Source organism: Lactuca sativa, chromosome 6, assembly GCF_002870075.4.
Source record: "Lactuca sativa cultivar Salinas chromosome 6, Lsat_Salinas_v11, whole genome shotgun sequence".
NCBI lineage: Eukaryota > Viridiplantae > Streptophyta > Magnoliopsida > Asterales > Asteraceae > Lactuca > Lactuca sativa.
The window spans coordinates 27,785,832-27,857,920 of record NC_056628.2 but is presented as its reverse complement, the minus strand read 5'-3'; the positions used below and the strand labels follow the sequence as shown (position 1 = coordinate 27,857,920).

The 72,089-nt window shown below is 36.1% G+C and overlaps 1 pseudogene; it reads right to left on the bottom strand.

The window, feature by feature from the left end:
• Positions 1–19,940: 19,940 nt before the first annotated feature.
• On the bottom strand, positions 19,941–30,401 carry LOC111895181 (AP-1 complex subunit gamma-2-like; annotated as a pseudogene).
• Positions 30,402–72,089: the final 41,688 nt, after the last annotated feature.

Genomic DNA, 72,089 nt, shown 5'->3' with positions numbered 1-72,089 from the left:
GAATATGCGATCTTCACCTGTCACCAAGATTGGAGTTTATAGCTTAGTGCTTAGTAGTGGGTTAGGTTTAGATTTAATAAATTGTTGCTACTCGTCAGAGATAATTGTAGATATTCTTTTGATGATAAGAATGGTTCTATTTCTACTTATAAAAATGGTGGTTTTTTTATTTTTATTTTGAAGCTTTACCTTGTGATGGTGTGTATGAAACTGTGATGATTATACACAACTTAGGAAATAGTGTTTCTCATATTGATTCGTCTAATGGTATAGACAAAGCGTGCTCATGGCATTGTCGTCTTGGACATGTTAACAAGAAACGCATGGCCCAAATCCAAAAGGATGGATTGTTAGAATCACTTGACTTAAGGTCAGATGACACATGTAAATCTTGTATATTGGGAAAGATGAAGAAATCACCCTTCACTGGTTCTTGTGAAAGAGGTGAAGGATTGTTGGATCTCATACACATAAATGTGTGTGGGCCCTTCAAATCCACAACAATGGACGCAAATCGATTCTATGTGACTTTTACTGTTGATTATAGCATATATGGCTATATCTACTTAATCAAGCATAAGTCAGAAACTTTTGAAAAGTTCAAAGAGTTTAAACAAGAATTCGAGAATTAATTGTGCAGGAAGATAAAGATGCTTAGATTCGATAGAGGCGGGGAGTATCTTAGTATCGAGTTCCATGACTACCTCAAGGAATGTGGAATAGTTTCCCAATTGACTCCTCCTAGGACACCAAAACTTAATGGTGTGGATGAAAGGTATAATCGGACCTTTTTAGACATGGTTCGTTCCATGATGAGTCGAGATTCACTTCCAATCTCTTTCTGGGGTATGCATTAGAGACTATTGCCCACATTCTTAATCTTGTCCCAACAAAGAAGGTTGCCAAAACACTTCATGATATGTAGACAGGGAAGGTTCCCTCGTTAGCGCATATCAAGGTTTGGGGTTGTGAAGCTTTCGTTAGACGATAGACTCACAACAAGCTTGAACCTTGATGTGAGAGATGTATTTTCATCGACTACCCACATAACTCCTTTGGATATTTGTTCTACATACCTAGTGAGAACGTGGTCTTCGTAGCCTGAAGGGAAGTCTTGAGAGAGAGAGAGAGAGAGAGAGAGAGAGATAGCTCATATGCAAAGAGGATAGTGGGAGTACTATTGATCTTGAAGAAATTCATGAGTCAAACGATGAAGGAACTTTTGAAAATGCTAGGGCTCAACCTGAGAAAGAAATTCCAGTTAAACCAATTGACGAGTCATTACCTCTTAGGTGTTCCACTAGAGTTAGAATGTCACCTGATTTTTATGGTTTCCATTTTACTACAGATGGTGATATGTTTATAAGTGATAGTATACTGGTAAATTTGGATGAACCAAATAACTACAAGGAACCCATGGCAAGCCCTGAGTCAACCAAGTGGAAAGAGGCAATGGACAGCAAGATCAAGTCCATGTATGACAACCAAGTTTGGAATTTGGTTGACAATATACCAGGTCGCAAGATAGTTGGGTGCAAATGGATCTTCAAGAAGAAGACTGACATGGATGGAAAGGTACACACTTTCAAGGCTCGGCTAGTTGCGAAAGGCTTTACTCAAACCCCAGGGGTTGACTATGATGAGACTTTCTCACCATTGGCCAAGATAAAATCTATTAGGGTAATGCTAGCAATAGTTGAATTTCATGACTATGAAATTTGGTCAATGGATGGAAAAACTGCTTTCCATAATGGGAAGTTGGCCGATGATGTTTACATGAGTCAGCCATAGGGTTTTGTAGATGCAAAGTATCCGAATAGAGTGTGTAAGCTTGAGAAATCAATCTATGGATTGAAGCAAGCTTCTCGCAGATGGAATCTTTGCTTTGACGAGAAACTTGAAGAGTTTGGTTTCTCGAGAAGTGAAAATGAATCTTGTGTATATGTCAAAGCTAGTGGGAGTATAGTAACCTTCCTGTTTTTATATGTTGATGACATACTTCTTATAGGAAACAACATTCCAACTTTGCAAGAGGTTAAGTGTTTGCTTGGAAATTATATCGCCATGAAGGATATAGGAGAGGTTGCTTGTATTCTGGGGATAAGGATTTTGAGAGATAGGAGTAAAATGCTAATTGGACTTAGTCAAATTACATACTTGGAAAAGGTACTAAAGCGTTTTAGTATGGAAAATTACAAGCAAGGAGAACTTCCTATACAGAGTAATACCAAACTGAGTAAGACTCAGAGCCCGAGTATTGATGCAGAGATAGCGGAAATGAGTAGAGTTCCATATGCTTCTGCCGTTAGATCTATTATCACTACTAGAAAACAGCCCTTTAATGACGCATAAACAATGACACTCGCTGATAGAGGACGCGTATTTGTGCATGCCTTAAAAAATAATGTCAGTTTTGAAAAATTTGAAGGATAGAAGACACGCATTTATGCGTGCCCTATAATTCGTGTCAGAAAACAAAAAAAGGAAATACGGAGGGCGCATTTCATAAACTGTGCGTCGTCTAAATGTGTCGCTTTATAACATTTTAATGAAACGCGCGTTTTTAAGGCGGGATTTCACCCGCCTATTGAATCCCAAAAATTAAATCACCTGCCTCTTCCAATTAGCAAGAAAAAGCCCTAGGTCTTCATCTTCATGGCCACCGCTTCAGAGAACGGTACCGTTGATATCTCTACTGAAGTTGTGGTTGTCGATGATGACGTCAAGTTCACACTCGAAAGGCAGGAAATGTACACCGAGAATCTCTCCGGATCCGTCCATCCTTACGAACGTCATGTTTTCCTCTGCTACAAGACTCGCGAAGACTGGCCTGCTCGTGTTGAATCCTCCGACTCGGATATGCTACCTAAGCGACTTGCTGGAGCTATCAAGGAACGTAAGAACGATATCGTTGTTAAGGTAATTGTACCACCATAACACTCCTCTTTTAATTTTCACGACTTCAACACTTCTCTCAGCATGAACTAGATCGATTTGCCACAACATCATGAAATACTCATGTGCAAGAATTGATGAACTAGGGTTTTTCGCTCAAAAAATCTCGTCTAACGCTCTTACAGTTCTGTGTTTTTTGTGACTCATTTCAAGAAGGATCTTTTTCATTTCTCTTATATGTTCGATATGTTTGATGCTACTTAAGATCGTGAAGATGAGGAGGGGTTGAATTTTGAGAGGCAAATTGGTGTACGTGAAGGTCAATATGTGATTGCCTGTGAAGAAATGGAATAGAGCATTCATCCCCATGGGCTGAATCTTTTGCTTTATCTGTTCACTCCTTCCCCTAACCATGGCGTTCTTCAATCCGAACCAGGTATGAACATATATCTCAGTATGTATGTGTAAGGCCTTGTTTGATAAGCCTCTTACCGGGTCCAGTAAGAGGTTATGTCTGACTCGGTTTGAATTAGGGTGTTTGATAACACCACTTAAACCTCTTACTCGGTCCAGAGACCACTTACCGAGTCATTCAAAAAATAACGCTGACTAAGAAATTAGACCAAGTTGCCCTGCTACGCCTCTCTTCTATCTTCTTCTCATCAATGTTGAAATCATCTTGACTGGACAACATCAGAAATCATCTGGGCGACACTCTGAAATCGATACTAAAATTGCATCTTCTCCATTTAAAATCGACGCTGATTTCACCACCATCTGGAATCGATGCTGAAAATTTTTGGTTATTTTCTCCTTCACTCACCCAAATCAATCCTCTCCTTCAAAGCCAAATCGACCCTCTCATTTACGAAAAAATTGAGGCCTCCCCTCCAGCCCCTTTTCGCATCGATGCCGACCCTCCAACGATTCTTCATGTTGACGCCGACCCTATGGTACCTCTTCTAGTCAAAGCATTATGGGTGTTGAGTGCTATTTGAAATGCAATTTGTTCGATTTTTGTGCCATTGGGTAAGTATATGATATTATATTCTTTGTTTATGGATGTAATTGTTTGATTTTTGTCAGAATGTGGAGTTTGATTTCATCCATGAAACTATTCGAATTGTTGATTCTGCCTCATTTTCATCAATAAATTGATCAATGATCCTGCATCTATAAATGGGTTGGAAAAAGATTTGATGATCACACATTCAATCTATGAAAGCTCAAAACTTTTTCAATCAAAAAGAACTTGTAAAGATTCGTCAATGATAGGAGTCTTGGAAAATCCCAATTTTTTTAGAAGTTGTTGAAGAAAATTCATTAACTGCACCTTCTATTTCTAAAAGCTGTCAATCTTTTATGATGATGAGGTTCTTGAAGATGAGTCTGATTTCGCTGATGTAGAGAGTTGAGACTAAAAGTAATAGTGATAACGAGGAAGAAAACCCCACTAAAAATAACAAGATCCCAAGAAAGGGTAGAATGGTAATTTCTGAAGACAAATATGTTGAAGGGGTAAAGTTAAGGTTAGGAGAAAAGACTTTGGATATGCAATATGAAAAAGAAACAAATAATGATTCTTATAATGGCCATGAAAATGTTGTTTTAAAGCATCAAGGTGATCAAGGAAAGAAAAATGCTCAAGGGCTGTTTTTGTTTAGTTAACATTCCTATTATATATCAACCATGTAATGGTTTTACTTCACCTGCAACTTTTTTAATATAATTATTTTGCAATTTTAATATTAGTAGTTTATGAATTGATATATTTTATCAGTAGTTTATAATGATTTTAATATAATAGTTGAATCTGGTTGCATAATGTTTGACTAGAATTTGTATTTTGTATGCCACTTTTTTAATATAATTATTTTGCAATTTTATAAAGATAATTTATGAATTGATATATTTTATTAAGCAGAAAAAAGAAAAGAAGGGTAAATTTGTCATATTCAACATTTAACATATTTCAGTTAGAGGGTATTTAAGACATTTGTTGAATATTTAAAACTATCATTATGCGAAAGTTTGGATACTTTTGATAGCAACTTATAACTTTTAATGCAGCTAAAACTTTATTTATAATGAGTTAGTTAATTATGTATCAGGTGAAGTATCTTGGAGAAGATGGGGAAGATGTTCCTATTGCTGGTGCAGTTCCTATCTGCTCTCCTTAGGACCTTTTGGTTAGTGCTCTGTTGTGCTCTATTATTCATCATAAATTGTATTTCAACATTCCAAATTAATATACGTATGTCATTGTTTCTTGCATTTAACCCTTATCATGATTTGATAGCAATTGTTTATTTGTATATATCTATCTGTTGGCTGGCAGATTGGGTCTAGATTCATATGTCGCATGACTGTTCAAAAATTCTATGATAGGGCTCTTACTATTGGTCTTCAATAGTATGCAAAACTGTATGTAGTAATGCTCATTTCTCACTTAAACACAATAGTAGACACTGTACTATATAGTGTTTTGGCATTTTAATTGTCTTTTTTTTAATGAAAAAGCTTTCATGTTAATTTTAGTTTCTGATTGCAGACATCAAACTCTTTTTCATCGACTTGTAGATTGGGTTGGTATTCTAAAGGTATGTGAATAAAATGTGTAGTTTAAAAAATTAATCTGATTAATGAATTTTTCATTTACAAATTTGAAAGCTTAAACATAATAAAAAGGCAAAGCTCATTAAAACCCAAATAAGATTATATCAGAAAATATACTTTCTACTTATTATTAGAAAATAAAGTTTTATATTAATTGATATCATGGAACTTTAAAAATGATTTGTGTCGTTACAAAATAACATAAGCAATCAAATTCTTTCCACATCTGACAAAATAAACAACTTTGTTTCTTCCAGTGGAGTGTACCATTCCTTTCCTGATTCCGTGTGTTTAGGTTCTCATTTTATTCTATCTTATTGCAGTAAATCATTGTTATTTCTTCATTTAATCTTTTTGGTTAGCTACCACCATATATTTTTTAAACTTTTGGTTATTTGGAATATTAACAGAGTATTTAACATATAGTGGTTATTTTCTCTTTTTTTTTTTCTAGTCACGTCGCATACGGGATTTTGACAATTATGCTACTCGTCTAGTTGGCAAGTTTGAGGTAAACCTATTTAACCATTTTAATATTCTTTCTTGCATAATTTGTTAATTTGATTTTTTTTGGTTTGTTGAAGAGTGTGGATACATACTATAGGCATTGCAGCAGTGCACCATATGTGACAAAAGTTGTAATTCCATTACTATGTATAAGTGCTTTAGATGATCCAGTCTGTATATGGGAGGCAATCCCATGGGATGAGCGCGGGTATGCTCTACTGTACTCCTTCATTTCATCCTCTTTGGTCTCATTTGATCTCATCATTATCTTTAATTTATGTTTATTCGAGCAAATAAAAACATTATGCTGGCTGTAACATGTCATGGAGGACGTCTTGCTTTCTTTGAGGGTCTTACTACATCTACTTTATGGTATGCTCTTAATTTTTATTTCAAGTTTCATTCTCAAAATTTGACCTGATTTAATGTAAAACATTAATTTATTTTGCTTGTTGCTTTGATTTCCATAAGGTGGGTGAGAGTTGCTAATGAATTCCTTGGTGTTCTTCACTGTAGCATCTTCATGCATACACAAAACAAGGTAAATAAAATTAAATTCATTATTCCTCTTTGGTAATTATTTTATATTATCATGATTTATTTAAGTGTAAAAATGTGTAACATATTATATATTCTATGACAGAATCCTCCGCATATTGGACCGTAATCTTCTGTGGATCAAGGCCCATATGTGAATGTTTCAAATGGAATGGTTGCTGCAATCACCAATGATCCATCATCACCCACTGATAATGTAAAACTAAATGAAGAAGATCCATTTAAGATATAGAAAGTCAATGATCAAAGTGTTGCTGCTCCTAATATACTTGTTGTACCAGATGCAACAAAATGTAGTATCTTCTTCGAGTGGTCAAACATCGGTCAAAGCAGTTGACTTGAATAGCATCAAAAAGTGCTTGTTCTAATGCTTTCGGATGAAATTGCAAAACTTTTCCCATCCCTGTTTAGGCAACCATCAACAATATTGGTGCTAGGTGAATCTAATGAATCAGGATCTGCCTTGAAGATAGGAGTTGTGTTGTCAGGAGGACAAGCACCAGGACGGCATAATGTTATATATGGGATTTTTGGTTAGGATTTTGAACTTCCATTTCCTATTGTTCATATTGTTCATACTTTATATGATAGATTGAAAGTTGTATACAATTCAAAATAACTGTGTATCCAATTCAAACCTTTTCTCCCACTGCTTGGTGCATATTACTTACAGGAATGCTGCAAAGGTTCCAGACATTCTCATTGTGCCTTCAGACCTCACATACTTTGTGAAGGTATCTAATGTATTAGATCTTTTAAATGGTTGTGTGAAGATTTTATTGATATATTATTGAGATATTTGTAGGTTTTGAGCTTGGAGGGGAAAAGTGAAGGAGGTGAAGAAGTGAAAAGCATGTGTGTGAATCTGGGAAGACTGGCGAGAGGCGTAGGAGGTGGTCACTTTGTAGAACTTAACTTCCATGGTACCCCTGGCTCATCTTCTGCTTCAGTTATTCGTATATAGAAGCAACATTCAGACATGTGAACCCTAATCTTCTTTAACATCATAATGGGCGTGGAAATTAACAGCATGCAGTAGCTGTTGTAAAACTATCAAAATTAACAGGTATGTCGTCCCTCCTGTACATAAGTTCATTAGAACACACATTACTAGACAAATGCATAAGGCATATAAAACAGAGAACTACCCTTGTCATACACTTGTACTTATATATCTAATTAATAATCATTCTTGAATATAATAATTGTTTTTGTTTTTAATCATATTAGATGATGTTATTTAGTAACAACTTGTTTACTTGTGCAGAAACATCAAGAGATGAGACAATGCGGAGGCAGTCAACTATGGTCAAATTCCACTCATCCAACTCTTTCCTTACAAATGCTCTAGTTACTTGGATGGTAAGTACATTACATTTTTATATCCTTATTTTCCCATTAACAATCATTATAAATTACAAGAAATTAGTTACATTGACTATTATCCATATATTTTTTTGTTTAAATTGGTTTACAGATATGTATTTTTATACAATTTGGGCGTTCTGTTGTTCGTGCAGATTACCTTACTCTGCGTTGTTTAAATTGTATATTTTTGTAGTACACCTTTAACTTTGTAATATATTAAGTTGAGTCCCCTTAATTAAATTGCAACATAGGTGTTCAAATTATGCCATATATAAACCTTCAATGGTGAGGGCGTTCACGTCTTTTGCATAGTGTGACTAAATAATTGTACCTTGCTTGCAGGATCGAATCTTTATTTTTGGATTGCTATCATTCTTATTACTGTAAGAAGTCACTTTTATCATTGTTAGCTTGTGGGGACCAAACTGCAACATGTTAATGCTACTTTGGCACTTGAAAGTGTTGCAAATACAGGAGGCTTCTTTGCTGAAAGAAGGTTAAAGCCTCGAGATGAACTCTTTTGGTTTAAAAAGCCAGAACTTTTTCTCAACTTAATCCATTTTAATCTTTTCCAGGTTTGTGTAGTTTCCTTCCATTTGATTCTTCATTTCCATGAAGTGTTTGTTTTTAGGGCTAGTAAAACAACTTCATAACTCATGATCAATTCGTATGTAGAAAGCGTTTGAGCTAGCTTCTTTCTTTTGGTTCTGGGTAATTTCTTCTACTTAATCCCCTAACATATTTTCATCTCAAAAGTTGGCATTATATATTTATACATCAACTATGCACTTTTGTTATTCTAGTGTATTATTGTACACAGATGGGTACGAATTACAAGGCAACATTAATTCCACAAAGTATAAGAGATACAATCCATGGATGGGGAAAGGATGCAAGGAGAAGAAGAAGGTGGTTAGGCATATATGGAGATGATTCAATGTTTCACACGGATACAAGCACGGTCATATCTGTTGAGGAATTAGAGCTCCGTGAGCCGGTACCAACATGTGTGTATATGTATCCTTTTCATACCATGAAGCCTTTGATCATTCTGTTACATGTAAGTTTTTAAAGTCCATTGTTTCTCATTTGTCCATTTAAATTGGATTTGTCGCTATCTAACTTCTCATAGTCACTTATTGGTTTTTTGTTATATATGCTTAAATCATAACAGCTATCATGACAACCTTCAACAGTAGCAGAAGATGTATACGTGTTCTTGTGCTACTATTGTGGATTCAGGAACATCCTTGCTTACTGGTCCAACTGTATGTATCTCACATGAAGTTTTTGTTAGAACTATTAATCTTAGGGATTTCAAGTTTTTCATATTTCTTGTATCTAATTATTTTGTCTACTATTGGAATGATTATTTGTATAACATTAACTTTTGTGCAATGCATTGTATTATTTGTATATGGTATTTTATTTTCCATTATGTGACATGAAATGCAAATTTAATATGAAAATAAGTAAATCCATAAATAATTTTTTTTTTTTAAAAAAAATTTAAAATTACGATACGCAAAAATGTGTGTCATCTTCATTTATGACATGGCCTTTCTTGACAGGGGCTTTTTTGATACGCATTGCGTGTCATTAACACGCGCGTCGTAAGGTTACGACACGCGAATGCGTGTCATCTTCCTTTATGACAGGGCCTTTCTTGATACGCATTGCGTGTCGTAAACGCGCGTCGTAATTGTGCGTCGTAAATGAGCGTCGTCTCTCTTTATGACAGGGCCTTCCTTGACACGCATTTGCGTGTCGTCTGAGCCGTTTACGACGCGCAATGAGCGTCGTAAAAGGCTGTTTTTCTAGTAGTGTATGTACGCTATGATATGTACTCACCCTGATGTGGCTTTTTCTTTGAGCATGGTCAGTAGTTATCAGGGAAATCTAGGTAGAGCTCACTGGATAACAGTTAAGAATATTCTTAAGTATCTGTGAAGAAATGTGGACTGGGTCCTTGTGTTTGGTGGCAGTGATAACCTAAGAGTAACTAGGTATAGTAACGCCATATTTCAGACAGACATACAACTTTCATCCTCAGTCTGGTTGGGTGTTTACCCTTAATGGAGGAGCTGTAACCTAGAAAAGTTCCAAACAGGAGACGGTGGCTGATTCTACTTGTGAATAAGAGTACATAGCGACAAGAGAAGCATCAAAGAAGGCTATTTGGTTGAAGAACTTCGTCGAAGACCTTGGAGTTGTTCCAGCCATCAAGGAACCAATGGAGATTTTATGTGATAATGAAGGGGTGGTTGCCTTAACAAAGGAACCAAGAGATCATGGCAGATCAAGAAATATCGACAGAAAATAACATTTCATTAGACATAGAGTAGAATAAGGTCACCTCGTCGTGAAGAGGTTGTCATCAGAAGAGAATCCAGCAGATCCCCTCACAAAGGGTCTGAGTTAGGTCAAGCATGTTCAACATGCTATGAGCATTGGTCTGAAGGATGACGTTAGTTTTGGTAGTTAGATAGTTAGTTTCAAAACTTGAAACAAAATAAATGTAATTGACTTTTGGTAATTAATTAATGGAGATTTATTTATGAGTTGGATTACTACCTTCTTTCTATTGTTTATTTTGTGTTTCATTGTTCATGTTTTACTTCCTGGATAATTAGATTATTCGAACTCCACAGTCGATCATACTTTTGGAAGTAAGTAGTGAATCAAGATTGTCATGAATTGAAATGTAGATTGTCTAAAGGGTTTTAGACATAGGAATGGTATTGCTGTAATATTTGTGAGAGATTTGAAATAGAGAATTTATGTATTGGATTAACCCAGCTCAGAGAATTACTTCATGGAATTTATCATGAGTAATTCTGAGATGATAATATCTTAGAATCTTTAAGTGGAGATATATGAGTTGTTGTTTACGAGTTGGTTGTGCATTGATGATATGTAAACGTGTAACAACCCATTATTTCAAGTCAAAAATAAAATGTTAAATAAACCCAATATCAAGGAATAAAGTGGTAGTACTCGTGACAAGGAATACAAAGATATAAAGAATACCGAAATCTGAGTTATAACGAAAAAGTTATGACCTATTGAAGTTTCGCGACAGAACCGACACAACACTGTGTGACGTAAAAAATGAGTTTTCAATTGAATGCTTTTTGGCCTTAGCAACCTAAATGAAAGTTGTAACATATGTTAAACCGAGAGTTTGCATAAAAAGAACGTCTAAATCTGACTTCGTATGATGAAGTTATGATTTTTCTAAGTTTCGACACAGTAGTGTACAACCTAAAATTCGAATTATAGCTCGAGCGATTTTTAGCCGACACAACCTAAACGAGAATCGAAGACCTTGTCAATAGTAGTTCAACGGTAAAAAGACAGACAAAAGCGGATGTCGGATGAACAAGTTATGAATTTTAACGGACTTTTCCTGTCCCGACCTGTTAAAAATATAACATTAAAAATTAAAGTCAAAATTAGCCGACGGAATCTAAACGAAAATCGTAGAGTACGGTCTCACCTACACGTGGATATAAAGAATGTCAAAAATGGAGCTCATATGCGAAAGTTATGAATCTTAGAAGTTTGGAAAATCAATTTTCGAAGGAGTACGCCCTGCGTACAAGAGTACGCCCAACGTGCACGGAAGCTAGGCCTCGGATTGTGCATGTCGCCCTTATCCTCGCATGCAACACGTATTACGCAATGTTGACATGTCCGAAGCCCGGAGATCAAACCAACGCCACGTTCCTTAACTACGTGCAGCGTACGAAGGTACGCCCAGTGTAGTGCGAGGCTTCCCAGTTATGGTTACTATTTTGCTCTTTCTTTCACCCTAAAACACCTCCCTAGTCACTCTAAACCACCCCGATGCCTCGGGCACATCCCCAACACACAAAGAAAGCCCAGAGCACCCGAAGTCCCAAGGAAAATAGTCTTTTCGGTTTGAAACCGACCCGCAGAAAGCCCAGTTTTCAACAAAAACTCACGGTTTTGTCAATGAAATTTATTTCTAGAAACGAAGTGTTGCCCGAATCATCACCCTTATCAAGTGAGTTCATACCCATATACTTTTTTATAACTTTTTCCATGTTTTAAAGGGGGGGGGGTGGATACAAGTAAAACACAAGGAAACTTGTGTTAATATACAAATTATTGTTTTATATTTTATTACGTTAAAGTATCTTTACGTATAAATATCAAACATGCGAAATAACGTTATTACCAAGTTTATAAACGGTCGCATGCAAAACACGTTCAAACGAGACAAATATCATTTTCAAGGGAATAATATCTTTTAAACTATATTAAGTATAGTTTGATTAACATTCGCATCATTTTACCAGTCAGGGCGAAGAAATGAATAAATAAAAATATGATTATTTTTATATGTTATAAACACAACAAAAAGGGTAACAATTACACACACGAGCACTTACAGGTCAAAAACACGTAAACTCGTTGGAAATTTGCGAGTCAATGTCTTCGTTGTACCTACTAAGGTATACCAGCAAGTCCTGTTTTATAACCTGAGTCTCCTTTCGGAGAGCGTGATACTTGTGTATAGATCTATACGAGATTGATGACTCTGCACCCTGGCTATTAGCTACAGCCCGACCGGCAGGCTATGGGTTACAATTATCAGACATAACGACGCTTGAAGAATGTCGCGACAAATAATCATTTGGTAGCACGGTTATGAAAACTCACATGATAAACGACTATACGTGGATTTTTACGCGAAAAGACGTCTCTTCAAATAGTTTTATATATAAATAAAACTACATGTTATTAAACTAAGTATGACATTTAGACTTACCTCTTTTGGTTATAACTATTTTATAGGGCAAACACGTCTTCAACTAGTTTTACTTAATTATAAAACTACACGTTATTAAAATAAGTATGGCATTTATACTTACATCTTTCGGTTATAACTATTTTAAGTATTGAAAATACTTGTACTTTTGGTCTTGGATCATATTAGACTACAACTCAACTCATGGAAAATATAGGATTTTCCAGGATAAACATCATTATTTTACCAGGCAAACACGTCTCAACTAGTTTTACTTAATAATAAAACTGCACATTATTAAACTAAGTATGACATTTACACTTACATCTTTCGGTCTTGGAACATTAAAAACCACAACTCATCTCTATAGAAAATATAGTATTTTCTGGAAACAAATATGACTACTTATATAAATTCAAAGAATTATTGTTTAAGTGTAAGAAACTTATTCAACTTTTTTCTTAAGGTACTAAGACTATATTCCATTCAAATAATATGAAAACATAAGATTTTCTAGAGGAACACCGTAACATTTTCCAAAGAATAAAGGATATACTTTTATAACAAAAACACTTATGAACTCACCAAATTTAATGTTGACACTTTTTCAAACCACTTGTATTCTCAGGAAAGTTAGTAGACAGGTACCCTCTCAGGTGTTGCGAAGACGGAGCATAGTAGTATAACGTTCTATCTTTTGTTTATGCATCAATGTAAATTAGGCAATGTTTTGAACACAATGTAAATTATATATTATCACTACAATGGTTGGTGTTGCTTTGATTATTATTATACAATTGTTGTGATACTGTACATGACGTCCTCCGCCCTGAAACATTTCCGCCGTTCAGGTTTTGGGGTGTGGCAGATTGGTATCAGAGCATTCTTTATAGTGAAATAAGTATATCAACTCATAAAAGATATACAACTATGAATACAATGGGACTAAAAACACTCTAACCAAGAGTCTACTTTTAAAATATAATAATATTTTTTATAAAAGTATACGTACATGCATATATATACTAGAACAAGTATCACAAGAAGAACAAAACAAAAGTATTTAGATGTTGGACACTACAGTCAAATCTAGATATTTATGTAAATATATATCTGGAATATATATAGCTTGATCAACTATTTTTATTTGATATATGACTAACATGTGTTTGGGAGTGATAGTGGTGTTGCAAAAAGTCTAAAACTTACCAACTCGTTACACAAAGGAATACTAGAACCAAACATAAAGTTTAAAATACTATAGGAGTATTTTATGACACTATACAATAACAACAAGTCTAAAAAGTTATCAACTTCAAATACCAAGAAACTCTAGAATCAAACATACAATTAAAATACTATAGGAGTATTTTAGGTACTATAAATAACTTATGTGAAAACTAAAAGACCCTGGGTAGCAGGTCTATAATTGCAGAGTGTATGCTTCCAGAAATATAAAATTGAGATTTTATAGACTTAGAATTTTTGATCTTCTCTCTACTTCCTGTTCCTTGTTTGGTTGTGGACTTAGAGTAAGATCACTTATTCGAAGGTCTATTTGATCTTGGTTATATATAATCTGTATACACTACGTGATCATAGAAAGAATCGATAAGGATCACCCCCATAAAATTAATTTTAAATCGAAATGTTATATTAATCTCATAGATTTTTTAGACACCCCCATTTTCGCACAACCGACACACCTAGACATCGCAAACAACCAATAGAGGAGTCAAGGCAGAACCAAAAGAGGGTTCACGAGGAGGATTCTGAGAAAGGATTGGACGAAGAGAAAGGCACTAGAAAGATCGTTAACAAACCTTACCCTATTAAGAACAAACTAGAGAGCACAGTATGCGTCACACTAATAACTAAGAAAATGATATAACTTAAAGAGTTAGTGATTACACTACTCACACAATGTATTAGACTTATCACTTCTTTCGTAGCAACAAATAGTAGTACATCAAGTCACAAAATTTTGTATCAGGATGATACCTAGTAAAATTCATAAGTCTATTTTATATAGACCTTTGTTATGAATTGATTACCAGACTCTATAAAAGTCAGAACATGATAGACACATAACCAAGATAACATAGTTCAATCGACACATAACTTATAGCCACTACTAAAAACTTATCACCTTTCCTTCTTTTAAACCTTATGGTAGAAAGATGTCTTCCCATAGACTTATAGGGTGCGATCACACTAGCACTAATGCACCGAATCACATCACGACTCCACAATTAAGCATACTTGGACGAGAGTAGTACTAGGATGAATGAACTTAACCTTTGTACAATACCTATTTCTACTCTTTACCAGAAATACATCACAGGCATGTATGTCGAAACATTGAGAATTTTATAGCAAAACGAGAAGTATATATATGTATATATAAATAGATAAAGTACAACTAGAAACGACCATATTTATTTACGAACTCGTTTCATATTATGTAACAGAATCATGTCTTCACATGGAAATAACTGGCCGACCGACGAAACACCAGTTCTACCGATAGACTTTGCTACTTTTCAAGTTGCGGTTACAGCCGTCGTGACAGCCGTCATGGCACATCTCAATACAAATAACACTAGTGAAAATGGAAATGGTATAGACAGTTCTGGTGGATTAGTGTCTAAGTCCATAACTATTTTGCTATGTACTTGACCCGATGGTGCATGGTCCTTTTGGGTTGCCTTCACCAAAGCAACTTGATAGGATGAATTATGGGGAGAGAGAGGATTAATTATGATTTGTTAATATATTATGATAATAATATATTAAAGGAGAAATCATATTGTTTAATTAATATTAGTCAATAATTAATTAAGAATTAATTTTGTGGCTAAAAGACATTAATTAAACTTAAGGAACTAGAACTATCAATTGTATGATAGTTAAATATTGGGCTAATGGACTCCATATTAGAGGGGTGGACGAATTCTATGGGGAAACCCATTAGAAATCGTCCTAGGCCTCTAAGGAGGGAGTCCATGGGTTGCTTAGGGCCTAAGCAGTCAAATTAGGGTTTCCTTGTTAGATAACCCTAATAGCCTCAGTATTTAAGGACCCCTAGGGCACCAAAAACGTGGCCAAATGATTCTTTAGGGTTTCTACATGTTTTTAGGTGCCTCCTCTCTTCTCATTCTTCACCCTCTTGCTCTTGGTGTTTGTGAGCCATTAGAGGAGTGACACTTGTGACTCTAAGCTTTCTAAAGCCATTACAAGGAGGATTTGAGATTGTTATTGCTACATAACAATCAAGGTATGATCTAAACCCTAATTCATATATTAATATCGATTATCATATGCTAGATCTAGGGTTTAAAGTCTTGGATGAATCTATGTACAATAGAGAAACCTAGATCCAAGCATTAGGGTTTGCATGAGCACATAGGATGTTCTTATGGCTAAAACCCATCAGTGGTATCAGAGCCTTGATTGGTTTCTATTGTATTGATGCCTTGTTTATTTGTTCAAGCTTTAAAATCGCTTTTTTGTCCCCCTGACTGATGAACTCGGCAAGTTCCATTGTGGACTCGACGAGTTCATAGTGGAACTCGGGGAGTTCGAGCGTCAGTTAGTGCAGATTTCGGGATTTCTTGCTGTTTTGCTTGAGGATACTTGCCTTAATTGCTTTGGGTCATTAATATCCGAATTTTATCATATATTTGAGTATATCCTTGACCAAACAAAAGACAATTACCATTTAATTGAATGATAATTTCCATATATGATAATAATTGATTATTTGAATTAAATTGGTAAATTGTCTTACAAGTAATATTGAGTAGGTCAAATTTAGATAATCATTAAATTAATTAGTTGAATTATATTATTTTCTATTTGATCCTTTATGTTTTGAAAAGTTCAAAACTTGTCCTCAAGTTTTGAAATTTAAGTTTTGTGATAAACGGTTTAATTCGAATAATTTAAATTTCAAACCCTAGAATTTTACAAGTTTAAAATTCAACCCTATACTATTATATTATTACAAGCTTAATATATATATATATATATATATATATATATATATATATATATATATATATATATATATATATATATATATATATATATATATATATATATATATGCTAGTCTTACCGTTAGTAGGCCTCATTCACGAAGCCAGTCTATAAGGTGGGTATAAGGTTGCTGCCTATAAAATGGCGCTTAATGGGTGTACTCTCACACCCACTGCTTGCTTGACTGGTGGAGGGTCGTTAGCCGAAGGGGTAGGATAGGGCAGTCCTCTCCTCATTAATAAGTATAATGAATCTATATAAAGTAACTAAACGCTTTTCATAAAATTCCCAATCGTAGTTACTTTAGGAAAAAGTGAATTGATGCAATTCCATGAAATTGCACTTTATGCCTTTGCAAAGACGTTAGTGGAGCGTGTGTGGTTAACCGGCACACTAAATGGTTCTAAGCAAAGGTGGGAAAGGGTGACTCATTGTTTGTCAAAGTTCGATGGAGTGTGTGTGGTTAACCGGCACATCGAATAGGTGACTGTAACAATGAGGGCATCATGTATGTTTGCATGGTTATGCACACCCTGTTTTGTGATCCTCGGCATCCCAATCACAAATCGAGGGGCATATCGAGATTTAAACATGCAATTGAAAAGTTCGATGAATCTCAAAGGATCAAGGAGTTTTTCAATACATTTAAAACTTATTTTTTTTTTGTTTTTCATGGTGGAAAATTAGTGAATCGTCATTCACTTACATTCAAATGTTCTGCAATTTGGGTTACGACATCCCTTTCCCAAGTTGTAGAGTATTGTGTTGGGTCCTAGCCTTAATATCTCATTTGGGTGATTTATTAAGGACTCAATCAATCAACTAACTTGAATTTTCTCCCGTTTTGAAGATGTCAAAGTATGACAACTATGGTCTTCCCAAATCCAGTGGAACAAGCTTTCCACATGAAGATGATATTCCACGATTCGGTCGAGGAACACGAGATCATGCTTCACTTCCTCCACCTCCTCCTATTGTTCTCCTTAACCCACAAGTTCAAAGGATTGAAAAGTTCAAACTCGTTCAAGCCCTTTTGTCAAGTAAACATGAAGAAGGAAAGTCAGTGTGTGCACATGTCCTGGAGATGAAGTCACACATTGATATATAGGTTAAGAATGTTTGGATCCGTTGTCTGTGAGGAGCTGGCTAATGACTGGGTTCTTCAGTCGCTTCCTGACTCATATAGTGAGTTCGTAAGAGAGTACTATATGATGAATCACGACGTGATCCTCATCGATCTCACCTATATGCTTATTGCTGCTGAATTAGCACTGGAAAAGAAAATTTCATTGGTGTATCTGCCTTCTAGACCTCTATGGATATAGGCAATGGCAACGAAAGGCATGCCATGGTCGAAAAGTTTGATCATAAGAGAAAGGCAAAGTCTGAAGTAGTTCCGTGTGCTGTTCCAAAAGAGTCAATTTGCTTTTATTTCCAAGAGAAGGGGAATTGGAGACGAAGCTACCCAGTATACATGAGAGATCTAAGAGATGGGAGATTCAAGACGTATAACTCCACTTCAGGTAAACTCCACTATCTAACTCCATTAAGTTCCTATTCATTGATTCTTAATACATGATAATGTGATAATATTACATTTGAATGTTTTGCAGAATCAGAGAAAAGAGAGGAAGCTTGATGGAAGAGCAAGATGAGTCTGATCACGAAGAAATGGATCACGGTCGCATGGATTCGAAGATCAGATTTTGAGCTTAGGAAGTAATGATAGAGTTGTTAGGAATATTTGATTACATAGTTTTTCAGTTGATTTTGCATTGTAAGGACATGTTTTCCGCTGCTTTTATGAATAAAATAAATTTTGATTTATCTTATTTATCTATATCCTTGCAATCACTACTAGAAAACAGCCTTTTACGACGCTCATTGCGCGTCGTAAAAGGGTCAGACGACGCGCAAATGCGCGTCAAGGAAGGCCTTGTCATAAAGAGAGACGATGCGCATTTACGACGCGCAGTTATGACGCGCGTTTACGACACGCAATGCGTATCAAGGAAGGCCCTGTCATAAAGGAAGACGACACGCATTCGCGTGTCGTAACCTTACGACGCGCGTGTTAATGACACGCAATGCGTATCAAGAAAGCCTCTGTCAAGAAAGGCCATGTCATAAATGAAGATGACACACATTTTTGCGTATCATAATTTTAAATGTTTAAAAAAATATTATTTATAGATTTACTTATTTTCAAATTAAATTTGTATTTAATGTTTCATAATAGAAAATAAAATATCATACACAAAAAATAGAATCCATTGCATAAATTTAATGTCATACAATTCTATTTTTTACAATATATAAATTTGCATCTAATCTACTATGTACATCGAATTCCAACTAACTAAAGTTGCATCTTGCCTTTCATAATTCTTTAAGACTAATGCTCCAAGCAGCTGATTATATGACTTAGCAAAATTCAACTCCAAGTCTTTACTGCATTTTGCTGATAATGCTGCAAGATTTAAATAAAATTCAACTCCAAGTCTTTACTCAATAATCAAAATCCCAAGAGCAACATCCATTGTAGAGGCAAGTTCATTTTCAAAACAAAACATAGTATTTATAATGATAAGGATGTGGAGGGTATACTGTAAAAACTCAGACATGGCTATAATGGAGATAACAGGGATAGATATATATACCTTAAACAAATTAGCTTTCAGATCAGATTGAGAGCTGCAAAAAAAACTAATATATGTTAAGGTAGTATTTGGAGGATGTAATATGATGACATACACATCCAAAAGGCTATTATCTATTAGCTTGACCAACACCAAGGGCATTATTGGTAGAAATAATGTTACTATTTGTAGGGTTGATAGGGATAATGTCTCCTCACTTTATTCATGTACTGAAGCTCCCTGTTGAATATATTATGTTTTTCTATGCATATGGGAACATGGGGAGGCATCCTATGGGGGTAAATTTGTCATTTAACATACCGGTGACTGAACTGAAGGTGAAGACAAAGCATTTTCATGAAATTTTTTGTTCATATGAATTCCTTCTACATAGGGCAATTAAGCCAACTAACTTGACTAAGTTGACATGGTTTCTAATTGAAACTAGTTTCTAGATGATGAATGGAATATAAATTCAAGTAGGGTTTTGAAGTTTGAACAATAGATATGTGGTTACCATAACGAGGCCAGGTGGAATTACTAACCATCAACACCAATAGGCCAATGCGGAGCCTTAGCTGCAACATCCAGACATTGCAGAATTGCTTGCTCTGCCTTAATTATAGATATTGAAAACGCTACACCACAGCACAACACAAAGATATTAGCCACTTTTTTTGCATCAGAAAACAAAATGAACTTAACAAACCTCCCATATCGGTTATGGTTCATATGAGGTGAGATATCGCTTAATCGCTTAACACGCAAAAAATCCATGTCACAAAATATAAAAAAAAAAATAATAATACAGAAAAAAATAGCAGGATATCTTCCCTAAAACAACCAATTCTGCAAATATCCAATAACATGGTAGAACCAATGGTGATCATCTTGCATAATGGAGTGGAGTTGAGGAATTGACATGCCATAAATCATTTATTTCTGTCTGTTAAAATACAACTAAGCAGCTGATGTGTCAAAAAATTTAAAAACTTATGCCACATCATACACATACGTCATAGCAGGTTGCATGAACCATTGCCCTATTTTGAAACACCATTGCATATTATGTATAACAACAAACATTATAAATCAGAAAATATGTGAAACATTGTTGTATAAATAAGTAACTAACCCTAAACAAGAATTAGGAGTCCTTTATACGTCTTTAGTAGCATACTAATAACTTCCATTCCACCAAGGTTTTTATAACAATTTAGAGGTCACTAGAAATGCATGGAAAATGAAATTCATCATTTACAAGAACCTACTACCATAATACATACCTCAGAAAGAACCATGAGCATCTAATCAATGTACCAAATCTTATCAGGGGAAATCCTACAACACCAATCAAGAAATGTTATTGTGTGTATGATACTTTGAAAATCATCAAAATATGCTATAAGAATATTACATTCACCAAATTAAAAGATAAAAATGAAACCTTCAACTTACTTTTCTAGAATGGAGCAAATTTTTTCAGTAAGATCTCCCTTGAAGTCCTGGTCACTTACATGTAGATAATCAATTAACTCATTGGTCAAAGGTTTGACATTCGTCCCATTCACCAGAAGGTATACAAGTTCAAGAGCTCTTTTACGAATTGAAGCATCTGAATCCTGAATCATAAAGAAGCATTCAGAAACCACAACAAACTTATATAACTTGATTGATATTTCTTTTTGTTAAGAGAAAAGTTTTACCTTTACACATTCCAAGATTGTTGAACGATGTCTCTGAACTACTTGATCATCTACTGAAATTGCTTTCATCAGCATGTTCAATGCAACATATCTGCCATATAACAAATCCCAATATTTTAGACCATAATAAAGGGAATACTCATAACACATATTAAGACATAAATCATATGATATTGTTCTCACAATTAGACAAGAATCTTCCCAATATATTGATTGCAAGAACACGTAAACCACTGCTATCTTCAATGCTCATAATGGTTTCTACACATTCATAAAGTATTGCATTCCCTGCATTCTTGTTTGACTCAGTTTTTGTAGCCACCTACACAAGGAATTTCATAAATTCTTATAATTTTGAATTATATATCACAATTCACAATGAGCTTTATTAAAATAAAAGCTAACCTGGGCAAGAATGTCATTCATGGAATCACTAGCATCAGCATCTCCATGGCCCAAAACATGCAAAAGGCGAAGCAGTCTTATATGAAGAAAAGGGTCTGCAATACTTGAAAGTTGAAACATCATATTCAGGAGCATATGGGCTGTTGACAACATCCTTCAAAACTTTCACCAACGCCTCTGTGCATTTCTATACCAAAGGAAGAAAAAAGAAAATATATCTCATCACTAAAATTACTAATTTGCACTTATAGAATCATATGTCAAACAGTTCTTAGCGCAAATACACAGTAGAAAGATAAAGAAAGAGAACACGAACTAGAAGAAGACAATCCCAACAAATAATAGAGGATCTTTAACAAGATCAAGTATATTTGCCATCCTGAAAAATTCAAGAGTCTCTTCATTAAGGTTACAGAGATCTGTACAGAGTTGGATTGCTGTTAAAAGAACCCCATGATGTTTTTCTTTAAGTAAGGAAACAATAGGGTTGACAAAATTTTCTGCAAGGTCAAGGACCTTCTTTACAATCCTTATTGAGCACAATGCTGCCTGTAAATTGTAAGAACTTATGTGAGTATGATTCTTCATATGAAATGTGAGAATTAGATGAAACATCCTTGATAGATCATGAAATGAAATAAATATTGTTAACATCCGCTTACTTTCTTACGAATATTTGGATCTCGAAATTGCAGCAATCTTTCAACTTCAGGTGCAAGATCACAAGCCATTTCTGCAGAACATATATTACCCAAAGCACAAAGAGCTAGTCCCACAATGTACTGATTGGTGTGGTTAAGATCTCTGCAAATGATAAAAAAAAAGATTCTCAAGTCAACCATGTTGCTTGAACACAAGATATAGGAAAGATAAGAGTGAAGAAAGACAAGAGCATATTGCTTTAGTAAATTGGTGACAAGCATCAAAACTTCTTGTCTTTCATCAAGAAGCAACATAAGTCCCAGATATCCTATTCTCTTTTCAGGGAATCCAGGAGCTGCTATAAGTTTCAAGCACTTCATTTGGCCAAAATGTGTGCGGTATCCTAACATGTGAATGAACATGAGCTTTGCCAAGTTACGGTGTCTGTAATCATTATCATTATCACTAACTGATGCACGAATAGAAGCACATTCTTTTCTAACAATAGCATGCTCTTCTGCATCAGTTTTGCAGGCTCGTATTGCCCTAATCATGTCCCTGCAGTAGACCAATAATGTTTCATTTACAGTTTTAGACCCAACTAATTAACAACAAATTACGCATGTGGTATGAAATGTAGTAAAATATTTTGCAGGTGAATGATAAACCAAAAAGATGGAAAATCTTAAGTAGAGAGACATATGGTTTGCGAGGGATGGTTCATGACAGAGTTCATGGATTATCTTCATACCCAGATTAGGATCTTATAAGTTGGTGACAGTGTCTTACTCATTTGAGTGACCCATCCAATCGGGAAATACATGGATGAATTCCATTAAATGTACGCAAATCAAATGCCCCAACTATTACGAACGCAAACTAACTCTCTGTGACATCCCAAAATTCATGGCCAGAAAAGACCGATTTGTTTATGCTTTATAAAAATCAGAGTACTTCTTTAATAAAAGTGTCGCGGAATTTGTCCCCAGAAAAACATGATAAATACGTTATTAAAACATTTTCGAAGAAACGTATTTTATTCATTTTAAAACGTTTGGGATGTCATCGTCAATACAGGAACATAAGCATAAACAGAACTTACATTCATTTACACTAATTATTTACACCTCCTTTATTCTCTCAGTGAATTATGTCTTCGTATTGATACCTGTGATACAAAGAAAACTGAGTGGGTCAGGCTTGGGAGCCTGGTGAGCATATAGGGTTTTCAACCCACAATAATACATTTATTATATTCAATTATCAACAATCAACCCAAATACCCATCCCCATTATCTTCTTTAAGGTTTTACCCTAGGAATCGATTATACTTTCTTCATTTATTCCTAAGGGTTTACCTGAGGAACTGGCTCACAGTCCATTTGCTACCACGGTTCATACATTAGGTACTACGTCGCATAGTCACCAGGGTTCATACAGTTGGCACTACGTCTCATAGTCACCAGGGCTTACACAATAGGCACTACGTCTCATAGTCACCTGGGTTCATACAATTGGCACTACGTCTCATAGTCACCAGGGCTCACACAATAGGTACTACGTCTCATAGTCACCAGGGCTTACACAATAGGCACTATGTCTCATAGTCACCTGGGTTCATACAATTGTCACTACGTCTCATAGTCACCAGGGCTCACACAATAGGCACTACGTCTCATAGTCACCTGGGTTCATACAATTGGCACATCGTCTCCAAAGTTTATCAAATAGGCACAAAGTCGCATCGTCACCAACTATTCCATCTACCCATGTTCTACCCAACATTTTTGTAGATATAAATACAAACACAATTTGAATCATTCAACACCCGTATAAAAACATCAATTCCAAATCCATCTCAAATAGATATATAACACCTAGCACGTATTTCATAGCGAATACTTTATATTTATGTATTAGAAGAAAGTGCTATGCACTCACGCATATAAACAATAATATATATATATGTATACACATAACACGTATTTTATAAAATACTTCATATTTATGTGTAAGATGAAAGTGACTATACACTCACTTGCTCAGAAGATGATCCGACAACACTACGGCTTGCAGATGTAGCGCCTGTCCGCAGATCTGGAAGATCTTCACAAAAACCGGGCTCCTCGCGGGCAGGGCTTCGGCTCGGGAATAACGCTCTTCGGGATTCTCGGGGCTTCGGATCTCGCTTCGGGGCTCGGGAATATTACCGGGGCTTCGGGGTGCAAACGGCACGCAAATCGAGGCAAAAGATGAGAGAAGATGAAGAATTTGTAAAAGAAAAGAAGCTGGCCTCGCATCCCCTTTTATAGTTGCTGACCCTCGCACGTACGCGGGGCGTAACTTCGGGGTACGCGGGGCGTACTCCTCGGAGGTCGTCAGCGCTTACGTCATCGGCCCTTATACGTCATTGCATACGACTCTCGACTCCGTAGAACTCGAGTGACCTACGCTGTACGCGGGGCGTACAGCAGTACGCGGTGCGTACTTCGGATGGACCGACTGATCTTCCTTCGGATAATATCGCATGTTAATTAAAAATAAATATTAAATATTTATTAAACTTCAAAAATTCATATCTCCTTCATACGAATTCCGTTTTCGACGTTCTTTATATCCACGCGAAGGTGAGACTACGCTCTTCAACTTTCATTTAGACTCCGTCGGCTGATTTTGACTTTTATTTTTATTAATTATTTTTAGGAGGTCGGGACAGAAAATTTCGTTATAAATTCATAACTTCTTCGTCCGACGTCCATTCTCGCCTAACTTTTCATCGTTTCGCTACTAACAACGAGATATTCGATTCTCATTTAGATTATTTCGGCTAAAAACCGCTCGATCTCAAATCGAGTATTCGGGCTGCATACTGCCACGTCGAAACTTCAGAAAATCATAACTTCCTCATACGAAGTCAGAGTTGGGCGTTCCTTTTATGCACGCTCTCAGTTTAATGAAATCTACGACTTTCGTTTAGATCGCTAAGGCTAAATATCGCTCTAACTTAAATTCATATTTTACGTCACTCGGCTTCGTGCCGATTCCGTTGCGAAACTTCGACAGGTCATAACTTCTTCGTTATAACTCAGATTTTGGCGTTCTTTATATGTACGGAATCCTTGTAACATATACTATAACCTAGTTAAGATTATTCATTCTAAATAATCTTCTATCAGAATCTCATTTTTGACGCTTATCGTTTTTTAAATTGTCTAGCCCTGATCTACGGGCGTTACAATTATCTCCCCCTTAGGATGATTACGTCCCGGAATCATCAACGAAATAGGGCTTGCATAATGATTCCACACGTTATTTCTTCATCCTTGGTAATCACCGTAACTTCTATGTTTCCTCGAAAGAGTATTTAACTCTATGGCTTTCTTGACCGCAGAAGATGCCCAATCTAGTCTCTGCTTATCGTACTATGTTGGCTTTCAATCGTAGCCTTTGAGTTACAAAATAGGTCCTTATTGAGGACTCCTCTTTCTTCTCAGGATAAATACTTTCATTTATCTGTTGTAACAAACTGATGGGTCATGCTCTACTGACCTCTCATCGCACGATGCAACGCTTAGACTCGGTCTTTAATAAAGTTATATTTCATTAATAGAATATACCTTCCTTCATATTCTAATGTGATATAATCACATTTCAGCATGTAGCATTTCTACCTGCAAACTTCTTTTAACAACGAGAGCGACACTATCAATCGCATTAACTTCAACCTTCTGACTTAAGTCAGATGTTACATCTAACTTGGTCCTCTAGACCACGTAACATACTCCTCGTAGTCGAACTCAAATTTAAATATGACCACTAGGGTCGGAACAAGAACCATCTTACTAGTTATTACCGAAACAATGGTAATGACATACCAGAATAAAGTGGAATCAATCACTAGCTTCTTGGTAACCTTGTGACTTTCCCTGATCCAAGTGCGAGTCCTGTGCTTCCGGTAGTATATGCATCTACTACCTTTCACACCTACTCATACTCGTCCCAAGTATTGTCTCTCAGTCGAACCAAGTCACTATAAAAAAAATCACACAATCATTTAACACATCAGGTACTAAAACCATAAATATCACATAAATATCAAAACCAGGGTTTACAATATAACTTGAAATGATTACACAAAAAGCTCAAGTTCACCCTATACTATGCCTTTAATTGGCTATATCATAAGTTGATCCTTGGATATAAATTCCTCATTCTTGATTCGCTTCGTCGAGGATCATGTGGAATGCCTTTAGCTGTGGTGGTGCGTTTTTCTTTGGGCAGTCTCTAGAAATATGCCCTTCCTCGTTACATCCGTAGCACACCCTTTTGTTGGATGCACACTTGTTGGCGTAATGCCCTGTCTTCCCACATTTGTAGCAAGTCATATCCTCGCTACACTTCCCGAAGTGTTTCTTTTTACACTTCTCGCACCACTTAGCTTCATCTCTTCCTCCAGATTTCGGGAATTTGGTTTCTTTGTTGATTATTGAAGATCCTTAATGTTTCCTTTTCTCTCCAACTTCAGCTCTCTCCAGACCCTTTTCTTTTATTTGGGTTTCAACATTTTTGGCTGCCCAGATGGTGGCTTTCAAAGTGGTTGCTTGCTTGACTATCGGACCAAAGTCCGCTGGTAATCCATTGGCAAACTTGTTGACCTTGGAAAGTTCAGTAGGAACTAGGTATGGAATAAGCTTCATCTTTTCCGTAAAGCTTGTGGCGTATTCCATAATGCTCATTTTTCCTTTCTTCAGATTCTGGAACTCATTGTTGATTTCCAGGAGATCCTGCTCAGAGCAGTATTGCATTTTCAATTGTACCACGAACTCCTCCCAAGACATCTTGCTAGCTTCCCCCTTGGGCATCGAACCGGCCAGTAAATTCCACTAGCTCAGTACTCCAGATTTTAATAGAGGAATTGCAAGAGCGGTCTTCTGCCTGTTGCTGCATTCGCAACTTTCAAACATAGTCTCCATTTCTGAGACCCAGTCCATAACTTGCACCGGCGTCGGGCTTCCGGATAGACATGGTGGTTTGGATGCCATGAAATCCTTATACTTGCACCCACGACCATCATTTCCTCCATACTGGTTATTGCGTCTAACCACTGGTTGTTCGACTTGACCAATGATCCCACTAAAGTTTTCTCCTTCAGACTGCCCTCCATTCTCCTCGGGCTCTTCTGCTTGAATTGACGGTTCTTTACGATTCTGCCTAAGCAGGCGTCTTGTTTCTTCCATCTGACGATCCAACATCATTTGGATCATCATTTGTACATCAGTCATTGTTATCGGCTCAGGTGCATCAGCTACGACAGGTACTTGTTGAATTACAGGCGGTTGATTCCTGTTTTCATCAGCATTTCCAACTCCGCTTCTTGTTCTCACCATTTTTGATCTACACACCGAATAATTTCACCTTATTACTCCCAACGGTTACATGCTAGTTCTAATATCGTATACATACGCTTAGAATCCTAAACACATAAGGTCTCCAGATCCGGTCGGCAACAGACCATAGATCCGAACAAATAATAGCATCAAAATAGCTATCACACAAAACATTTAGCACATTAAAGCATTTTAGGCATCATTCCTAAAATAAACTAGTGCTTGTGTCTATTTAGGTGTACTACCTAACATATTTTAGACACACTCCTCACAATCATTACTTAGCATTCTAAGTTTAAGTCTAGAAATTTCCTACAAATTCCTAGTTCGCTTAAACTAATGCTCTGATACCAACTGTGACATCCCCAAAATTCATGGCCAGAAAAGACCGATTTGTTTATGCTTTATAAAAATCGGAGTACTTCTTTAATAAAAGTGTCGCGGAATTTGTCCCCAGAAAAACATGATAAATACGTTATTAAAACATTTTCGAAGAAACATATTTTATTCATTTTAAAACGTTTGGGATGTCATCGTCAATACAGGAACATAAGCATAAACAGAACTTACATTCATTTACACTAATGATTTACACCTCCTTTATTCTCTCAGTGAATTATGTCTTCGTATTGATACCTGTGATACAAAGAAAACTGAGTGGGTCAGGCTTGGGAGCCTGGTGAGCATATAGGGTTTTCAACCCACAATAATACATTTATTATATTCAATTATCAACAATCAACCCAAATACCCATCCCCATTATCTTCTTTAAGGTTTTACCCTAGGAATCGATTATACTTTCTTCATTTATTCCTCAGGGTTTACCTGAGGAACTGGCTCACAGTCCATTTGCTACCACGGTTCATACATTAGGTACTACGTCGCATAGTCACCAGGGTTCATACAGTTGGCACTACGTCTCATAGTCACCGGGGATTACACAATAGGCACTACGTCTCATAGTCACCTGGGTTCATACAATTGGCACTACGTCTCATAGTCACCAAGGCTCACACAATAGGCACTACGTCTCATAGTCACCAGGGCTTACACAATAGGCACTACGTCTCATAGTCACCTGGGTTCATACAATTGGCACTACGTCTCATAGTCACCAGGGCTCACACAATAGGCACTACGTCTCATAGTCACCTGGGTTCATACAATTGGCACATCGTCTCCAAAGTTTATCAAATAGGCACAAAGTCGCATCGTCACCAACTATTCCATCTACCCATGTTCTACCCAACATTTTTGTAGATATAAATACAAACACAATTTGAATCATTCAACACCCGTATAAAAACATCAATTCCAAATCCATCTCAAATAGATATATAACACCTAGCACGTATTTCATAGCGAATACTTTATATTTATGTATTAGAAGAAAGTGCTATGCACTCACGCATATAAACAATAATATATATATATATGTATACACATAACACGTATTTTATAAAATACTTCATATTTATGTGTAAGATGAAAGTGACTATACACTCACTTGCTCAGAAGATGATCCGACAACACTACGGCTTGCAGATGTAGCGCCTGTCCGCAGATCTGGAAGATCTTCACAAAAACCGGGCTCCTCGCGGGCAGGGCTTCGGCTCGGGAATAACGCTCTTCGGGATTCTCGGGGCTTCGGATCTCGCTTCGGGGCTCGGGAATATTACCGGGGCTTCGGGGTGCAAACGGCATGCAAATCGAGGCAAAAGATGAGAGAAGATGAAGAATTTGTAAAAGAAAAGAAGCTGGCCTCGCATCCCCTTTTATAGTTGCTGACCCTCGCACGTACGCGGGGCGTAACTTCGGGGTACGCGGGGCGTACTCCTCGGAGGTCGTCAGCGCTTACGTCATCGGCCCTTATACGTCATTGCATACGACTCTCGACTCCGTAGAACTCGAGTGCCCTACGCTGTACGCGGGGCGTACAGCAGTACGCGGTGCGTACTTCGGATGGACCGACTGATCTTCCTTCGGATAATATCGCATGTTAATTAAAAATAAATATTAAATATTTATTAAACTTCAAAAATTCATATCTCCTTCATACGAATTCCGTTTTCGACGTTCTTTATATCCACGCGAAGGTGAGACTACGCTCTTCAACTTTCATTTAGACTCCGTCGGCTGATTTTGACTTTTATTTTTATTAATTATTTTTAGGAGTTCGGGACAGAAAATTTCGTTATAAATTCATAACTTCTTCGTCCGACGTCCATTCTCGCCTAACTTTTCATCGTTTCGCTACTAACAACGAGATCTTCGATTCTCATTTAGATTATTTCGGCTAAAAACCGCTCGATCTCAAATCGAGTATTCGGGCTGCATACTGCCACGTCGAAACTTCAGAAAATCATAACTTCCTCATACGAAGTCAGATTTGGGCGTTCCTTTTATGCACGCTCTCAGTTTAACGAAATCTACGACTTTCGTTTAGATCGCTAAGGCTAAATATCGCTCTAACTTAAATTCATATTTTACGTCACTCGGCTTCGTGCCGGTTCCGTTGCGAAACTTCGACAGGTCATAACTTCTTCGTTATAACTCAGATTTTGGCGTTCTTTATATGTACGGAATCCTTGTAACATATACTATAACCTAGTTAAGATTATTCATTCTAAATAATCTTCTATCAGAATCTCATTTTTGACGCTTATCGTTTTTTAAATTGTCTAGCCCTGATCTACGGGCGTTACACTCTCAATATAGACAACTTGAGATAACGTTAATACAAATTAGGTCGAAATGAAGAACTAGTTCAAAATTGATCACAAGGAAAAGCTTTAAAACATAAGATCAGTTGTAAAAAAGCAACTCACCTTAGACGCGTCCCACACAAAAAGGGATTCATGATTGGGTCGGTTTTGAAACCGCGAGAGAGCTCGATCAGATTCAGAGATGTTTAGTGCAAAAACGAACTATATAACCGGGTCGTAGACCGATGACTGCAATTATATGTATGTTTGATCAAATCGAGAACTGGGGAAAGGTCAATTACGAGGATCTGAAGAGGAATTTGAGATCTGTATGCAATCATGATGATGATGACCAAAAATCTTGATTCCTCTCGCTAAATTCTTCCACTTTCGCTTCGGTGGGAGAGATGTAAGCGAGTATGCATCTATCTTTGTTGCCTGAATTTCAGTCTACCAGAGTTCCGATACATAAGTCCGACTTGTACACTTTCGGAGTTGTACTTCTTGAGATATTGTCAGACGAAGAAGGCAAGTGAGGAACGAAGGAAGGAGTGCCGATAACTAGGCAAGGCGGCAATCGAATCTATGGAGGGAGAAGAAAGGATCGTAATTAGGGCAAGAAGGAAACAAAAGTGGAGGATAAAAAAGAAGGCGGGTGTTCAAAATTTTAGGGATTTCATTTTCCCCCTATCTACTAAACGCGCTTTTCATTAAAATTATAAAGCGACACTCATAGAGGACGCCCATTTAAGATACAACGCCCTCCGTGTTTTTAATTTTTTCTCGTATGACGCTAATTTAAGGGCACGCAATAATGCATGACCTAAATCCTTAAATTTTCTGAAGAGATGATACTTTTTTAACGTCACTCTCCATTGCGTAACATACATCAATGAGTGTCGTGGTTTGCGCGTCGTAAAAGGCTATTTTTCTTGTAGTGAATGAAATCGTTGTGAAAAATTGATGTTTGTGTATTTCTATAAATAGATGTGATTCTTAGTAATGTTATTTATGGTAGTGTCAAAATTTTCTAAGTTAGGAAAGATTCTGATCACCCAAGTTTCAATTGGACAAAAACATGGAATCATATGATTTGAATCATGTGATGTATGGAAATCTTGGTACTTAGAGAATTTAAGACTAATTCCTTGACAAAGAGTCAAGTGAAGGACTAGGAGAACGGGTTCACAATGTTGTGCACTAGTCAAGTCCATCACAAATAACAACAAGACTATTCGTCATAATTTACTAAAAGTCTAGTAAAAGTGGTTATGCTTACAAGATTAAGTGGAATTCTGAATCATTGAAAAGTTTCAATGAATGGCAGAAGGAATATGAAGAATCAATTAGGCAGAAAGATAAAAAGTTTCTCAAATCTAAGAAGAATGGAGAGTACTTTTGTATCAGATTTTGTGATCGTCTTAATGATTAAGAAACATATCACAATTGATCCTCTAAGGACATCTTAGTGCACTAGTATGGCTAAGAAGAGGAATCGGAAATTGTTGAAATGGTTAAATCAAAAGGATGAGTCACACTTCGTTCCAAACTCAAGTCTTAGAATCGTACTCCAAGATTGTGAATTGAGTGACACACACTCATCAAATGTGAAGTAGAAAATTGTTTTTCTTACTCTTTCACGTTTGAAATTGGTAAGTTGTGATGTCTTGGATAAGACTAAGACCAACTAAGACCAAATGTGTGTAATGTTTTTGTCTTGATATAGTCACACACAAACTCTTGGATATTTGTTTATCAAGAAATGTTTCTTGATAAGAGAATCTAATGTGTCAAGAGGTCAGTGGGAGTCTGAATATCTTAAAAAGATTCAAGAACTAATCAAGAGTAAACTTATTAAACACTAGCACACGACTTGCAGTTTGTAACCTATCGTGTTGACAAAATTCTATTTCTGTGTCAATCCTGTTGAGTGATTATGCATATGAGTTCTACGAGTTCTCAATGGACTGCGTAAGGCAAGAACCTTGTTCAATGAAAGTACATTGATTGGCATGGGTGAGCTACTAGATAACTTGGAAACAATGGTGGGACCCTTGATGGCAAGAAATTAAGAATGAACAAGTCCTGTCCATAAGAGTTTGAATTTGTCACAAACATTATCGTTCGATTATGGTTATGGAAAATTCACATGGATAGGAACACATACACCATAAAATCTAAGTGTCATAAGGTTTCTCTCTTTCATAAAAAAGATTGTGAGGAAATGATTTTACTAAGAGAGATTTTAAGGAGATATCGATTATGTAAATTGCATTCTCAAATTCGATTATGATTACGGCATCCCTTTTCATAGTTTGAATTGTAAGATTTGGCAATTAGTCTGAACAATTAGGACTTAGTAAGATAAGTTCTGAATTAGTTTAGACACACATATAAGATGTCTACGGAAAGGTGTGTAATTTTGAGAAGCTTAGATAAAGGCTTATCGAAGCATATCGTATTAGAAACAATGAACTTTGGAAATCAATAAGTATTGATTTCTAGAAGTTTAGCTGGTTCCTAAATACGTGACAAAGCTAGTGGGAGCATAAATGTTATGCTGGAATGGATATAATCATCATGCTAGTAGGAGCATGATTACTATTTAGTATTGCAAGTTGGCAAAATTAATTATAGAAAAACAAAAGTTTCACTTTGCAATGTTGCAGGGGTTGAAAAGTTGTTTTTGCTATAATTAAAGAAGAGAATGTTATACTTTGTTTCTAATCTAAAAGCTTAGATCGAGAAATTTTAATTAAATTTAGTCAAGGTTATATTTATTATTTGCATTCTCAAAGTTCGATTATGATTACAACATCCCTCTTCGTAGTTTGAATTTTTGAGAACACGGCAAATAGAAATATTATGACGATATTATAGTAAGAAACTGGTAAAGTATCACGTTTTTCACTGCGAATTGTATCCCATGCGCTTCGGGTATAGGATCAATTGCAAATGCTATAATATTTGACCGTTCTAAAATTTTCCAAATGCCTAGGGAATTTAGAGGGAAAAAGCAAATAGAACCGGTTTTGACTAAAATAATTAAATAACTGCCAAGGACAATCTAAGGTTCGCCAAGGGTTGGTCGCTTGTGGACAGTTAGAAGTATAGTCATGGATGGACCATATTGACATAATTTTGAATAGATAAGACTCTATTTAGAATAAGTTTTCATATGACAAATATGGAAATGTTTCCATATTGGGAGTTGAATATCGAGAATCAATGTCTAGATTAGAAACTTTTATGCAAGAAGGATGTTCAAAGGAATGTACTTTGAATACGAGACTTCATGACTATGGAATTGTCTTGTAACAATCTCCAATAAAGTATTTTGTAATTTCATTGGCCGAGTCTTGGTGACTTTTGTGCCATGACATTACGAAAGGACTGTTGCACAAAATGTTAGAATCTAACATATTCTAGTAGTTGGGAGAATATTGTATTCTTCCACTAATGGATTAGGAATTATGAAATAAGTGTGATTGAAAATGTTATTTAATTATACTATTTCACAAAGTAAGGATCACAGGTAAACATAGTGTGCATGCTAAGAGCATGGGACAATTGTTGTTATAATTCAAGTAAGAAGTTGATTACCCGAAACAACAAATAATGAATAATCAATATGGTGATTAAATAAAATGTTTTATTTATACCCAAAGTTTGGGGTCATATGGGATTAGTATTATTCTTGTGTTTCACTTTGCATGTTTTAACTTCCCGAATAATAAGATTATTCAAACTCTCCACAGTCGCTCATTCTTTGGAAGTAGGAATGAAAGAAGACTGTCATGAATCTGATTGTAGAATGGCTAAAGTGTTTTAGACATTGCAAAAGTTTGCTACAGGGTTCATGAGTGCTGCTATAAGATTAGAGTATTGGATTAAACCCACGCTCACTTGGATCACTTCATGGATTTTATCACGAGTGATTGGTGAGATGATAATATCTTATATTCTTGAAACCGAGAAGTGTGAGTTGTATCTTGCGAGTTGGTTACACATTGATAATATGTAAACGCACCAGTAACTTGGTGTTATAAAACATATTGTTGTGTGTGATTCGGTGAGTGAGTGCAAGCGAGCATTGAGTCGAAGTTTATTCGTTACTTTTACCCAAAGTAGGATAAAAGTGATATCTGTGGGCCCCTCGATGATTTAGTGATGACACCCTAAGCGCTTGGCCAAGCCGGGACTAATTTGATGTGTTCAATTGTAGTCTGTTGTCAGTCATCGTAAATCGGAAATCAGGAAACAACACATAGACAGAGAGAATGATTTAAATCCATGTCTCAGTCTATACGATATCTAGAATGGAAGAATATATGATCCGTTATCTAAAGGACATGTATTTGATAAGATCAGAGTTTTTTTTTTTTTTGAAAAGAGCGTGATAAGATCAGAGTTGATAGCGGCTTTTGAAAGCTACGATTGCGGATCAGGATCTGAAGTCATACGCATAATAGTTATTAGACTTATCCAAGTGGGAGACTGTTGGATTAGTGTCTAAGTCCATAACTATTTTGGTAAGTACTTGACCCGATGGTGCATGGTCCTTTTGGGTTGCCTTCACCAAAGCAACTTGATAGGATTAATTATGGAGAGAGAGGATTAATTATGATTTATTAATATATTATGAGAATAATATATTAAAGGAGAAATCATATTGTTTAATTAATATTAGTAAATAATTAATTAAGAATCAATTTTGTGGCTAAAAGACATTAATTAAACTTAAGGGACTAGAACTGTCAATTGTATGATAGTTGAATATTGGGCTAATGGACTCCATATTAGAGGGGTGGACGAATTCTATGGGGAAACCCATTAGAAATTTTCCTAGGCCTCTAAGGAGGGAGTCCATGGGTTGCTTAGGGCCTAAGCAGTCAAATTAGGGTTTCCTTGTTAGATAACCCTAATAGCCTCAGTATTTAAGGACCACTAGGGCACCAAAAACGTGGCCAACTGATTCTTTAGGGTTTCTACATGTTTTTGGGTGCCTCCTCTCTTCTCATTCTTCATCCTCTTGCTCTTGGTGTTTGTGAGCCATTAGAAGAGTGACACTTGTAACTCTAAGCTTTCTAAAGCCATTACAAGGAGGATTTGAGATTGTTATTTCTACATAACAATCAAGGTATGATCTAAACCCTAATTCATATATTAATATCGATTATCATATGCTAGATCTAGGTTTTAAAGTCTTGGATGAATGCATGTATAATAGAGAAACCTAGATCCAAGCATTAGGGTTTGCATGAGCACATAGGATGTTCTTATGGCTAAAACCCATCAAGTTCAAACCGTAGTAACAACCAAGGAAACCAACAAGTGCCTACCTACAAGAATATCCCAATCCACAAAGTTGTAAACATGAAACAAAAGTTCTAGAATGAAAAAGGGAGTAGTTCGACTCAAGGGCCTATCAAAAGACAACAAGCTGTAGCAGTCCCTACCTCCACTGACCCTACTACCTCAACACCAACAACACCATATTTAGGAAACCTCCCACACTGCAAAAAAGTGCAACTACCATCATTATAGAGCCTGTCGGGAGATGTATTGCAATAGGTGCAAGAAGAAAGGGCATACCGACGACCACTGTAGGACTCCAACCCAACACATCACTCAAACCCCCAATAATGGAGTAAACTCAGTTTGTTATTTAAGAGGTGAAACGAAGCACTTTAAGAGAGATTTCCCAACAGAGAGGAATGACGACGAAGTGGGAGGAGTTTAGCAACAGAACACGATGAAGCAACAAGGAACCTTGCTGGGATTTCAGTATGTTTTCCAAATAACAATAATTAAACAATGAATTTTCACAAAAGATTTGGACAATTGATAATAAAAAATTGCCTTCTCATTCAAATGAAACACATCATCCTTACAGGTGAGCTATGATGGCTTAGTGTAACATTAGAGTCATATATAATTAAGATTTTGTAGGCTTAGAGTGAGTAATTTTGCCTTATTTCTTGGTTTTTGTTTGATTGTGGATTTAGGGCAGAATTGGTCAGTCGACTGTCTTCTCAATCTTAACTATATACGATTTGTATACACTAAGCGATTATAGAGGGACTTTTTAGGGATCATATTATGAGATTTCGCCAGTAATTATCGAAGTACTCTTACTACCTATACTAGCTAAATGTAGTGTAAATATTCACAGTAGTAATGACAAGGAGAAAACAAAGAATTAAAGAACACTAAAGACATAAACATAGAAAGTACTACCACTCTAACAAACACTTCTTCATAATCGACTTAGAACCTATTACCATAAGAAGTTCTAACGTCGTCATTTGACGTGGATTCACTTGGTCCTTACCATACCAATTTCATGTGATATGAAAAGCCCCTTCGCCTTAGCAGTCGACTAAAGAAACTCTTTCAATCTACAACGACAAACCCGACACAAACCTTCGAATCGTCATTCGCTTCAAAACTTATAAATACTCATGCGAGGAGTACCATACCTTCCGTAACCTTTTCAAAGCATCCCCAGCAGACCTTTCGGAAATGTCACTCATATGGCAAGTCAAGTTCAGGAATAGAGACCAAGGACAAATACGGTAAACCCATCACTACTAAGTGCATGCGCGAGAGTGGTAGATAATTAAAATTCTATGGATTTAGGATGTGTGATTCCGCCCTACCTCCTATTTCTTGTCTGGTTGTGGACTTGGGACAGAGTCACTTATCTGAATGTCTTTTCAATCTTACCATGAACTTCAGGGAAAAGCTACGCAAGACTAAGAGTAGGCATGCTATTATTCAAATGGAGACAAGTAAACCAAACCTTCTCCCATCTTAAGTACAACTTACCATCCCAATACAGACAGTTAGATTAAACGAAACAAGGTCGCATACTAATAGTGAAGGTCTGCTGGAACATCCAGCGAGGACCTGAATTCACCTATGAATGAGAAGACCAGATGAAACAAAAATACCCACATCTTTTCCCTAGTTAATGAGTGTTCACTTTGGAACTAATTTCGAGACAGAATTCCGTCTAACGGGGGGGGGGGGGGGGGGAGGGATATGTAACAACCCAATATTTCAATTCAAAAATAAAATATTAAATAAACCCAACATCAAGGAATAAATTAGTAGTAATCGTGACAAGGATTCCGAAGATATAAAGAATACCGAAGTCTAAGTTATAACGAAAAAGTTATGACCTATCGAAGTTCGTGACGGAACCGGCACAACAATGTGTGAAGTAAAAAGTGAGTTTTCAATCGAATGCTTTTTAGCCATAACAACCTAAATGAAAGTTGTAACATACGTTAAACCGAGAGTGTGCATAAAAAGAACGTCTAAATCTGACTTTGTATGATGAAGTGATGATTTTTCTAAGTTTCGGCACCGTAGTATACATCCCAAAATTTGAATTATAGATCGAGCGATTTTTAGCAGAGACACCCTAAACGAGAATCGAAGATCTTGTCAATAGTAGTTCAACGGTAAAAGATAGACAAAAATGGTTATCAGATGAAGAAGTTATGAACTTTTAATGGACTTTTCCTGTCCTGGCCTATTAAAAATATAACATTAAAAATTAAATTCAAAATTAGCCAACGGAGTATAAACGAAAGTCGTAGAGTACGGTCTCACCTACGCATGGATATAAAGAACGTCAAAAACGGAGCTCGTATGCGAAAGTTATGAATTAGAAGTTTGGAAAATCAATTTTCGATGGAGTATGCCCCGCGTACAAGAATATAACCAGCGTACTCAGAGGCTAGGCCTCAAATTGTCCACGTCTCCCCTATCGTCGCATGCAACACGTACTACGCACTGTTGACACGTCTAAATCCCGGATATCGAACCAATGTCACGTTCCTTCACTACGTGCAGCGTACGAAGGTACACCTAACGTACCTAGGTAGGCCCAACATACCGAAGTAGGCCCAATGTAGTGCGAGGCTTCGGCCACCTATAAAAGGGATGCGAGGTTGCCCGGTTATGTTTACTATTTTGCTTATTCTTTCACCCTAAAACACCTCCCTAGTCATTCTATACCACCCCGAAGCCTCGGGAACATCCCTAACACCTGAAGAAAGCCCGTAGCACCCGAAGTCCCCGGGAAAATAGTCTTTTCGGTTTAAAACTCGGCCGCAGAAAGCCTGGTTTTCAACAAAAACTCACGGTTTTGTCAAGGAAATTCATACCCCTACACTTTTTATAAGTTTTCCATGTTTTAAAGGTGGGGGAAATACAAGTAAAGCACAAAGAAACTTGTGTTAATATACACGTTATTGTTTTATATTTTATTACGTTAAAGAATCTTTACGTATAAATATCAAACATGTGAAATAACGTTATTACAAAGTTTATAAACGATCACATGAAAAACACGTTCAAACGAGACAAATATCATTTTCAATGGAATAATATCTTTTAAACTATATTAAGTATTGATTGAGAAACATTCACATCATTTTACCATTCAGGGAAAAGAAACAAATATATAAAATATGATTATTTTTATATGTTATAAACACAAAAAAAGGTAACACTTACACACACGAGCACTTAAAGGTCAAAAACACGTAAACTCGTTAGAAATTTGTGAGTCAATGTCTTCGTTGTACCTACCAAGATATACCAGCAAGTCCTGTTTTATAACCCGAGTCTCATTCCAGAGAGCATGATACTTGTGTATAGATCTATATGAGATTGATGACTCCGCACCCTGGCTGTATAGCTACAGCCTGACCGACAGGTTATGGGTGACAATTATCAGACATAACGACGTTTGAAGAACATCGCAACATGCAATCATTTTTTTGCACGGTTATGAAAAATCACATGATAAACGGCTATACGTGAATTTTTACGTGAAAACACATCTCTTCAAATAGTTTTATGTATAAATAAAACTACACGTTATTAAACTAAGTATGACATCTATACTCACATCTTTCAGTTATAACTATTTTAAGTATTGGAAATACTTGTACTTTTGGTCTTGGATCATATTAGACTACAACTCAACTCATGGAAAATATAGGATTTTCCAGGATAAACATCATTATTTTACAGGGCAAACACGTCTTCAACTAGTTTTACTTAATAATAAAACTACACGTTATTAAACTAAGTATGACATTTATACTTACATCTTTCGGTTATAACTATTTTAAGTATTGAAAATACTTGTACTTTTGGTCTTGGATCATATTAGACTACAACTCAACTCATGGAAAATATAGGATTTTCCAGGATAAACATCATTATTTTACCAGGCAAACACGTCTTCAACTAGTTTTACTTAATAATAAAACTGCACATTATTAAACTAAGTATGACATTTACACTTACATCTTTCGGTCTTGGAACATTAAAAACCACAACTCATCTCTATAGAAAATATAGTATTTTTTGGAAACAAATATGACTACTTATATAAATTCAAAGAATTATTGTTTATGTGTAAGAAACTTATACAACTTTTGTCTTAAGGTACTAAGACTATATTCTATTCAACTAATAAGAAAATATAAGATTTTCTAGAGGAACACCGTAGCATTTTCCAAAGAATAAAGGATATACTTTTATAACAAAACACTTATGAACTCATGAACTTTAATGTTTTATCTTTTGTTTATGCATCAATGTAAATTAGGCAATGTTTTGAACACAATGTAAATTATATATTATCAATACAATGGTTGTTGTTGCTTTGATTACTATTATACAACTAATGTGATACTGTACATGACATCTACCGCCTCCGAACGATTCAATCGTTCAGGTTTTGGGGTGTGACTAAATGTAGAGATATATTATTTGTTGTTTACGAGTTGGTTGTGCATTGATGATACGTAAACGCAGTAACTTGATGTTATAGAATGCATTGTTGTGCATGATTTGATGAGTAAATAGTACAAGCATATAAGTCAAAGTTTATATGTTCCTTTTTATCCTTAGGGAAAAAGTGATATCTTTTGGCCCCTCGATGATTTTGTGTTGACTTATAGTGCCAGGACCGACCTAGACTAAATTGATATGTTCAATCAGTAGTTATTTGTCATTACAAATCAGAAATCGGGAAACAAAGTATTGGACAATAAGATTGATTTTGTTCCATTTTTCATATCCGTGCGGTATCTTGCAGAACAGATGATTATATGATCGCTTATCTTAGGACTCATATCTGACTGGGTCAGAGTTTGTCAGCGGTTTTTGAGAGCTACAATTTGCTAATCAGCTTTGAAGTCATACTGAAAACTATATTTATTAGACTTATCCAAGTGGGAGACTGTTGGATTAGGTGTGTAAGCCCATAACTATAATTGGCATATCCTTAAATTGATAGTAGAACAGTCCTTTGGGTTACCCTTAAGACTAGCAACTAGACATGATGATTTTGGAGAAAGAGGTTGATTTATTATTTAATTAATAAATTGAAATAAATGATTTGTTAATATTTTATGAAAATAATATATTAATTAGAAATAGTAGTATTTAATTAATTTTTAATCAGAAATTAATTGGAATTAATTTTGGGATTAAAAGAATCAATTAAAAGTGCAAGGACCAAAGTGCAATTGTTTAATAGTTGAGAAAGAGGCAATCTAGAACCCTCCATAGGCTTGGACGGTTTCCATAGGCCTTAGGGTTTCTAGAATAGTCTTTGGTGGATAAACAGAAAAGTGGATAATTAGCCGGTTTAAGATTATCTTGGATTAGGGTTTATATAGGGTTTCCTGACTACACTATATAAACAGCCTAAACCCTAAAACTTTTGGCCACTCGTTCCTTTGAAGAGCTAGTGTTTGGTGTGAACCACTAGAGGCGTGACATTGCTAGTGTTTGGTGTGAACCACTAGAGGCGTGACATTTGTGACGCTTGCTCTCAAGGCTTCATCAACATAAGGATTTGCATTGTTATTACTATATAACAATCAAGATATGATTTTTCTAACCCTAATGGTGTATTTCAAAAATATGCTAGTATGCTAGGGTTTTCTATTTTTTTGTTTAAGCTGCATGTTCAATTAGAGAAAACATAGATCTATTTTTAGGGTTGCATGCACATATAGGATTATTATGTTTTGCATAATATCCATCAGCAACCAACCAAGATCTAGTCTTTAAGTGTAAAAGGGACCAAACGTGCATCTTTTTAAACTTAATCCAGAAACTCCAAGTCTCAAGCCTTTAAATTTGAAAAGAGCATCTTTTCTTGTGACTGCAATGCCCCGCTCCTCACCTTGGGAACATCGACTTTGCCCTCGTGATCATCAATAATCCTCAGAGTGGTTGGAACAAGTGCCCTCACTGCTCCCCTCATCAACTCCGGACAGTCGGACTTATTGTGGCCCACTTGGTTGCAATGGAAGCATAACGGACTCATCCCTGGGGGACAATATATGTTGACATGACTAAGCCTACCACACTTGTAGCAACCCGAACCCCTAGATCGGCAAACTCCATCATGGTGCGTCCCACACATGCTGCACTGACCTCAGCTCTGCTGGCCTCTCACTCGCTGATCAGAAGTCTTGGGTCTCTTCCTAGGACCCCCAACTATTTGCACCTGTTCTAGCTTCCTCTTCCTGAGGTACTCCAAATCAATCTCCCGCTATCGGGCTCTAGCTATCATGTACTCCAAAGTCTGACAAGATGAAAAACCAACAAACTCTATGATATAATCTCACAACATATCATGGTACCGAGTCTTCTTCATCTCCTCATTTGCGGCATAAAATGGAACTAAGAGAGCCATCTCCCTAAATTTGGCGCTGATCTCCGCCACAGTCTTAGTTATCTGGCGAAGGTCCTGAAACTACCTTGCCAACTGTTGCACCTTGATAGCTGGTGGAAACTCTTCCCTAAACTGAGTCACAAACTCATCCCAAGTCATTGTCTTAATGGTATCGCCTCCCAAAGAAAAGTTCACCCCCTCCCACCAATCTTGGGCTCTGTTTTTCAGAAGACAAGAAGCAAATATGAACTTTGACCCCTCGGGGTAGAAGCACGTCCGGAAAGCGTTCACCATGTCAACTAACCAACTCCTACTAGAAATGGTGTCCTTCTCCCCAAAGAACTCCGGAGCTCCACAAGCACGAAAATCGCGGAAGGAAAAAGTGAGAGCCCTACAATAGCCAAAATCTCTCTACGGAACGTGCCCAGACACTCATCAAAAATCTTCATAATCCCCTCCTTTACTGATCCAATGATCACAGGAGTTTGCTCCAAAATGTTGCGGGTGATCTCTGACGAGATGAAGTCCCGCATCTGCTCATCCATTGGTTCAATGCCAACACCTGAGCCTGAACCAGAGCCTGAACCTCCTCCACATGTGCTCATCACCATTCTGAAAAGAAACCATACCAAAAAATCAGAATATGCTTAAAGAATTCTCATCCCACATGCTTCTTAGATTCTCCGTGAATCCCCTTGATTCGAGTATGGATCCTATGCTTTCAATAGTACGGGCCCAATACTACCTTCCACACCTATCCATACTTTCCTCAAGAGTCATCCCGAATCCTCCAATTCACCTTCTCACATTGGTACTCCAAGTACCCGCTAAAGAGCGCGCATAACCAAACCCACTAAATCACTTCTTAGGCTCTCCTAGGTTCCGACCTCACCCTGCCATCAGCTGCTGAAGGACTCCTACTAATTTCAGATGACTACTTCATGATTACAATCACATACCATATAGTTTAGATAATCCTTCAATTAAAAGACTCAAACCTACACCAGTTAGACTCAAATGAGAGTTGCACGATAGTGTCAAATCCATCACTCTAAGATTATTGAACCTTTCCAACATATGACTTAATATATTCACTTAATAGTTAACTCACATAATTAAGAATTCCACAAAGCACAAAGCAAGTAGCAATCGTGTAGTAACACTCCAAGCTACATAACAACAAATGAGATCCCAAGCTTACTTACTACACCCCATGCTAGGACCACAACCAAACGAGGAACATGAAATAAGGCCAACGCAATCATTTCGGGGCTATATGATCCTAATCGTATAAATTTTTTAAAGCATACACTTAGCAATCACTTCTACCAATATAGATTCCAAATCTACCATATCATCCAATTCTCCTAGGCTACAAGACATCACATATCAGGCCGATCTATCATGCAATTCATGAAAGTCCCTAGTCTTATCCTATCATGTAAACATTCATATCATATATCATATCAACATGTATGGGTATTCTGGGAGTCACTTACTTGAGCTCGGCTGATTGCACGCATCACACCCTTTTTTTATTTATAAAAATATTTTCCGAAACTTATTTTCATTACAAAAAATCTTTTAAAAAAGTTATTTTCTTTCAAAAGATTACCAATTCCTCAGTTTGAGTTCAGACATACCTGAGAGTGTGCCCGAATCCCTCAAACCAAGGCTCTGTTACCAACTTGTAACGTTCCAAAAATTCATAGTAAAGTTTTCATTTTTACAGCAATAAATCATACAAATGAGTTGTTCCAAAACCAATCAAAGTGAATATATTATTTAAACATCAGAGTAAATATTAAAAATTGCTAAGGCGAAAAACTCTGATGGATGTGAGGTAGTCACGTTGGGCCCTTCCTTTCGTATCGGAAGTACCTGCAACCATAAACATAAAACTGTAAGCATAAATCTTAGTGCTTTCCCCAAAATACCACATACCATACTTACAGTAGAGATTAATATGTGTCGTCCATAGTCTTATAATGTCCATTATACGATGAGTTGTATTGTGGTGTTTATTTGCGAGGCCGGGGACCAAACCCTAGGTCTTATAGACAAGTGCCAAGATCCACCTCCTGGTCTTCAATGCAAGTATCACAAAGACAATTAGCATACTACATATACCTGCCGAGGTCCAAACCCTAGTCTTGCATATAATTTTCCCAGATCCGTATCTAGGTCTTTCATACAATTGCCAGGTGCCACCACCCGGTCTTTCTACATAACATAATCCTATGTGCTAGCATTAGTGTCTTCGACCCCTTAGTATAGTGACAAGACTCACCTCTCCATCTGAAGGATCGCTGAATAGGACACTACTCCAAATATCACCTCTATCGGTCACTTATTCATTGGAACATGACCAAAAATTAACTTATAATCAATATACCCAAAATACCCCAAGGTCAAACTTGGTCAAACATAGGTTAATGTCGAAAATTCAAAAAGTCAACACAGTCAAATCAGCTGAGTACACCCAGCGTACTTAGCTTGTACGCTTAGCGTACACAAAGCCTTGACCAGAAACATGGTGTTGACCTTGTATACCCTGCCTACTATAGCGTATGCCCAACATACCTGCAACCATCATTTCCTTCTATTAAGAGCTTAATCCCTTAAGCTCTTTCATCCAAATTCCAGATCTACTCCTCAAATGATGTCCTTAACCATAAAAATTTCGAACTTTATGGTCTTTCATGGCCATTAAATGTTGAATACCAAAAACCCTAACTTCTTAACTCTTTAAGTCATCCTAGCTCATGCATGGAAGGAAACTAAGGTCCAATATTACATTTTTATGGTTCCTAATAAATCCATAATGGATAAAGTTTCCAACTTTATCCATTACAATGGTCCACCAACCAAGATCTAGTCTTTAAGTCTCAAAGAGACCAAAAGTGCATCTTTTCCAACTTAATCCATTAGGTCCAAGTCTCAAGCCTTTAGATTTGAATCAATATGATGTTTAGATGGATAAAGTTTCCAACTTTATACATAACAAGGTCACAAACTCCGCCCTTATCCTTTCTACTTCCTTAAGTATTGTTCTATTGTCTTCGTGTTGCTGAGCCACCTGTTGCGTCAACATCTTCATCATGGAGAAGAGTTTGTTATTAGAGATTGATGTAGGAGGATCTTGGGACCCCAAGGATCCTAGAACATCTGGAGGGAAATTATTTTTCGATATATCAGAAGTTTTCCTTTGACCAGGGAGTCTGCTTAGAGGGGGTGGAAGATTTTCCGAAGGAATAGAAGGAACAGAGGAAGAAGAAAGGATCGGATGTGTAGACATGATTTTCGAGGATTACAAATACCACTGCCCCACAGTGAGCGCAAAACGTTTTTTGTAAAAAATCAACAAAGTGTTATTCAATCAAATTGTATGAGAGGATGTGGTGTTCTAGTTGAAATAAGTATTGAATTGAGAACAAAATCACACAAGTGATTTACAAGGAAAGCTTTTGATCCTTGTTAGGATCTCTGGCACAAAACGTTAGGAGGTGATAATAAGCACCTGCCTTGTTTAATTATATTGATTGAAATGTGAGTTACAGAAATGAAGGTAAGTATACGAGTATAAATGTTGCAGTAAGTCTAGTCGTGTGTAGTGTGCATAGTTCATGTGTATTTGTAGTCTAGTCTAAGTAACTACAAGTCCGATATTTCCGGGATCCTCTTGAATAAGTATCAACACCTTGGTTTGACTTGGTATTTCCGGGTCTTAAGCCTGATGAAATTGTTTCGTCGTTGAGAATAAATCTTATGTTGACCATTTTTGCACATGTGAGAAATATAGCCGTTAAATTTTGTTAAGGTATAATAATAATACCTAACGCACACATCCACTTTTCTATTCTTAAATCTACATCTTTTGTCTCCAGCGAGCCTTGAACTCTCAAACATTCGGCTGAGCGGCACCTATCCATCAACTATTAATACCGCTAAACTATAACCCTTTGGTATCAAAAGAATCAATTTTATTGATGTAACTTAGATATTTCATAAAATTTTATTCTTTTGTCCTAAAATTTTAATTAGTGAAAGTCATATTCATTCCATGTTATGTAGTTAACCGACTGCAAATTTACAACTAAATCATAATTATGCATATCCAAACAATTGTAGAGCAGGATTCAAGTGCATAAAAACTTATGTATAAGCTTGTTTTTATTCACGTACATTATTTATAGGTGTCGCTCTGTTAGTTTTCCTTTTAAATATATAGGACAAAATCATATGTTAAGAACTTAGAAAAGTCGTGTAGACAAAATCATATTAATATAAAATAAACCATTTATATTTCAATATTAAATTATTACACCGTTTTGTGGGGTTCCTACTTCCTAAAACGCAACCACCACACGTGAAAAAATTTAGAAAGTGGTTCCCTACTAACCTCAAAATGCATAGATATAAATAAACTTCCCCATGTCGACTACACTTCATTCCTATATCTTATATCTACTTACAATACCCCACTTCAGATCATAAGGTATATTCACATATTTTTACACATCTGCATTCGGTGATCCTTGATGTGGTTTATTAATGGATTCAAGATGTTGGTTTTGAGATCAATATAGATTTCATAAATACGACGTGGATGATCGATTATATGCAAAAGTCAATTCACTTACCTCAATAGATACTTAAATTCCATATTGGTATTCTTAAGCCTCTTGAAGGCATAAAATATAGAGCCGAAAACATAGGTGAGCTTCAAATGGGAGATCCAAACGAATACTCACTTTACAGGTTTAATATGTTCAAGAACTAGAGTGAGATAGTTTTATGCAAATCAAATCCTTTATCAAGTGGCAAATTCAAGACTTTGAAAGAAATTAAGAATCGACGAAATTTATCATGTTAACTTGAATCTCGATAATCTTCCTGCAATTCGGTATACTAAAAAGGATGGATACTTTCTCTGATGCACACGTTATCCCATCAGAATCAAAGTTAAAGACGTTTACTATGTCTTCAATCATTTGAAATTTACATATTTAGATCATAATATGAACACAACAACGTTGTAGTGTCATTGGGACTGGTGATGGTTGAATTAATCAGACGTGGCAATGAAACAAATACCGAAGGCTAAATGGTGGTGGATTTGAAGTTCAACCATGTAACATCAGTCATGAAGTAAAAGATATTAAACTTTTAATCTGGAAAATACTCAAAATCAGGGTCGTCTCTGGACAATATGGGGACCGTTGATGGCTCATCCATCCAAAGTTCCTCAAACATTTTGGTTTTTGGTTTTATTTCGTAGATGGCTGCATGTTTAATTAAGTTGTGAATAAAGAAGACAATCATTGAAATTTAGAGAGCACTGGGTGTGAGGACAGTATGCAACATCAAGTTGTGTCACCTCACAGGTCATAAATAAATAATGTTATAATACCAAATGGAAAAATGGGCAACAAGATTTAACACCAACATTTTGAGAATAAATATATATATATTTTTTTTTTGAACTTGGTTTTTTTTCTTTTTACCTTTTTTTTTTCCTTTTTATGTTTTTTTAATCACTAAAAGGAATATATTTTTATAAAACATAAAATGTTAAAACAAAAAAAGACATAATATTTAAAATCTAAAATTACGCTTAAAATTAAAAAAAACATAATTTTAAATCAAAAATCATAACTAAAATATCATTCAAATTACAAAATCCTAATTAACCAAAATATTTCTTCCTAATTTGTTCCTTCATTGCTTGTAGCACCACTAGATTCTCAGACGCCAAACCCTCATCGCTTGTCCGAAGAATTGACAACTGATGTGTCATTAGTTCCATCTCTTTTTGTTTCTGCTTCTCCTGTGCCCGCCTTTCTAGGAACTCTAAATGATGACGTTTCAAGTCGTTTTATTATTTTATTAATAAATTGTGCTCGTCGAATTTCGCTCTTATTTCCGCTGCGTCTTTTGCTTTCGCCTCAACCTCCTCCGCATGTCATGCAGCACGCCTCGCTTTGTCACGACCGTGCGTCCGACACGTTGACCGAGCTCGAATTGCAAGACCTTTTGGATTGAACCTCCGACGATGTAGACGTTTTATTCCACTTTGGATCCGCTCGCAACAACTTCCATGATTATTCAAACTTGAAAACATGTCCCATTTTGACCCGATATTGTTCTTTTATAGATTTGAGCAAATCAAAGATAGCAAAAATTCAAGAGTAGAATTTCTCTATGTGTATCCACTATCAAGAGTAAAGCACTTGGAATGTGAGTTATTTCTTGTATTCTTGAGTGTTTTACGTCTTTAAGTGCTTAGCTCAAATAAACACTAAATGAGACAACTTAAGGAAGCTTTTAAACCACCAAACTAACTTCAAAAGAGAAAGAGGGGAGGAAAAGAAAGATAAGTTTTGGCCATGTCTTCTAAGAGAGGGATTAAGACAAAAAAAAACTAGCCAAAAAACACGCAAGACACATCCTTTATATACCCCATGGTAAGAGCCTTATAATAAAACACTCTAAAGTATTTGTAGCCCTTAAAAGCATTGAGAAGGGAGGGGGGGGGGGGGGGGGAGCATGGATGTCCTCAATATTTGTTTAATAAATTCGCCCATATCTTTAATTATAAGAAAAATTCTTCAATTTTTATAAGCTTAAAGTTTATAAAATATAAACTTTGTCTTTAGGTAAAAAAAAAAAAAAGAATCCAACTATTCCAAAAGGTTGTGCATACTTATTAATTCGTACCATATGAAATAATAACTGGTTATACTCACTTATAATTCTTCTTTTCACAAAACAATAGTTATTCCTTAATTAAATACAAGAATTGATATTATTTGTTAATAATCATATTAATAATAAATATACAAAATGTACAAACTTGATAAAGGTCTGACCCAATAGGATCATATATAATTAACAATGTCACTCAATAATGATTCTTGGCCATATAGATTCAGCCATCCACCACTTGCACAAGATTCATTACAGATTGACATAGACAGTAGATGACATCTAGGAACGAGCTACTGCCCCTAACAACATATGAATGGTGTCATCTCATCTACAACCAATTCTAGGAGCCCTAAGCTACAATTGTTACTAAATTTGTAGTATCAATTTGATGTGTGTTAAACGAACTAGTTTTAATCCTACTAACATAAACACAAAGACTGTGACATCCCCAATTTCACGGCAAGAAAAGACCGATTTGTTTATGCTTTGTTTTATAAAATCAGAGTAAATTCTTTTGATTTAAAAGAGTTGCGGAATTTGTTCCCAAAACAAAATATGATAAAATTTATCAAAACGTTTCTCAAAGAGAACGTATTTTCATTAAATAATAAAACCTCGGGATGTCATGTTCCGATACAGACTAAAAGCATAAACAATATAAAATAGACCTTACAACAGTTATTTATAACTACTGATCTATAATCCAAAATCTCTCGTCAAGTCCACCAACTTATACTCTTGTTCCATTACCTGTAATGCAAAGAAAACTGAGTGGGTCAGGCTTGGGAGCCTGGTGAGCATATAGGGTTTTCAACCCACAATAATATATTTATTATATTTAATCATCAAACAATCAACCCAATTACCCATCCCCATTATCTCCATTTATCTTAAGGATCTACCCTAAGAATCATCTATCCTTCATTCTTAAGGATTGACCTGAGGTATAGGCACGAAGTCACATCGTTGCCAGGGTTTACTCAATAGGCGCTAACTCCATAGTCACCAAGGTTTATACAATAGGAGCTAACTCCATAGTCACCAAGGCTTATACAATAGGCGCTAACACCATATTCACCAAGACTTATACAATAGGCGCTAACTCCATAGTCACCAAGGTTTATACAATAGGCGCCAACTCCATAGTCACCAAGGTGTATACAATAGACGCTAACTCCATAGTCACCAAGGTTTATACAATAGACGCTAACTCCATAGTCACCAAGGTTTATTTAACAGTAGGCGCTAACTCCATAGTCACCAAGGTTTATACAATAGGCGCTAACTCCATAGTCACCAACTATCCCATCTACCCATGTTCTACCCAACATTTTCGTAGATATAAATATACACTTTTATACATAGTTTAAAACTTGTATAGCATGTTCATCCAATACAAATTCCAAATAATAGATGAGACACATACACATAACACGTATCTCATAGAGAATAACTCCTATCTATGAGTTAGAAGAAAGTAACTACAAACTCACACAAAACATATACTTAATACATTCAAACAATACTTGTATTAAAAACGTGTTTGTGAAAGGGACTATACACTCACTTGACTAGAAGATGATCAGACAACACTATGACTTGCAGAAGTAATATTCTTCGGTAGATCTGGAAGATCTTCACAAAAACTGGGCTCCTCACGGGCAGAGCTTCGGCTCGGGAATTGCACTTCTCGGGATCTTTAGGCTTCGAGACTCGCTTCGGGTCTCGGGATGATACTGGGGCTTCGGGGGTACTTCTTTACACGTAAATCGAGGTAATATGGTTGAGAGATGAGAGAATGAGCAACCAAACTCGGCTGGCCCTTCAAATCTATTTATAAGGCAAAATTGGCCCTTGCCAGGTCGTGGCACCTTTTTCCACGTCGTGGGCTTGGTCGTCACTACATGCGTCATCGCAAGTTGCATCTGGGGGACTCCCGGAGGTGTCAGAAGACTGGCCACATCGTGGCACTGCTTGCCATGTCGTGGTATCTGACAGTTTTGGGGTTTCGCGCCCCGAACTTCAGAAATTCATAACTTTCGCATACGAACTCCGTTTTTGACGTTCTTAATATCGACGCAAAGGTGAGATTATGCTCTTCAACTCTCGTTTAGATTCCATTGGATAATTTTGACTTTATTTTTAATATATTATAATTATATTACTTATATATTATTTTTAGTAGGCCGGGACAGGAAAACTCCGTTATAAACTCATAACTCCTTCGTTTGATGTCCGTTTCCGTCCGTCTTTCCGTCGTTGCACTACTATCGATGAGATCTTCAATTCTCATTTAGATTGTTTTGGATAAATATCGCTCTAATGTAAATTCACTATTTACGTCGCGCTATGTCGTGCCGGTTCTGTCGTGAAACTTCGACAGGTCATAACTTCTTCGTTATAACTCGGATTTCGACGTTCTTTATATATTCGGAAACCTCGTAAAATAAACTACATCTTAGTTAAGATTACTCCTTATAAATAATCTTTCCCAAAAAAGTCATTTTTGACGCTTATCGTCTCTAAATTGACTAGCCCTGATCTACGGGCGTTACAAAGACAAACACACGAAAGGCAGTGTACCTATGGATTAGCAGTTTAGTTCAGGTAAGTAGGGTATCAAACACAAGGAACAGTAAACAATTAAAATAAATGCTAATATTATCTAAATAAAACAAGTAATAAAAAGGGGTTTTCTCTAGTTTTACAAGACTAGAAACTTAAATACTTAACTAACACTCAAACTAAGCAACTAACAGCTAAGCAAATAAAAATCAACAAAATTCAATAATAGAGAAGACTAGGGTTGAATCCTTTATTCCTATGGTTGATTTTATGGCAAGTGCAATGGATTAACTTTTCATTGGCTACCGATTAGTGTGATTAGGTTCGCGTTCGCTATTTCTAATCCTTAGAAAACAAATCAATTCAAACAGTGGCCAGTTGGTTAAATTAACAGGTTTCCTAGTTTATTGATTCAGGTTAAGTAAGACTTGTAGTGGTTAATTAAATTTGTCGTTCAATTAACCTCTTGCTGATGGTTCGTCACACAAGCTCACGCATTAACTTTCCTATTCTCTATTAACCCTAGTTTCATGTTCGCTACTCCTAGGCATATACCTATGTTTTCACATAAATCATATGAGATTAGCAATTAAGAGATTGTCGTACAACTTAATATATTGGTTAATTAATAGAAGAATAGTTATAATTAACGCATAAGGTTCCTTAACAAGCTTAACAAAACATAATCACCAAATTAAAGTAATCCAACCATAAAATCATACCATAATCATAAAGTCGTCTATCCTAAACAGAAGATAATAGTTTTAGCTCATGATTACAGCAGAAACAAGCTCAAAAATGAAATCAATTCGTGAAAACATAGTTCAAACAAGAGATTAGGTAAAGAGTAAACTTGATTTTGCCTTGATTCTCCTTAAAATTGAATGTAGGGTTGGTTCCTTAGCTTCCCACGCTCCAGCAACACCTTTAGTCGACAATTGGCCTCCAAGGGTTAATCTATATGCTAGAGGTATCGGGCAGGAATGCCCTTTATATAGATTTTCACAAAACATAGGTAAATCGTCGAGTCCAGTGACCGACTTGGCAAGTCCGTCACTTAGAACCCATGCATCGCAAGTCAGCGTCCAGAATCGCAAAGTTCGACGTGACTCGTCGAGTTGAGGCCCAACTAGTCGAGTCCTTTTAGTATCAGCACTTTCTCAAAACACTAAAGTCGTCCAAAATTGTGTCTAGTTTTCATAACATTTTGAATCTCGTCAATCGGAGTTACAGTTAATGAGATATGGCCAAAACACTGACGAGGGGTCAAGCTGTCCAACAACATCCTTCTTTCTTCAAAATCTAGGATCCAAGCTTCTAATTGCTAGTTCCGCTTCCTTTTCCATCCTAGCATGTCATTGTTGCTGAAAAATGAAATTCTAAACTAATTAAGCACCTTTTTTCATTAAATGAGAAAAAAACAACATAAAGTATTAAGATACTGCATGAATTTTATAACTAAATATGCCCATATCACAATTATTCATTTGTCTCAAACATGATGTCGAACATAAGATATGGATCGCCATTAATCTTATTCAGTGCTCAACTTTTAGTAAGGCTGTAGATGTCTAACTCTCAACGAATAAGACGGACAAATCCCATCTCAACTACATACACCTATCAAATTAGTTTATGTCATACCCAACGATGGCCCTTATGACCGCCTTCAAGGAAACAACTGTAAACCATGTCAAAAGTACAACAATTCCTACACTTAAAGTCCTAAATATGTATCTTAGGTCTAAGAATACAAAGATACAACCTTGATCAAAACATCACTCTTGACTACGATCCATAAAGTGATTTTGATATGGGTTAAGTCCAGTACTTATTCCCGTAATCAAGTACCTACAAAGTTGGTAGCAGCTCTTGCTATTTTCATCTCCATGAAAAACAACTAATCCACTCATATTAATCTTGCCTCATAGATGCTCTCACAACTATGAACGACTATGGACATTTAGAATAACCTGCTTATTCAAGGATTTAAACATGCTAATATAGAACACAACAATTCTTCAAACAAAGACTCATATCCAATATATCAATTCATTACATTATATGTTGCTTGTACTATTCCAATATCCAAATACTAAATTTCAATCAAATACATCTACTTATATTAACAAGGCCCTATAGCAACACCTTGACTTTCATGCTTTAGCTAATGAATGATCTTTGTTAAGTAGATTTGACAACTTGATTTGTATAAACTTTTCAAATACAAATATTTTCAGTTTTATATATAACTCATATATAGAGAAACTATTGAGAATGTATTAGATGCTTAAATATGACTTAGATACCAATACTTGTGTAATACGATTACTGACTGCCATAACCAACTATTCGTTAAGCATCTTTGTATGTGGATCTCCAAACCACAATGTACTCTAACTTTGATGTGTAACTGTAATTAAAATCTACATGGAATCATTTTACATGTAACTTTATCTTCATTCATAATGAGGACACGCCCGATTGTGATTAAGATTCATCTCAATCTATTTGGAAGTTCAGCACATGTGTAACATCTTTAAACATAGCTTTCTTTCAGATACTCTGTATATCAGGAATATTTCTCTAGTTGTCGCAAGTACCTTAGAATGTTACTATAAGTCACATAATGACTTGTTCTCAGATTATATTGGTATCATTCGATATGCTCTAAGCATATGACTTATTTGGCCATTATTTATAATTATAACATATATGATTAATTCAATTACAACAGCAATATGGAATACAATCATATTATCTAGTTCAAAAACATTTGCATTAGGATTTTGCTCAAAATCATGTCATGTGGTATTCGCCAAGATAACTCTCTCATAATCCATTATCTTAATCTCGTTAAGATCCTTGACAATTTATGCAATTTTACTTAATCCTTTAACTTGCCATGATCTATCTATATAGATCATTATTCTAGAATTAGTATGTTAAATACATATAAGACTAGAAATGTTAATGTGCTCCCACTACCTTTGTAGAAAACACAAGAGTCTTCTTGATTTATAAATAAATCACATTGTATAATTATCTTATAAGAAAGAAGATTCTTACTTTGAGACGTTAGCTTAAATATTGGAAATATTTTCATTCATATATGTTTTCTGCTCTGAAAACTCACTTACTCTTTATAGTCAAACTATATCGAGGAAGATTAATCAAGCCCATACTTGATAACCATACATGAATGCATCTCCATGTGTTTTATTAGTTTTTGATCAACTATTGAGTAGATTCAACAACAGTTGAAAACTTGTTGGTATCAAATTATGATGTATTTAGCTTATGGTTCTTTAGCTCTTAAAGTTCCATATCGCTCCAACTTACAAAAAAGAACTTTCTAAGCACTTGTCTAATGGAATGACAATTAGTGGGATCAGTAGAAACTTCATCCTAAACAATCATTTAGGATAATGTATATAAATGCAGTTAGTAGATGCTAGGGTGGTTAAGATTATTGTCTAACGTAAGTTCTATAACTCTATACCTTTTAGATAAGGATAAACAATTACATCCTTAGTCCAATGAAAGTATTTAATCTACTTGTTTGGTTGGAATATATATATATATATATATATATATATATATATATATATATATATATATATATATATTTCTTGCAGTGAGCATAATTCCAAAAATTCATAAAGTAAATATTTATCTTTAAAAACATCATATAATAGACTGAAAGGTCTATCTTTATCCTCATCAAAAACTTGTACTATCGACATTCAGCTAGTGGCCAGGTGACCCAATCCCACTAGAGAATACGAAGGCTACCCCGAACATCAAAAGATAAATCAAAAGTGACCAGGTGATCATGTACCACAAGAACCATACTAATGACGAGTGAGTGTTTTTGATGGAATGGATTGTGACTCGATTCCACAGCTCTTAAGATGTTCCAATAAGACTTGGTTTACAAAACTCATTTTCTTTATCACAACTAAAGATGAATGATGGTCTCATTAAGCGATATTTCAATCTTCACTATGAAACAAATTGAGCAAATCAAAAGCTTCAACAATGACGAATAAAAATCTTTAGTGAAATTGATTGAGTATCTATCACCAAATATATTCATGGATTGAAAATATTACATACATCACATATGTATAATCCTTTGACAAGCCTTTTGTTCTTTAACTACTAATAAATAAAGACACTTGTGAATCATCTTCCCATATAAATACGATTCACATATATAAAATGAATTAAGCTAATTTTCCTTAAAAAATTCCATCCTTTTGAAATTGGTATATGTGTTTCATATTTATATAGTCATGATGATGTTGACATAGATAAGTTTCAATCAAATGTCATTTGATTATTTAAGTGTTATGATTAGAACTATCAATTTAACGAAGGATTATAGATTTACTTCATAAATGACATTATGGGAAAATATTCTTTAGTACAAAATACATCGTTTCAGAACATTAATGTGAACATCCATTAAACGATAAGTAAATCTAAGTTTACTCATAAATTTACAAATGTTACATGTCCCTATAAGAATATGTACAAAAAATCTATTGTTTAAATAAAGACTATAACAACACATGTTATATCTTCAACACGAAATGTCATTCGTTTGTAATCAGTTGATTATTTCTTCCATTCATCAGCACATAATATCAATTATTAGTGTCACCTAAAGTATAACATACTCAAATAAATGATGGGAAAAATAAATAGTTCTATCATATGGATATTTGAAGTCTTGATCAACTTAGACTTCCTTCAGCTCGATGAGATTAGAGGAGTAGTCCCTCTTTCAATGTCTAGTTTCTTCCACAATAGAAACAGCATTAATCATTTAGATGATTTGTTGATTTCTGGGTTTATGTTGTATATCCCTTAACTAAACTATAAGTCTATTTGAGTACACAAGCTCTTAGACTTCCTTTATTCAATTCTTAAACAGACTTGAAGCACTTTCTACTGTTCTGATTGAATATATGCTTTACTTGATAAGACATCTAATATGTTTCATAATTATCCAAGACTTTCTGCAAGTCAATGTTAATTTCTCCATTAAGATGTGAGGTGCATGAATATCATCACAATAGTACTTCCATAAAAGTATCATGATCAGACTGACTAGCTTACAGATGTTATTCAGGTATGGGATCTTTCAGTATATATAATTTCTATTTATCATTAAAGTAGAACCTCGAGGTATTATACCAGTTATAGAAATTAAAACCATCAAATGCTACTATCTCTTGAAAACTCAACAAGAGAGAGATTTTGTAGGGCGTAAGAGTATTAACAGTTATTAACATAATTTACCAAAGTTTCATTTAGTATTTTCAATATTAATTCTTTAAAAATTAATATAAAACATCCTATAAATACGGACCAAAAATTTCATTTTTAATTATTCATAAAACCATAGTTATCAAAATATCACATAAAATCATAAGTCATTGTTTCTCAAAACATCATAAACATCTATCAAACATATCAAAGTAAAAGCATCCCCGACAAAAATCATGGTGTGTGCACTGCAGTCATCTCGCGCTCTTCTCTTTGCTACTAGAAGTACCTAAAACCAAAATTGAAAATTGTAAGCACGAAGCTTAGTGAGTCTCCCCAAACTACCACATACCATACACATAATCACATAATCACATAATAACATAACATGGGCCTTGCCTGCTACATCGGGCCCCGCCCGATATTTGACCGAGATCCAGCATCGGGCCCTGCCCGGCATCGAGCAAAGCTCGGTATACATATAAACATATCAACAAATACATATAAACATAATCACATAACATAAACATATAAACGTTCCTTGGGCCTCGCCTGACATCAGACCGAAATTCGGAAACATATAAACATTCACATATCATAAACATATAAACGTTCCTCGGGCCCCGCCCGACATCAGACCGAAATCCGGAAGCATATAAACAAAAACATGCATGAATCACAAAGGCATCAAGCATACAAACATTCCTCAGCCTTTCCCCGACATCAGACCAAAGTCTGGAAACATATAATCCTACATCGGGCCTCGACCAGCATCGGACCTAAGCCGGAACATTCTAGCATACGTATACGGGCCGACATTGGTGCCTTCGACCCGTTCATACAAGAGGAAACTCACCTCGCACTGCTGAAGTCCTGCGGATAAAACTCTAGCTGTTGGATGACAGATTCCCGAATTATCAACATCAAAACAAAACACAATTAACCATTTGGGTTTCAAATGCATAACCCTAACATCCCCACTTAGGGTAAAAGGACCATTTTACCCCTAACCTAGCTTGGTCCAAGATTAAGGTCCAAACTCATACTCTGAAGGTCCAAAAGCCAAACAATGATCCAAGGCCCAACATATGGCCCAAATTTTCCAAATTGGGCCCAAAACTCTACAGGGTCTTACCGTAAGGCCCAACCATTTATTCTAGTCAAAACACTTGGCATTCTGATGGTCCAATATCACATAATCATCAAGGCCCAATTATGGCCCTTCTACGGCCCAATTTTCCAAATTGGGCCCAAGCCTTTCCAACGGGCCTTATCCTAAAGCCCAATCCAAAAATTCAAGTCCATATACTTATTCTTGGATGGCCCATCAATAACCCAATCACCAAAGCCCAACAGAAAGGCCCAACTCAAGGCCCAACCAAAATTAGGGTTTCTCACATGAAATGACGATTAGGGTTAAGTGTTTTTACTTAACCCATTATGGACTTAATCCATTAAGTCTATCCCTCCACTAGGCCATTCATACAATGTGGTCGGGATTAATTCATAATTCCAATCCAATGGTCCAAAATGCGGGTCCCGACAAGTCCAAATTAAAATCTCCAAGATTTAGGTTTCCAACCCAACATAAATCAATTAGTCCCAATGCTTATGTTTTTGGCTGATTTAAGCTTTACTAGGTCGGGCACCACCCACTGCCACCCTCGGCCAGTGGTGGTCGATGGCGGCTCACGGTGGTAGTGGGGGGGGGGGGGTTTCAAAACACCCAATCAACATCCCAATTATATAGGAAATGCACTCATACACATTTAATGACACACATACAACCACCCCCGCGGTGGTAGGCGACAGCAACCACCACCTCGTGGTGGTGGCGGCCGGTTTTCGTCCAAATAATACACATATCACACCATAAATTCCAAAGCAATTCGTACACACGAGCACAAACGCACTTCGCCACTTCCCATGTGACTGACAACGTGTAAAAATGTGAAATTAGTGGCTAAAGACCATCAGTAGAAGCAGCAGCCCCACAACGTTCAACCCACATAAACGAAAGAAGAAGAAGAGAGGTAGGCGGCGAATACTCTTACCGAGAGCCTTCCTGCCGTTTATGACTCTAGCATCTTCGTTCACAGCTTCTTTTGCCGGTCTCGGTGACTCTTCTGGCTTCTCACTACATCTCCGGCGACAAGACTGTTTTGGTGATGCTCAACAGCGAGGTAGCAGGCGGAAAAAGGTGGTGAATGACTCTTGGTGCAAGCGGCGGCTGAGGAGGCTCCAAAGGTGGTGGCTGGACAGCTCACGTATGGCAGCTGATGAATATTACGGTTAGGGTGGAAGGTACCCTATGATGTATCTTGAATCGGGAAAGGAAGGGGGTCCGGGTCTAAACCCGTGATCCTTTCAAACATCAACCCATTTTTACAAGTTTGGCCCCTCATCCACCAAAACTTTTTAACATAACTCCAATATTTACCATTTAACCCCTTACATTCAAAAAACTTTCATAATAAGTCCAAAAAAAATACCAATCATACCCTGACTTCTGAAATCCTTTTTAAATTAAATCCATACTTTACCAAACAACCCTCAACCCTCAACCTTCAAAATTCTTTACAAACTAGTCTGAAAATTACATTATAACCCTAAACTCTCAATTATGACTTTTTAGCCCCCAAAACCAACGCTTTGCTAAATTATTCCGCATAGGGCTACTATTCGTTTATTGATTTTATCTATTTATTTATTTAATAAACAAAATGTAACAATTCTCCCCCACTTAAATTAGATTTTGTCCTCGAAATCATTCCTTAACAACCTAAGCAACATGACCATAACCTCAAGCATACCACAACCTTCACAAAGAGACCGAAATTGACCTTCACAGGGTCCTAAAAACCCAAAGATGAATGAAATCCTTGCATCATGATCACATTTACTTAATCTGAAATCTGAAGTCTCGATATGGTCCGACTCCGTGATAGACCGCCCATATAGAATCACTATTGTTGAATCCCATCCACTTATCTCTCAACTGACTACTCCACCTCTAATAACTTGAGGTTCCGACTAGAAACAATGTCACATACCAAAACGTCCCAACACTTATACTTGACAGAAGGCTTAGATAATCCTTCGAGTAAGAGACTCATCTCTGCAATGGTTAGACTCAGACGAGAGCTGCAAAACAGGGTTAAATCAATTACTCTGAGATTATTTAATCCCACTGTGAGTGACTTGGCATTACCCAACCAATCAGTTACCCATCCATACATGAAGTCCTAAAACACTAATACTGCACGAGACACTGAAACTACCCAAAACACTGAACTGCATGAAGCAGTATGATGCTTCCTAACTGCCTTCCAAACTCCACCGAGATCTCCCTAGTCTCAATTCGTTTTCCAGTCATCTGAGATATCGGGTTCCGGCCTGGTTGCGGAGCCAAAAGACTCCCACACAGTCGCCTCACACGAAATCCTCGTCTGCCAATAGTTGTCATTAGTTATCTTTCCATTATGGCTCTAACGTCCTCCTGATACAACCGATTGGGTCCATAAATCGAATCCTGGCATCACCAAATCCATGGTTGAAAGTGATTGCTACATAACTAAGGGTTGTCTTATATCATAAACGACGTTAAACAGACCATCGCTTCCTACAGTCTTATCACTGGCACAACCAGGTCTAATTCATCTAGGGAAATCCGTAAACCAATCTGTGGATTTGCCATGCCCTCACCACTACACTCGAACTGGTGGGTACTATTGTTCCTTCCGCGATCTAACATAACTCTCATGTTATCTACCAACCTAGTGAACGCTACGGCTACACCCGCAGTCTTACAACATTCTAGCACTATCTTCCAACCTTATGAATGTTACGGCTACACCCGCAAATTTACAACACTCTAACACTATCTGTCAACCTTGTGAATGTTATGGCCACACCTGCATACTTAGAACACTTTCTCACACTATCTGGCTGCTAGTGAATGTTGCGGCTATTCCACAGTCTTATAACACTTTCCATACTATCTGGCCGCTAGTGAATGCTACGACTATCCCGCAGCCTTACAACACTTCCCATATTGTCTGACCGCTAGTGAATGCTACGGCTATCCCACAGTCTCACAACACCTTCCACGCTGTCTCAATCGCTGATTACCAATCTAAACACATCCGATGTTGCACACACACACACGATCTAACATCCCAACTGAACTGATATTCTGACTAGAATCCCTAACTTGGTTCCCTAAGGTCTGCTATCAAAAATTCCGAGAACGCGATCTCATCATTGGAAAGTATTCCAAACTTCCAACTCACACTATCCTCAATCCATACTACCGCTTGGGCTGTCTTCCTTCCTGAAAAGGATGTGAAACCTATCACAGTTTCACAACTACTCCTTCTTCTGAATCCCTGGACGATTCTCCCCCACTTAGATTCGACTAAGTCTTCACAATACATAAAAATTGAAGAATTCCCAATCCTTCTCACTTCCAAGGATCGATCCGATGACAACTAGCTCTTACCAACTAGTGCTCCATTACTAGCTAATCCCAAAAGATCACACAACTTCTAAGAACCAGACGAACACATCTCGAATCCCAACGAAACTGATAACTCCAAATGCTTGAAATGATACCACGATCGAATCTTGAAGACCGAAAGACGGATGCTGCCACCGATACCTCAGCAACGAGCCACTTCCCTTGGTGCTTCCATCAGTTCATCAATAACGATTACTAACACCACCGAATCCTGAAGATGCTGGATAATCATCCTGCGGAACCCTGATCGCAAACCTTCCACATAACACCCCTAAACTGATCTCGACCATTAACCAAGATGACACTATACACTCCCAACCTGCAATTAGGGAAATGGCCTTTCGCTACCCACTAATAATTCTTGACATGAAAATGGTGTATAATATCACTTGAAGATATAACCCTAACACAAACAAGGAAACAACCCAAGTGTACACTTACCTAAGCCCTTGGAACAAAAGACTTCATCGTACCGTTTCCTGCAAGTGTTGCACTGAATCTGACCCTGCTGGCCTCTCAAAAGCTGATCTGAAATCTTGGGTCTCTTCCCGAGACCCTCAAATATATGCAACTGATCGAGTTCCCTCTTCCCAATGTGCTCCAAGTCAGTATCCCGTTCTCGGGCTCTAGAAATCATATCATTCCGGGTCTCGCTGCCCGAGATACTCACGATCTCCCTAATATCATTCTGTTGTATGTCATGATACTTTACCTTCTTCATTTCCTCATATGTTGTATAGTGTGGTACCAAATAAGCACTCTCCCGAAACTTGACAGTAATCTCTACCACAGTCTCAGTAGTATGGCGGAGATCCAGAAACTCTAGTGCCAACTGCTATGCCTCAATCGCCTGGGCAAACTCTGCCCGAAATCTGGCTGAAAAGTCATCCCATGACATAGAATCAATCACTTCATCACCCAAATCACTACCAACCTCTTCCTACCAATCACATACCCTGTCCCTTAGGAGGCAGGAAGTAAGTCGGACCTTGTCCCTTTTGAGACAACGGCTGGTACGAAAAGCGTTGGAGACATCTGCCAACCATCTGCTGCTAGCAATGGGGTCCCTAACCCCCATGATAATCTGGAGCTTCATAAGCTCTGAACTCCTAAAACTTCAACGTAAGAGTCCCTATAATGGCTGCTATCTCAGTGAGGAATGCACCCAAACCTCTCATCACAAATCTCTAAAATGCCCTCTTTGACCATACTGAAGATCACTGGAGTCTGGTCAATGATATTGCATGTAATCTCAAATGGAATGAACTCCCTCATCTAATCATCGAGCTGCCCGTCTCCAGAGTCCGAGCCTGATCCTTTTTCGGCACCAGAACTGCCATATGGTCTACCACGTAGCGTCACCATACTCGAAAATATACCATAACAGTCATTAGAATACTCATCATAAATCAAGGGATCACACACACTACAAGCTCCCTGGTTTTATCTCGGCCTTCCTTGATTCCAATATGGACCCTCTGCTTTCGGTAGTACGGGCCCATACTACCTTCCACATCTATCCGTACTTTCCTTAAAAACTACCTTGACTCCACCAAGTCCCTTCTACTACTACTACTTGGCGCGCTAATCTCATCCTAGGCTTGCCCTAGGGTAATCTCTATCCCCACTCTCCACCATCAATTGCATAAGAAGTCCCTACTATCTCCCCCTAACTAGCTCGTGAATACCATTACATATCACTAAGACCAGATAATTCTTCGAATGAGAGGTCTTACCATACAACGGTTAGACTCAAACGAGAGTTGTGAAATAGAGCTAAACCTAACCTTCTAAAATTATTTAGTCCTCATAATATGTAACCTAACATATTTGTTTACTAGTTAGTTAAAGATAATCAAGCATATCCTTCTTAGGCTATCATATTACTAACTAATCAGTACTAGCATACAATTCAATAAGCTCATATAGCAGGCATAAAAGGCATCCTTCCTAGATCCTTAGCCCAAACTAGCATGAAGTTCTCATACACATATAACATGCATACAAGGCATCATTCCTAGATCCTTAGCCTTAATCTAGCATTCAGTTCTCATAATCTTAACATAACAAGCTTGTATGGGTAATTTGGGAGAATTACTTGAGCTTGGCTGATTGCATGCACCACACACTTTTCCTTTTTCAAAATCATTTTCATAAAAATGGTTTTCTTTTAAAAAATTTATACCAAGTCCTTAATTTGAGTTCAGACACACCCGAGAGTGTGCCCAAATCTCTCAAACCAAGACTCTGATACTAACTTGAAACAACCTAAAAATACGGTCCAAAAATTTCATTTTTAACAATTAATAAAACCATAGTTATCAAAACATCACATAAAATTATAAGTCATTGTTTCTGAAAACATCATAAACATCTATCAAGCATACCAGAGTAAAAACATCCCATGCTAAAATCATGGTGTGTGCACTGCAGTCATCCTCAGCTCTTCTTTTTGCTACCAGAAGTACCGAAAACCAAAACTGAAAACTGTAAGAACGAAGCTTAGTGAGTCTCCCCAAACTACCACATACCATACACATAATCACATAATCACATAATAACATAACATGGGCCTTGCCCGCTACATTGGGCCCCGCCCGACATCGGACCAAGATCCGGCATCGGGCCCCGTCCGACATATTTTGATAAGCAAAAACTTTGGTGATGACATTTATGTTTTAAATCTCATTCGGCATGCATAAAACATAATACTCAAACTCAAAGTGATATTATATTATGTTAAAATGTTGTTTGACAAAACTCATATTCATACATAAAACATAACATACAATAACATAAAAATAAACATCACATGCATGCATTTTAATGTGCATAAACCAAACCATATTTGTTAATAATTTTTATGAGTCATCACAAGAATTATTAAGACTTTCCAAAAGGACTTAAGGGACACTTCAAAAGGTCTTCAAGCTCCTACTAGCCAAGTCAACTCTTACTTGCAAAAGGACTTCAAATCTTCATGTTGTGAAAGTTGCAACACCTAAACCATTAAGACTATAATTAAGCCCAAAACCAAAAGTACAGGCTTATGGTTAGGATTATGGTCTTAAATGGTTAAGTAATCCTCAAGGAGTTCAAGGTCATGTCTTCATCTTGTTACATTTAAAAAGAAATACAACTAGTCTAACTAATTTATTACAACAAATCAACAAATGAAAAATAAATACCTATTTAACTATTACATCTTATGAATAAATAAATATCAACTAAACACAAAACAAAGGTCATTCTAACAAATATAAATACATATCAACTAAACACATGTCAAATATAATAACAAACAACTCTTTGTTTATTCTAAGGCAACTTTTATTTAACCAAAATGCAAGAAAAATGATGATATATAAATATAAACAATTTTAACCACGAAGTTGCAAATAAGACAAATATGAATTTTTCTTAACCAAAGAAATCAAAGCTTGTTTTCCAAAAACCAAAGATTATCAAACATAAAAAGTCATTCTAACATATAAAAGATGGCTCTGATACCACTGATGAGTTTTGATAAAAAAAAAATGTAAGTTAGTTTTTCATAAGAATCGGTCAACGGAAACGTTAAAAATAACAAGTTTATTTTTACTTTATGACAAAACCAAACCATCAAGGATCTATTTATAAAGATTAGAATTAAATAAAAACAACCAAAGAGTTTTTAGAATGACAACCTTTGAAGCCTTTGAACCCACTTGGTTTTGGGATGTTGATGAAGCTCGCAAAAATTCAAGAGTAGAATTCCTCTATGTGTATCCACCATCAAGAGTAAGACACTTGGAATGCTAGTTCCTTCTTGTATTCTTGAGTGGATTAAGCCTTTAAGTGCTTAACTCAAATAAGCACTAAAGGAGACAACAAAAGGAAGCTTTTAAACCACCAAACTAACTTTAAAAGAGAGAAAGGAGGAAGAAAAAGACAAGTTTTGGCCATGTCTTCTAAAAGAGGGATTAAGACCAAAAACTAGCCAAAAAACATGCAAGACACATCTTTTATATACCTCACGCAAATTAAGAGTCTTATAATAAAATACTCTAAAGTATTTGTAGCCTTTAGAAGCACGGGGAGACAAAGCATGGAGGTTGACAAGGAACCTCCATATTTGTTTAATAAATTCGACCATACCTTTAATTATAATAAATTTTCTTCAATTTTTATAATTATTATTTTCACAAAACAATAATTTTTCCCTAATTAAATACAAGAACTGATATTATTTATTAATAATCATATTAATAGTAAATATATAAAAAATACACCAACTTGATAAATGTGTGACCCTATATGATCATATATTATTAACAATGTCACTCGATAATGATTCTTGGGCATATAGATTCAATATGATGAAATAAACAGACAAAGTAAGGATTATTAAGTATAGATCTTAATATATACCAGTAAGGAATTATTATCATCAATTTATATGTGTTTAAATTATCAAGGATATACGTCCTTGAATGTCTAAACAAAACCTCTATAATTGATCTTACTTCAGAGGAAGTAATGAATTAAGACTAATGTAGGGTGTTATTAGATTATCCATATTTTATGGATATAACATAGAGATGAGACTAACATCAATATGGACTTGATAGTGATCATTTATTGAAGTAACCCGCACTTAGATAATTAGTTCATTATAATTTGTCATGGGTAATACTAAGATGGTAATATTTTATGTCCTCGAAACAGAGATACATAGGAGTTAGCCTTGGTCTTTATGCCTTGACATCCTTTAATATTGTTAATAACACACAACCATATAGGGTACGCTCATGTATGACATAACGAAGAGGTGCATATATATGTAGTCAAAGTTTATTTGTTCCTTATAACCATTGATAAAAATGATAGTAGTAGGCCCTTATGATTCATTATTGACTGTAAATATATAGCTACACTCGGATTGCATTGATGATCAATCTAGCAGCCTATCTTTTGGGTCACCATGAGTCTATATTGAAAAATGAAATATTAAACGTAAAAGCTAGACAAGAATTCCATGTCTCACATTGACACGGTTATCGAGAACCAGTGTTCTAAAAGGCGCGTCATGGCGTGAGGTGTGGCTCCGCCGTTACGAAAAGCCTCATAACGTTGCTGTTAGGCGTGGCGCGTGACAAGGTGTGATATGGCGTGCCATGGCGCGTGTTTTTTCGTTTGAGACACGGTTTTTTGCTCTTTGTTATGTATTTTCTAATCGCAGATACAGGTATTGTGGTTTTCGTTAAATTTTTGTTACTAGTTATTGATCTAACACTTCTAAAAAGTAGTTATATTTAATATAAATTTATATTTATGTGGTAATATAATTTTAAATTAATACAAAATCGCCGCCTTACATCACGCCTTGAAAAACGCCATGGCTCGCCATGGCTCGTTAAGCTTGAGGTTTGACCTTGGCGCCATGCCACGCCTCACGCCATTTAGAACCTTGTCGAGAACAAAGGATGTTTTGATCACTTGGTTAGGGCTAAATCGAATCTATGGATTTAAAAGAACTACGTAGCTATCAAGAACACATAACCTATATAATCTTGATTATACTAATGTTGTGACGTGTGCAAGTGGGAGTCTATTGGAGATATGTCTACTTACACAACATGTTACTAACACAATTAATTATATATACATGTATGAGTTACACACTTGACAGAAAAAAAAAAAGAATAAATAGAGAAAAAAAAAAGAATTAATTTATTTTTTTATTGAAGTGTCAATAAATAATCAGATACTAAAACTTATTATTCTATTAATACATAATCAAAACTAGTAATTAATTTATGAAAGTTTTAATTCATAATTAGAAATTAATGAAGTGAGATAAATAGATGGATAAAACCAAATTATTATTTTAATATTATTTGAATTAAATAGATAATCTTTAAAGCATTTCACCTCTTCCTCTTTGTGTGTGATGACACCAAATAAACCAACAAGTTTCTTTTGTCGATTTCCTCCAAGCTTAGAGCTAGGTTTCTTTCTTTCTTGTTGGTTAAGAGGTATGATATCGTTACAGTGACTTTGGTTTGGATCCTATTTCATCTACTTGAAAAGATATTTCGTAAATCTCCTTTTAGGGTTAGTGATTGCTTTTAATATGATGAATCATGATCTGTGATTTAATCACAACATTCAAGTTTTTATTGCTTATGTTGCTTATCTGATTTATGAAAAAAAAAAAAAAAAAAAAAAAAAAAAAAAAAAAAAAAAAACTATCAGTTTCACATGTCAATTTTTTAAATTAATGACATTTATAAAAAGTTATTGTTACAAACAAATTGCATCCTACACCATATTGACTAACATGTTTTAAATTATAAAATAAAGTTCAGATTAAATTTTAAATAAAGTACTTTCAATTTAAAACGCAAGTTAAAATTTTATTTTTGTTAAACATAATAAAATAAAGACAAAACTACAAAAGTGATCTCTATGATATGTATTTTTCAGAAAAACGTCTAAAGTGCTAAACTTTTAGATTGGTGGTCATTTTTAACATCTTTTATTACGTATTTGGTCACTCACAAAATTGAAAAGACTTAATTGCCCTCCTGGTATTTTTATGGTTTTTATATTTAATTTAAAGTTTGATTAAATCCAGATATAAGGCCCACACCCAACCTTTCTCTCTCTCTCTCTCTCCAAACTAGATTTATCGCCTATAGATTAAAATACACATAAACACTTCATGAGCATACATGTTACGCCCGCAGATCCGAACTAGTCAATTTAGAGACAATAAGCATAAAAAATGAGTTTTTGATGGAAGATTATTTAGAAGGATTAATCTTTTCCAAGTGGTAGTATATGTTACAAGGGTTTCGTACATATAAAGAACGCCGAAATCCGAGTTATAACGAAAAAGTTATGACCCGTCGAAGTTTTTCGGCAAAACCGACACGACACCGGGAGACGTAAATAATGAATTTACGATGGAGGACTTTTTAGCCTTATAAATATAAACAAAATTTGTAATATACGTTAAACCGAGAACATACAAAAAAAGAACGCCCAAATCTGACTTCGTGTGAGGAAGTTATGAATTTTCGGAGATTTCGCTTAGCAGTGCACGACCCGAAACTCGAATTTTAGTTTGAGCGGTTTTTGGCCTACGCGACCTAAATGAGAATTGAAGATCTCTTTAATAGGAACTCAACTGTAAAAGGACAGACGAAAATAGAGTCAGTATGTAGAAGTTATGAATTTTACGTGGACATTTAACAGTATAATCTCCTCGTGTTGTTAAATTTAAGATCGGTCGAGAATTAGCCGACAGAATCAAAATGAAAGTTGTAGATATTACTTTTACCTACGCATGGATATAAAGAACGTCAAAAATGGAGCTTGTATGAAAGTTACAGATTTAAGAAGTCGGAAGTGTGGTGTGCGAAAATGGGTGATGTGGCACAATCTTGGTCATTGCTTTCCCCCCAAGTCTTGCCACTAGATGGTGACATGTGGCACCAAGTTCAGCCATTTTCACCCTATAAATAGAACCTCTCACACCCTCATTTTCTTCACAACTTTCCCATTCTTTCTTCTCTTTACTCTCTCTCTCTCTCTCTCTCTCCCTCTCTCTAAAACCTCTCTCTAGCCCCGAAACCCCCCGAAAAGCCTAAGGAACCTCCCTAGCACGAGGTGGAAGCCCCGGAGTGCTCAACGGATCCTAGAAGAAGAGATTTTCGGCTTGGGAACGCTGCTCCAAGCAAATCCCGGTTTTCTTTAAAACTCGATGTAAGTGAGTTACGCCTATGCTATTTTTAATATAGCTTTTATTTAATTATATTAACGTTATTAGGAACTTATAATAAGTACTTGGACTATTATTATGTGTTATATAAGTATTGTTTAACATTTATATAATAGTAATAATAGCTAGACTATTAATTAGTCTCGGCGAAAAATAGACTAAACTCTAGTGGTAATAATAATAGGTTTCGTCGAACGAAATTATTTTTAAGAAGCGAAGCGTTGTCTGAGTTCGGAATCACCACCTTTTCAAATGAGTGCATGGTCCCTTTCACCTTACACATAGATATGAAGTATTTTATATAAATTACGTGTTATGTGTGCATATTATCTATATACTTGCTATTTATGTTGGATGAACGATTTATACAAGTTTTATATGATTTAAACTGTATATGTATTTATATCTACATAATATGTTGGGTAAAACATGGGTAGATGAAATATGAGTTGGATGATGAGTTGAGAAATGATATAGACCATGAGGTAAGGGTGACAGGTGGACGATGTGAGAAGCCTTGTTCCCAAATGCTGGCCCCGTCATCTAGCAGAGTATGGATGACAACCATGGACTATTCTAGACAGCCCAGTGGAACACTAGCAGACTCGCAACCTGTAGGTGTTGTGAACGATGTGTTCACCGGTGTACTCTAAAAACCCATTAACATGTACTGCGAGTGGACTCTCAAAAATGATACTGTCAATAAACAAGATAACCCCAGCAGCTATGCTCGAAGGACAATACTAGCAGCTGCGCCTCACATAGAATGTCACAATTCTGGCAGCTGCGCCTAAGTGATAGAACTAGCAGCTGTGCTTGACAGATGTGTCATTGACAACAATGGACTTCGTACTTATTCCTTAGGATAATCCTTAGGAATGAATGAACGAGAAATAGCTGATTCTTAGGGTAGATCCTTAAGAGTAAAGAAGATAATGGGGATGGGTAATTGGGTTAACTGTTTGATGATTAAACATAATAATTATATTATTGTGGGTTAAAAACCCTATGTGCTCACCAGGTTTCCCAACCTGACCCACTCAGTTTATTTAGATCACAGGTGTTGATATGAAGTCACATTACACTGAGAGATTAAGGAGATATAAGTCACTAGTGATAATGAATGTAAGTTTTGTTTATGCTTATGTTTCTGTATTGACGATGACATCCCAAATGTTTTAAAATGAATAAAAATATTTTTCTTCGGAAATGCTTTGATAACGTATTTATCATGTTTTACTGGGAACAAATTCCGCAACATTTTTATTAAAAGAGGTGCTCTGATTTTTATAAAGCATAAAAAAATCGGTCTTTTCTGGCCGAGAAAATGGGGATGTCACAATACACACAATCAAAATTCTCTCTTTAGTCTCTCCATCTCTGGTTATGGATGCAAGAAACACAACCACATCTACACAACATGTAAGCTTGAATCCTTGATCCACAAACACTCCTTTTTAATCAAATCCAGAATTGAGATTCGATTCCAAATTTCGGATAAACGAAAATAACAAGGTATGGAGGGTGGGTTGGGTTAACATTGATACGAGAAGAAGAATTATGGAAGAAGGGTCGATGAAGTATTTTTGGGTTTGTGATGGGGCAAAAGAAAGACCACATTAAGTGTAACGACTCAGTTTTCTATACATCTAATATATGGGAATTATCAGAGTTTTATCTACTATGGAATTATAAACAAATTAAAGCCATTACTTCACAGGACAAATCACAGGTTTACAATAAAAATCTACCTACAAATTGGACAACAAGGAAATACATTAAATAGCATCCTACTATCTAAGTCTTCCTTGTGCTCTTGTCTTTTCTTTTGGTATCACGACTGCTACAATCTAAAATTGCAAAAAACATAAAATCTATGCAATATCATACATAATATGTCTAGTGAGTTATTCTTCTATCTTTTCTTACATTTTATCTCTCTTATCTATCTCATACTCTGTCATATAACACTTTCTTTAGTAACATACATTACTATTCTTTCTTCTTTCATCTAACTCTTCTATCTTTCTTTTGTACTCTTTCTAATCTCATCTATCTCTTTCTCTATTATCTACTATGTTTCTCATACTCTTTTATTAGCCTCTTTTAACGACCCAATTTTCAAGACAAAATTTTCATTTTTATTTATTAAAATATATCAAAGTATAATTACATTATGTGGAAACGTGTTACGAATGCGTGTGTCTACAGTCGAACCTTGCCTTTCTCACGAATCACCGAAGTACCTGAAAAACATATTTAGTCAAATGGGTAAGTAAGAGGCTTAGTAAGTTCCCCAAAATACCATATACCATAGAACGTGTGCATGCATACATATAATGGCTCACGATCTACCAATAATACATGTACTTATGACCTACGTGTCATTTCGTTAACATGACTCTATGTGTACTTACGACCTACACGTCATTTCGTTAATACGCATGCCTATAGGCTCCCGGACTCTTTAACCATTCCACCACAATCCCTTAACTAAGTCTTTAATTAAACCAAATATGCACATAGAGACCGCACTTTAGATTCTACTAATACAGACACAGTTATACCCTCTACTCTACTAGATTACACTTAAGAACATAGACACTATTCTATCAACTTTACTCTATTAGTTCTCTATCGTAACATACATGGACATGTATTGTAATACATAGTATAGTGAGATAACATACTAGGATAATTTACTTAGACAATTGAAAGCTATCTATGTGATCCTACTGACGATCCATGTAACGGGTAACGCGTTGAATGAGTATTAACCTATAATAATTTAACTTATAAATCCCTATGATAACCTGGTAATGAAAACTAAATCTTTCACTAATCTAAATGAATACCGAGATTCCTATCAAATAAAGATCAGCCAGGAAGGACAGTTGGGAGGCAGGACCATTTTGGCATATAGCCTTTCTGAAATCCAACAACCAAGCCAACATGACCATTCTAGACACTTCTCTGGTAATTAGATCAATCAACACCATAATTTGGAATTTCTAAGGAATCTAGCATTTATAGATTCCTAATAACGATTATAATTACGAAAATGAGCTATCCTAAAAGCTTAGTAATTGAAGCTACACTTATGTAGGTTTCTAGTGAAAACCGGGATTTATGTTGGCATGACTCCGACCCAAGAGCTTCTAATTCCCATTCCCTTTAATTCTCCAGAGCTTCGCTAAACTAAAATACCCCAAAATAAAAAAAAAACTATTTTTGTGCCTAAGAACTAGAGAGGAAGTTTAGAAATGATGTGAGGAAGAATG